This window comes from Nesoenas mayeri (assembly GCF_963082525.1).
Source record: "Nesoenas mayeri genome assembly, chromosome: 2".
Classification (NCBI taxonomy): domain Eukaryota; kingdom Metazoa; phylum Chordata; class Aves; order Columbiformes; family Columbidae; genus Nesoenas; species Nesoenas mayeri.
The window spans coordinates 163,955,468-164,016,415 of NC_137543.1; the positions used below are offsets into that span (position 1 = coordinate 163,955,468).

A 60,948-nucleotide genomic window follows, 5' to 3' on the forward strand; every position below is an offset into this window, starting at 1 on the left:
TGGCGACCCCCAGCCCCATATCCCCAGGGGACCCCCAGCCCCTGGCTGTCCCCCCAGCCCCTCCCCCCCAAACTGATACCCCTGGCGACCCGCAGCCCCATATCCCCAGGGGACCCCCAGCCCCTGGCTGCCCCCCCAGCCCCTCCCCCCCAAACTGATACCCCTGGCGACCCCCAACCCACATCCCCAGGGGACCCCCAGCCCCTGGCTGCCCCCCCTATCAGGGGACCCCCAGCTTCCCCTCCCCAAACTGACACCCCCGGGGACCCCCCAGCCCCTGGTGCTCCCCCAACCCCCAGCCCGGCACCCCTGGGACGCCCCAGCCTCGCTGCCCCAACGGGACCCCCCGCAACCGCCACCCCGGGGTCCCCCCGTCCCCAGGCCCTCCCGGGCTGCCGTGCCGAGCCCTCCGCGGCCCGTCAGCGGCGGCGGGGCCGGGCGGGCCCGGGCGGCGGGTCCCAGCGCTCACCGGAGCGGGGCCCCGGCGGGACATGGCGCCGCCACCGCCACCGGCCCCGCGCGCCCTGCGGCAGCGCCGCCCGCCGGGCCGCCAGGGGGCGCCGCTGCGGGGGCGGGGCTGGGCGGGCCGGGGCGGGGCCTGGCGGGCCGGGGCGCCCCCTGGCGGCCGGGAGGAGGCGCCGGGCGACCCCGCGGCCACGCACGGACGGGGCGGCCCGGGACACCGACCCTCCCGCACCCCATACACCGTCCCAGTGCCTCAGTGCCAGCGACCACCGGTGCCACCGACCGCCCCGGTGCCACCGAACCCCAGACATCACTGACTGTCCTCACCTCCCCGGTGCCACCGAACCCTGGTGCCACTGGCACCCTGGTACCCCAGTGCCAACCACCGCACACCCCATTGACTGTCCTGAGCCCCCGCTGCCACTGACCTGCAGACCCCACTGACGGCCCCATAGCAGTCAGTGCCACCAGCCCCTGGTCCCCAGTGCCACCGACCCTACAGCCCATGGACTGTCCTGAACCCGCCGGTGCCCGTACAGAGCCCAGTACAGACCAGTAGCACCCAGTATGGTCTGTAAGGGACGTCAGGAGCCGCTGTCACCAGTCGTTGCAGCCAGGACCCTCCATCCCGCTGCCGGCGCCCAGCCCGGTGCCCGGGGTGCTGCCCCAGCGGGGGGACGCGGCTGCTGCCCCGTCGGGGGTTCAACCAGCAGCAGAGCTGGGCTCATGTCCCAGAGACACACGGACAGGACACACAGACAGATACACAGATGGGACATATGGACGGGACACACAGGACACATGGGTGGGACACACAGGACACACAGCGCTCCCCTGGCTCTGCACATCCCCACTGTGCCCCCAGTTACACCCCAATCAGCTGCAAAATCCCAGTTGCCGCTGGCGTCCAGCAGCCCAACAACCACTGCAGCTACACCCATTTGCTTCTGGTTATAGTCCTAATTAACGCTAATTTGTCAGCGTTTTGACTCCCGGTCTGCCCAGCCCAGGCAGGAGCCCCGCGGCAGCCTGCGCTGTGTGTGGGGCTGTGCTGCTCTCCGTTGCTGGTTTTGGGGTCAGGTGAGGGGGCCGAGCAGGAGGGGGTTGTGCCAGTGCCGCCCTGTCCCCGCACCACGGGGCTCCCTGGGCACTGCGTGTGCGGGGCCGTGGCTGTGGCCACGTGTGCCGGTGCCGGCACGAGCTCAGGGTCCCGGCTGCACCAATGAGGGGATCCCCGGGGGGCCTGGGACAGGGACCCCGCCCTGGGGGACACCAGAGCTGGGTCGGTGTGGGAGCAGCATCCCCAGTGCCCGGGCCACCCCGTCAGGGTCACCCACCGTGTCCCCCCCACAAACGCACCCACTCCGTCCAGTGTGCTGGCTTTATTCGGTGGCTGCTCAAAGCGGGGGGAGCTGCTCCGAGGAGCACGTTGGGGTGAGCAGTGGGGCTGAGCAGGCACAGGGTCCCTCGTGCCCTTGGAGGGGGGACACAGCCCCCCTGGCTGCTCCAATGGGGCGCGGGGGCCCTACAGCATGGCCTGGGGGTGGCCGGGCCCCCGTCTCTGCGCGGCCGTGGGGCCGTGTCTGGCCGCTGGCGCCGCTCCTCGCCGCGGGACGCTCGGTGCCTCCTGCGGGACACAGCGGGGGCTGCGGGGGGTGCCACCATGGCGGGGGGTCCCCATCCCTGGCTCTGGCTGCTGCCAGCAGACAAGGATCCCGCGGGGGCTCCCCCGGTACCTGCCGTGCCGGACGGCCGCCGCCGTGTCTCGCGGGCTGGGCCGGCTCCTCGTCCTCCCTCGTGGGTCTGTCCTGCGGGAGCCAGCACAGCGTCACACCAGCCCCGGTGACGGGGGCGCTGGGGCCTGGCCATGTGGGGAACACAGCCGGGGCTGCCTGCGGGCACCCCCGTGCCTTCCCCCCGCCATCGGCTCCGTACGCACCCGCCTGCCCGACGGGGTGTCCTCGTCCTCGCTGGTGCGCCAGGGCATCGCCTGCGCCTCCTGGGGGGAGAGACGTGGCTGGAGGAGCAGCGGGGCATCGGGCACCACTGGGTGACACCGAGGAGCTGGTGGCACCACATTTCCTGCTCTCCCCGCTCGCCACTTCCCCCAGCCCCGCGGTGGCCGCCCCGGTGCCGCAGTGTGACCGTGCCCCATGGTGTGCCCGTGCCCCGCGGTGTGCCCATGCCCCGCGGTGTGCCCATGTCCCATGGTGTGGCCGTGCCCCGCGGTGTGGCCGTGCCCCGCGGTGTGCCCATGCCCCGCGGTGTGCCCATGCCCCGTGGTGTGCCCATGCCCCGCGGTGTGGCCATGTCCCATGGTGTGGCCGTGCCCTGCGGTGTGGCCGTGCCCCACGGTGTGCCCATGTCCCGCGGTGTGGCTGTGCCCCACGGTGCCGCTCACCTCGCTCAAGACGGAGAAGCAGCCCGAGCAGGGTCGGTGAGGCCGGCGCCGGCCGCCAACACCAGTTCCCTGTGGAGAGAAGGGTCATTACCAGCACCGCCGCTGCCCAGGGTCCCTTTGTCACCCACTTAAGTGCCCCCAGGTCTGGGCTGGGCGGTGGGACCGTGGGCAGGGCGGTGCGGGCGTGGAGCACCCCGGGGAGCAGGAGCCAAGGGGGATCGGCCACCCAGCCCCCTGTGCTGCGCCCCGGGATGGGGTCCCGATCGCTGCCGTGCGCAGTGGCACCCAGACCCTCCCCGGCTTCCCCAGTCCCTCCCCACTCAGGCCTCCAATTCCCAGCTGCGTTTTGGGCTGAACAATCCGCTCCCACGCTCCATCTGTGTCCCCAGCCCGTCCCTGGGTGCAGTGAATCCCCGTCCCCCAGCACCTGGCCCACCCGCACCCACCTCCTCCCCGCTCAGCCCTCGCCGCCCCGGTGAAAAGTTTGGTGAAAGGTTTGCCGGTTGTGCAAGCGCCGCGGCGGCCGGGGGCCCTGGCAGCGCCCCGGGACGCCCGCACACTGCGGCTTCCCCACGGCATCGGCCAGACCTGGGGGCACCGGCTGCATCCCCAGCCCCACCGGCCTCCAGCACGAGGGAAAAGCCGCTTTCCTGGGATTCGGTTGGTCCCCATAAGGGTGGCTTGGCACAGGGCGCTGGTGACAGAGTGCCCGGTGTCCCTTGGGGACAAGGTTTGCTCCCCAGGACCCCAGAGCCGTGCGGTGCCGTGCCAGGGAGGACCCCCCTCCCCGCGGTGCTCTGCCGCGATGTCCCCGCTCCTGTCCCTGTTGTTCCCCAGCTTTACACCTTCTACCCCCTCCACGCACAACCAACCTCTCTCCCCTGTACAACCTTCTTCGGGTCGCCGCGGTCGGCTCCAGCCACGGCCACGAGGGCCACGGCGGCAGCGAAGCCACACAGCAGCCGCAGCCTCATGGCGCTGCGTGGGGCTACGGCCACCGGCGCGGGCTGTCCCGGTGCCACTGGCTCTGGCTGTCCCGGTGCCACCAGCTCAGGCTGTCCCAGTGCCACCAACTCGGGCTGTCCCGGTGCCACCAGCTCGGGCTGTCCCGGTGCCACTGGCTCTGGCTGTCCCGGTGCCACCAGCTCGGGCTGTCCCGGTGCCACCAGCTCGGGCTGTCCTGGTGCCACCAACTCGGGCTGTCCCGGTGCCACCAGCTCGGCTGTCCTGGTGCCACCGCGCCCACCCACCTGGACCTTGGCCCCTGATGTCAGTGACCGAGGCTGCTCGGGGGCGGCCGGGCCGGCGTCCGCCTGGTCAGTTGGTGTGAGGTGTCATCATCACTGGAAGAATGAATCCTGCCTGCAACTGCTAACCTAGAGAGGTGTAAATCCTTTCAGTTTTAGGTCTGTCTGCTCACATAACGGAGACAAGCGCGACCCGCGAAACGCCGAATCACGAGCTGCGGGCACTCCTGACCGTGTGGCTTTAGGCAGCTTGAAGCTGCGCAGTCAGTGGAGTCGCTTTGACACACACCTCGAGGCTGTTGGATAACGTGTCCTGGAGCTGAGCGTTGCTCATTATACGCTGAAAGGATTATGTAATGCAATATGCAAATGTGTAATCAGTTGCCTCTGTAGGGCTGCCCTCAGTGCTATAAGATTTTATATATAAAGGCTGTTACTTCTCTTGGCTTTATTGCAGCATCCGGGCCTGCACAGCTCTGTAATTAACAACATCTCGTCTCTGTGTGCTCATTTGCACGCACAGCTCTGTAATTAACAACATCTCGTCTCTGTGTGCTCAATTGCATGCACAGCTCTGTAATTAACAACATCTCGTCTCTGTGTGCTCAATTGCATGCACAGCTCTGTAATTAACAACATCTCGTCTCTGTGTGCTCATTTGCACGCACACCGGGCACAGAACCCTGGTCTGGGGACAACAGCGTCACTGCAGGACGCCAGGGACAGCAAGGACCGCGGTGGGGAGGAGGGACGGGCAGCGCCACCACTTCTGCACACGGGACAGGGCAGAGCCCTCCTGTTACCCCAAAGGTTGGGTTGGGGTGTTATAGTTGAATTAGTTTTCCTATAGTTGAATTAGTTTTTGCAAGATGTATTCTGTTTTGCAAACTGTACCTAAGATTCTTAGTTTTGTAAACTGTATCTAAGATGCTGTATCCAAGATTTTTACCTTATTTTGAAGTTTTCGGACTGTGTCCAGGGAGATGTGCATTCAAGCATGGTCTTATATAACCGTACCCTATTCTTCGAATTGACATAGATTTATGACATATTCTCTTAAAACAAGTAACTTAGAAATAACTGATAAACATGCGAATGTTACTTAGCATCGCTTAGATAGACAGTTTGTGTTAGAATAGGTGTGAAATATGCTAATGGTTGTTAAGAATTGTAAAGAATATGTATGTAACTAAACTGTATAAATGTAGTGGAGTTCGAATCAGCGGTCGAAGCTTTGGGTGCGAACCCCTGGTTTCCCAGCGCTGGAATAAAAGCACCGCATAGAACTACGTCCGTGGTTGTGTGTCCTGTTTGCTAACAGGGGGAAACATCTCCCCAGAAGCGGTGTCTTGGGGCTCCTCCTCTTCCCCTGCCCACCTCCTCAGCCCACCCGCAATCCCGGTGACAAACAACGGGGGCCTGGAGCAGCTCGGGGTGCTGGGAAGCCACGAGCCCCCCAAAACCTGCTCTGCACTTGCCAGGGCTGGGGGGCAAATGCTCCGGGTAGAACAAAGAGATCCGCCAACACGGGGAATTAAAGAGCTGTGGACAAGAGAAATTAATTAAGGAGGAGCCACACCTGGGAGACACGGGATCTCAGGAAGGTTGTATCTACTGAAAAAGGAAGGGAATCCAGAGAGGTGGTTACACAGAATCCAGAGTAACGGGGGCTGCAAAGAGACCGGCTGCAGAACACGAGCGCCGGCCCCGGCGAGCCGCACTGCGCCGGCCGGCCGGACCGGGGATGCCGAATTAAAGAGGTTCCACCGCACCTGAGGGGCCTCGATGGACCAAGGGGGAGAACGAGGGGAAAACAGAGGGAAGGGGGAATAGAGGAGATAAAAGGGGTTGGTGAAGTGGTTGGAGGTCGGGTGATCCGAGGCTGGGGACAGGCTGTGAGCAGGGGCTGTTGTGACAGGACAAGGGTGATAGTTTAAACTGAAGGAGGGAGATTCAGGCCGGACATGAGGAAGGAATTGTTGCCCTCAGGGTGGTGAGAGCCTGGCCCAGGTACCCAGAGAGGGGTGGATGAACCATCCCTGAGACACCCCAGGCCAGGCTGGACGGGGCTCTGAGCACCCTGAGCTGTGACGATGTCCCTGTCATGGCAGGGGGGGCACTGGGGGCTGGGAAGGTCCCTCCAACACAAACCATCTGCTCCTGTGGCTCTAATGTGGACAGTCCAGGCCGCACATGGCACGTTCCTGCCCGTGTGCACCTGCCCGCTCTGCGCACACAGAGCAGCGGGATTCTCACGGGGGTTCTGCCGTTTCCTCCTATTCCAGCATTAACAGCTTTTCCTGCACCGTTACACATTTATTTCTTCCACTTCGCCGGCAGAGCACACGTGCACAACTGTTGAATCAGAACCATTTCGGCCGGCATTACAGCACAGACTCAATTTTTCTGCCTCAGAATAGCCGGGCTGGGTTTCTGAAGGCTCAGGCTCGAGGAGAGCTCAGCTCCAGTGCAGAGGAGCAGGATTAATCCCAGGCTGCTCCCTGTCCTGAGAACCTCGTGTCCGTCTGTCCAGCCCTCCAGGGCTGGTGACTCCAGCACTGCCCTGGGCAGCCTGTTCCAATGCCCCACAGCCCTTTGGGGAAGAAATTGTTCCCAGATCCAACCTCAACCTCCCCTGGGCGACTTGCGGCCGTGTCCCGTGTCCCGTGTCCCCGCCCCCCGCTCCCGTTCCGCCCCCCGGGTCCCGCGGCCGCTCCGTCGCACCCGCGCTCAGACCCCGCGCGCTCATTTCCGGGTTCGGGCAGCGGCCCCGCCCCCCCCGCTCCGCGTCCTCGTTTCCACGGCAACCGCGGCGGGCGGGGCGATCGCCCCTTGTAAACATCCGCTCGCGCACTTCCGGTGAGAAGCCCCGCCCCCCCGCGCCTGGAGTCCATGTGGTTCCCGTGACCCGGAAGCCACGCGGCTGTCCCAGCACCCCTCGCGCCGCCCCACCCCACGTGACCGCCGGCCGGCCGCGCCATTGGCCGCTCTCACCGGCGGCGCCATCTTGCGGCGGCGTCGGGGCACGTTGGGCTGCCCGGCCCGGGTCGGCCCGCGCCATTGGCTGCGGCGCCGCACGTGACCTGCGGACTGCGCTGCCATTGGCCGGTCGCGCAGCCTGCCCGGGGTCGTGATTTAACGTCCCGCTGCAGCCGCCCCGGCCCGTCTGTGTGACTCCCCCCCCCCCTCCCCCACCCGCACGGAACCCAGCGGGGGGGGACCCTGCAGATCCCCCCGCAACGGCCAGAGAGGGGGACAGGGCAGGTCACACGGGGTCACAGGGCAGATCACGCAGGGTCACAGAGCAGATCACGCGGGGTCACAGCAGATCACACGGGGTCACACAGCACATCACACGGGGTCACAGAGCAGATCACGCAGGGTCACACAGCAGATCACACAGGGTCACACAGCAGATCACACAGGGTCACACAGCAGATCACACGGGGTCACACAGCAGATCACACAGGGTCACACAGCAGATCACACAGGGTCACACAGCAGATCACACAGGTGGGTCCAGGCGGTTTGAATGTCCCAGAGCAGGAGACTCCACAGCCGCTCTGGGCAGCCTGGGCCAGGTTCTGGCACCCCCCAGCAAACAAGTTTCTGCTCATGTTCAGATGGAGCCTCCTGTGTTCCAGTCTGTGCCCGTTGCCCCTCACCCTGGCGTTGGGCACCACTGAACAGAGTCTGGTCCATCCTCTGACACCCACCCTGAGATATTGATCCATTGATCACATCCCTCTCAGCTTCTCCAGCTCAACAGCCCCAGCTCTCTCAGTGTCTCCTCATCACAAAGATGCTCCAGACCCCTCAGTGTCTCCGTGTCCCTCCCTGGACTCTCTCCAGTAATTCCTCGTCCTTCTTGAACTCATAATGTAAAAGGACAAAGTGGGTTTATAGAACCATTTCAGTCGCAAGAGACCCTGAAGATCATGGAGCCCAGCTGCTCCCCGGCCCTGGCACTGCCCCGTGTCCCCGAGAACCTCCTCTCCGCGCCTGTTGAGCCCTTCCAGGGACGGCGACTCCGGCACTGCCCTGGGCAGCCTGGCTTAAGCATCTCCCAGCGCTTCTCACCACGCAGACACCGACCCGCACGTCACCACGAGGCAGATCCTCAACACCAGCATCTCCCACAGCCTGAACTTCTTGCACACAAACCCCAGCTTGGCAGGCGGGTCATCTGCACCGACAGCTCTGCAGCCACTGTGTCCTCAGCGCTGTGCCGCACAAAACCACCACCAGACTGGGGGATACTGGTCAAAACTGGCTGGGCAGAGACAGTCTCGTCGGGCAGCACCTCCGGGCGCTCTTGCTCCTATGTGAGGAGTGATCCCCAGGTGGCACAGCGGGATTTGTCACCTCACCCCACCTTTGCTCTTCCACTTTCCCCTTTTGGGTTCCCCCCATGACCAGCCCCCAAACAGAAGTCCCAGCCTTCGTTACTTTGTCCCATCCATATAATAATTTTGGTTGGATGAGACCTGGGCCTGGTGAGCAGCTGCTCCTTCGCTCGTGAGCGCAGCCCACGCACAGACAGACGGACCGGAAAGTGGGACACACAGACAACAATTAAAAATCCTTCAATGAGACCGGAAAGACACAGTGACCAGGCGCAGCCCAGCTAGAAAGCACACAGAGCAGCCACCACCGGCACGCAGCCGCCCGTCCTGCCGCCCCGCTCCGTCCTCCCACAGTTCTCCCTTCTACCCACACTAATCCTTTCCTTTTCCTCGGCCCGAAGCCTCCCAGTCTCAGTCTCCCCAGGATGTGCCGCAGAGCGAGTTCTACACCCGCTAATCCGCCTCCATGTGCCTCTCGCAGCATTTTCTTCTCTTAAACCGCTCCAGCGGGTTTTGCTGTGGTGAAGAAGGTCTCCACCGTTTGAACGACGACGGAATGGAAACCCTTACGCCGAGGGTGGCCGCCACGCTCCCGGTTCTGGCACGCCGAGTCCTGCGCGTGGCTGACTGTCTGCACCGCTATTTTATATGTGTCACTCAGCGACATGTCATCAGGATGAACAGGTTCGTGCCCTTCAGCGTTTTGCGCAGCGCCAGGGCTGTGGATGGGCTGCGTGCCCTGCACCTTGAGGTGCTCACACGCCTCAGGGGGCGGCGCTTCCCTCGGCTCCTCCGCGGCGGCGCTTGAGGTTGGGGGAGCAGCCACAGGTTCAGAAGACTCCACAGATGTGCAAATTACTTCTGCTGTCCTCCCCTGGGACGTGCGCTCACCGCAGGGCCAGCGGGACACAGTCTCCTGCTCTGTGGCACTAAACTCCCCAGATGTTCCCATCGAGAGGGCGTTAGCTGCTGGAGCAGGAGGGACTCGGGGCCCAGAGACGGCGCTGGAGGAGCCTGGAGGAACCTCCACCCTGGTGCCGAGCCAAGGTTTGTAAAACCATATAAACTCCTTTGCTTTCCTGATGATTTGCCCAACTTGGGATTTTTGCCTGTGGAACGTGGCCCGAGCGGTTCCGAGACAATGAGCAATGTTGTTAACTCTGCCCCGGTAACGAAGCTTTGCTGCCCGGCAGTATCCGTGGTCCGCAAGCGCCAGCGCACCGGCCTCGCGGTTCCAGCAGTAGTCGTGTTCTCTCAGGGGACACGGGTTCAGGGTGCAGGGCAAGGGCCTCATCTCACCCACCCCACAGTAACCGTGGTCTTTCCAAATTGTCTCCCTCTGATCCCCAACAGACACTTCCCGAACTTCCCGGGTAAGCGCCACCTCTCCTGAGCTCTGCTGAGTTCTGTGGGCACTCCCTGGAAGAGTCTCCCCAGGGTCACCACGCAGACACTCTGGAGGATCCGTGTTGTTCTTCTGTTGCTCCAGCACCAGATCAAGGGGGAATCCTCCGCGTTGGGCTATGTTTGCTGTGACCTCTCGTTCATCCTCTGCTCCTCCTTCCTTTCCAGGACAGCCTGTCCGTGCCCGGTCTCCGTGTCCCTCTGGCGCCGTTCCGCTGGCAGTCGCTTCCGACGGCGACTCGCTTTTGCCATTGAGACACGTGAACTTCCTCAGCAGCCTCCTGGAGCGGAGACGCCACTGCGTGCACCGTCCTGCCGAGAAAGCGTGGGAAGGGCTCGTCTTCACCCGGCTGGGGCACTGCGGGGGACAGGGAGGGACCGCGCTGACAGAACCGGGGACACGCTGATGGCCAGTGGGGAAAAACCAGTCTCCCCACTTCAGCGCCCACGTGGGCTCCACATCGCCCAGCTCTGCCTGGACGGGCAGGAGAATAATGTCCTGCCCGGTGCTGCTGCCTGCACAGGGGTAGGACAAGCCCTGCAGCGGTGACCGAACGCGGTGCAGGCAGCTGGGAAAGAGATGGGGCCAAATGTCACCGGGGGCTCTGCTCCACAGCTCCGTGGGGAGGAACCGGGGAGCAAGACTTACCTGGGCTGGGGCTCCGCGCCCTCCTCTCCGGCACACAGCGCCCACCAGTCCCAGGCCACCAGCCCGAGCACGGCTCCTCCGGCCAGCTCATGTCCCCTGCGCGTCCTGCGGGGACACGGGATGGATGTCACTGTCCAGGCGGGAGAAGCTCCGCAGCCACGGGGCGGGAGGAGGACGCTCCGCGGGATGAGCAGCAGCGACGTCTCTGCGGAGCTGCAGCCTTGGTGCAACAGGCGGGTTCTGCTCCCGGTGCTGGTGCCGGTACTGTTGCCCGCGCGGGGACGGCTGCAAGGCCAGAGGGAAACGGGGGCGACGCCTCAAATCCAGCAGCGAGAAGGGTAGGGATTTGGGTGAGGGGAACCCCAAGATGCGCTGGTCACAGCTGCAGGGAGAGGAGCGTGGGGCACCTTTGGGACGCGCCAGCACCCCTGCGGAGGTTAGCGGTCCCGCGGGTTCCTGCTCACCTGGAGAGGGGCTGCGGGGTCCGTCCCAGCCCAGCGGGCTCTGCGGCGCGCAGCCCCAGGGCTCCTCCCCGCGCTCCAGCCGGTACACGATGTCAGGTTTGGGTCCTGGGTAACCTGGGGGGCGGAGCAGAGGGCGTTGTTCTGACACACACCGGAGACATAAACTGTTCACATGAGAAAATAAAGCTCTTCTGTGTGACACCCTGAGCAGCAACAACACCGAAACATGGAAAACAGCAAAAGAGCCGTCGGAGCAGCTGCCAGGGTTGATTTATTCAAGGACGAGGGCAGAGCCGTGATGGAAGCGCAGGAACCGATTCCAGCCCCGCTGACGGGCTTTCCAAGCGAGGGACAACCTGTGCTTGTCCCAGGAGCAGCTCCCGGCTGTGGGACCCCCCGGTGCCCGGCTCACAGATCTGCACCCTGCGCGGGGGCGGCGGGCACGTCTGCAGGGATCTCCCAGCTTCGGGAGCTCCGGGGTCTGGTCCCCTGCACCTCGCCCGGCCGCGCTGCTCCGGCCCCACTGGGAGGGGACAGAGCTGTTGGGCCAGGACCCCTAAATGTCCCCGCCTGAGCTCTGGGCGGGCAGCCCACTCGCAGCGACACTTTCAGAGGCTCCGAGAGACCCGAATCCTGCGTCTGGGTATCCCAAAGAGGCAGCAGGTGCTGGGAGCGGTTATCGCAGTGTTATAGTTGTAACTAAGTTTTGTAAACTGTATCCAAGATTGTCACCTTATCTTGAAATTTCACAGGTTGTATACAAGTCTTATATCTTAGTTTGAGAATACAGAACTGAAAGTTAGTTCTGTTAGTTCTCAGTGAGTCCTTATCTTATCTCGAACGGACAGGATGTGCTGAGGATGCACATCTAAGAAATCCGAGTATTTTACATGATTTCATAATGAATAGAGGAATAGTGCGCGTGTGCAGTGACAAAAGGTGAAAAGTACACGAGTGAAGAAGACTCCTTACTTCATCCTGCAGACCCCTGAATGAGCACCAGAGGACCCTGCGCATGCTCAGAGCAGCTGCAAGGTGTTGCAACCGATATTGTGAAATAGTTGTGTAATCTGATGAATATGCAGCACATACGTTGTGATTTTAATGAATGTGTATGTAATCAAATTGTTTAAATGTAGTGGAGTTGGAATCAGTGGTGGAAGCTTTGGGTGTGAATCCCCGTTTTCCCAGCGCTGAAATAAAAGCACCGCACAGAACTACGTCCGTGGTTGTGTGTCCTGATTGCCAACACCAGCAGCTCACGCCCGCGGCCGAGCCCCCCACGCGGCTCTGGCGGAGCCACACCCCACGGAGTCCCCGCGCGGCGGCCGCGTCCCCCGCGTTACGGCGCGGCTTTACCCAGCGACGCCAGCAGCCGGTAGTTGTCCAGCATGACGCTGCGGTACAGCTGGCGCTGCTCCGGCGCCATGGCGTCCCACTCGGCGCGGCTCAGGTGCACGGCGACGTCCTCGAAGGTCACGGGTTCCTGCCACACAGACGCGGTGTCGGCGCGGGGCCGCGGGGCCGGTTTCTGTCGGTTGGTGACCCCGGCGCCGCTGCAGCCGGAGAGCGGCCGAGGCGGGAGCGCGAGAGCGAGCGCGGCGGCCGGCGGGGCCACCGGGGCTTGGGGAGCGACCCCCGAGCGGCACGGTGCCCGAGCGCGGGTCTGCGCCCCGGGAGCCCCCGCTGCTCCCCACACCGTAAATCTGGCAAATCGATAAACTCTTACACCACGGTTTGGGTCTAAGGGCACGTTTCTGTACGCGGCGCCGGGCTGGACCGGGGGCTCCGCCCGCGGTTGTGCCGCGGGGCGCACGGCGCTGATGCGGCAGAACCGCCCCACAGCTCCTGAGCGACGGCGCTGCCGCGGGGGGAGGGGCGCCGGAGCTGGGGTCAGGAGGATGGGGGAGGGGCAGCGGGGCCGCACGGAGCGGGCGGGGACGGAAACAGGAGGGAGGGGGAGGGGCCGGGGGGGGGGGACCGGGGGTCATGGGGGAAGGGACGGGGACAGCGGGAAAGGGGGGAGGGGGGATGGGGGGTCATGGGGGAGGGGGGAATGGGGGGCTTGGGGGGCTGAGAAAGGGAAAGTCATAGGGGGATGGGCAGCCAGGGAGGAACAGGGGGAGGTCACGGGGGTCATGGGGGAGGTCACGGGGTCATGGGGGAGGTCACGGGGGTCATGGGGGAGGTCATGGGGGGATGGGGAGGTCACAGGAGGTCATGGGGGGTCATGAGGGGAGGGGGAGGGGGGGCCACGGGGGGAGGGGCGGGGCCATGGGGATGAGATGGGGCGGGGGTGTGAGCAGCAGCCGGGCGGGGCTCCCCGGGGAGCGGCAGGACCCGCCCGTCGAGGCCGGCGGGGCCGCTCCCCGCTCCTACCTGCGCCCAGCCCGCCATGGCCCCGGCGCGGCCCCGCAGGCTCCGCACCGGAAGTAGGCCGCGCGGCGGGACCGCCCCGGAACGCCCCCGCGCGCCGGGCGCGGGAAAAAATCTCCCGCCGTCGCGCCCCCACGCGCTTCCGGCCGGAGCCCCGGAAGTGAGGCCGGCGCGCGCTTTCGGAAGGGGCGGGGCGATGAGCGCGCGGGGCTGAAGGCGCCGCCATTTTGAGCGCCAGCACCTCCCATCGTCACGTGATCGGGAGCGGCGCCGCCATTGGCCCGTGCGGCGGCGGGGGTGGAGCCAGCGCGGAGGCCCCGCCCACCCGCCCGTTCCAGCGCGTGGCCGGTTCGTTCCCGCAGCGCGCGCGCTCGGGGCAGCGGAGCCGCCGTGTTCCCGGGAGCGGCGGGAGCGGACACGGGGGGGGGCAGGGGGGTCTGGGAACAGCTCCTGCCCCAAAGGGCTGTGGGGCATTGAACAGGCTGCCCAGGGCAGTGCTGGAGTCACCATCCCAGAGGGCTGGACAGACGGACATGAGGTTCTCAGGACACGGGCAGCGCTGGGGGGGTTGTGGTTGGACTCACAGACCCCGCAGTGTCAGCGCTGAAGGGCCCTGGGCAGCCCATCCAGCGCAGCTGTGACCCGTGAGAAACGCAGCTGTGACCGGTGCTGAGCTGTTCTGTGACCGGTGCTGAGCTGTTCTGTGACTGGTGCTGAGCTGTCCTGTGACCGGTGCTGAGCTGTTCAGTGACTGGTGCTGAGCTGTTCTGTGACCGGTGCTGAGCTGTTCTGTGACCCGCACTGAGCTGTTCTGTGACCGGTGCTGAGCTGTTCTGTGACCGGTGCTGAGCTGTTCTGTGATCCGTGCTGAGCTGTTCTGTGACCGGTGCTGAGCTGTTCTGTGACCGGTGCTGAGCTGTTCTGTGGCTGGTGCTGAGCTGTTCAGTGACCAGTGCTGAGCTGTTCAGTGACCGGTGCTGAGCTGTTCTGTGACCGGTGCTGAGCTGTTCTTTGACTCGCACTGAGCTGTTCTGTGACCGGTGCTGAGCTGTTCTGTGACCCGTGCTGAGCTGTTCTGTGACCCGTGCTGAGCTGTTCTGTGACCCGCACTGAGCTGTTCTGTGACCGGTGCTGAGCTGTTCAGTGACCCGTGCTGAGCTGTTCAGTGACCGGTGCTGAGCTGTTCAGTGACTGGTGCTGAGCTGTTCAGTGACCCGTGCTGAGCTGTTCAGTGACCGGTGCTGAGCTGTTCAGTGACCGGTGCTGAGCTGTTCTGTGACCGGTGCTGAGCTGTTCTGTGACCGGTGCTGAGCTGTTCAGTGCTCACACGTGTAACCAGATGCAGCTCGGGCTCTGAACCTGGAAAAGGAAAAGTGGTTCCGTTCTATGTAAAAAGTTCTGAAACTTGTTCAGGAAGTTACACTGACAGAGGGAGATAACATTTTAAGAGTTAAGGAACTATATAATAAGGGTCTACTAACAAGCTAACATTTTAAACCACATTATTAATGTCTAGTTTAGAGCTGTATGTAACTAATTGTGCTAAAAAAAACCAAAGCAGGACTTCACTAAATGCCAAGATCAGAAGTTTTACAGCACCAGCTGCAACCTTGAGGAGACGAGACAGCCAAGATTCACAGCAAAAGGGGCACCAGTCTGGTTTTAGTTGGTTTGGCAGCTCAGGGTCCAGCCAGTTCCTCCTGATGAGCCAAAGGTACAAAGTCCACTGAGACGAAGCTGAAGGAGCTTCATCCAAAGACCCCAAAGACTTCTCCACAAATTCACCCAGTGGCACTGCGCAGGTGCAACAGGGGAGGGTCTATGGAAATGGGTATCTGAGACTCATTTTAATAACAAGCGGGAAAGGTCATGAATATATATAGGACGTTCCTGGGGTCATTATGAATATGTAACACCTTACTGTATTTAAGCACACTTCTTATTGTTTAAAGGTGTGTGTGTTGGGCGGAGCGAATCCCCCGCGCACCCAGCGCTGTTTTGCTTATGCTCTAATGAACACGTGTTTAAGGAATACAAGGAAATGTATTAAATGTTTATTCATAGAAAAAGCGTAAGTTATTTATTTCACCTCCATGGAGCAGGAACACCCAGATGAGGTTACACAGGAAGGTGTCCAGGCGGGTTGGAATGTCTGCACAGAAGGAGACTCCACAACCCCCTGGGCAGCCTGGGCCAGGCTCTGACACCCTCACCCCAACAAGTTGCTTCTCATATTCAAGTGGAACCTCCTGTGTTCCAGTTTGCACCCATTGCCCCTTGTCCTGTCCCTGGTTGTCACCAGCAGAGCCTGGCTCCATCCTCCTGACACTGCCCCTTTCCATATTGATCCCCAGCAATGAGTCCCCCCTCAGTGTCCTCTTGTCCAGCTCCAGAGCCCCAGCTCCCTCAGCCTTTCCTCACACGGGAGATGCTCCACTCCCTGCAGCATCTTGGTGGCTGCGCTGGACTCTCTGCAGCAGTTCCCTGTCCTGCTGGAACTGAGGGGCCACAGCTGGACACAAGATTCCAGGTGTGGTCTCCCCAGGGCAGAGCAGAGGGGCAGGAGAACCTCTCTGACCTACTGACCACCCCCTTCTAACCCACCCCAGGTCCCATTGGCTTCCTGGCCACAAGGGCCCAGTGCTGGCTCGTGGTCACCCTGCTGTCCCCAGGGCTCCATGGCCTCAAATGTCTTCTCCAACCAGAACGACTCGACTCTCTCTGTACACACCAATGTAGGAGCCATTGAAAGCAAATGTTGTTTTACAAGATTTGGCGCCCCGTCGGGGGGAAGGACTGACAGACATCAGACTGCAAACTCCTCACGTAAAACAACGGCTCGGTGAACTTGCCGCAGAATTGAAACTGATTATTTACAGAAGTTAATCTGGGGGAAGGGTCACCAGAGAGCCAGGAATCCGTATTCTAAATAGATCAATAAGGGGAAGGGGGTTGTTAGAATTAGATGAACGAGACAGGTAAACTGAGGCAGGTCGGGTGGGCTGTAAACCTGCAGAACCAGCCACTGGGGACAGGGGGTGAATTTGCGGCCGGGATTTTGGGGGGATATAGGCGGGGGTTTTGTGCTCTATTCCATGTGCTGAGCTTTAGGTAGGACACCCGGCCTTGCAAAGATCACTAATAAACTCTGCTTTGCTGGGAGATCCTGCCTGGGCCGATTGTATCAGCAAGGTGGTTGTTTCCCACAGAGGAGCGTTGTGTTTCCAGCTGTGGATCTGAGCCTGACCCAGCGGGTGGGACTGAGGGACACCCCGACCCAGCGGGTGGGACTGAGGGACACCCCGACCCAGCGAGTGGGACTGGGGGACACCCCGACCCAGCGGGTGGGACTGGGGGACACCCCGACCCAGCAGGTGGGACTGGGGGACACCCTGACCCAGCGGGTGGGACTGAGGGACATCCCGACCCAGCGGGTGGGACTGGGGGACATCCCGACCCAGCGGGTGGGACTGGGGGACACTCCGCTCACAGACCTTGAGTGCACAACAAAGCCCCTTTGTACCAATCCAGCAATGCAAACCGATCCCTGCGGTCACGGGTTGTGCTGGGGGAGGTCAGAGAGCCGGGAAACCAAACCTTCAATGGAAATGAATAAATCAGGGGAGGGCCGTTAGAACCGCAGTGCTGAGACAGGTAAACTGAGGCAGGGCATGGGGAAGCATTGCGTAATGTGCCAACCCTGCACCCTGCCAATGGGGAGCAGGGGAGGGAACTTGCGGCTGGGATTGGGGGAATATCGACAGCCGCTTTTTGCCCTGTTCAGTGTGTGCTTACCGTTAGGTTGAACACCTGCTTTGGCAAAACCATTAAGAAACTCTGCTCTGCTGAGCGGTCCTGCCTGGGCCTGTTCTACTGGCAAGACAGTTGTTTCCTACACGGAGCCCCTGGCTCAAGCAGTGGCGACACGCAGACACACGGACACACCAGCTGTACGCCCCTGCCCAGATGTTCCGTCGGAGCCGTGTCCCCTGCCCGTGGCGCCACCGCGGCGCCTGTGACACCAGCACCCGTCCCCCGGTGCCCGGGCTGGATTTGCGGGAGCAGCAGGACCCACGTGGCAGCCGTGAGGGCAAAGCTTGGGCTGGCAGGTGCCTCTTCAGACCTGTGAGCTCGTGCGTGGAGGAGATGGAGCTGGCGTGTTGGCCATGGGCACGGAGAATCGCAGAATCACACAATCATTCTGGTTGGAAAAGCCCCACAGGATCATGGAGTCCAACCATAACCCACCCTGTCCCTGCCCCATGTCCTGAGAACCTCATGTCCGTCTGTCCAGCCCTCCAGGGCTGGTGACTCCAGCACTGCCCTGGGCAGCCTGTTCCAATGCCCCACAGCCCTTTGGGGAAGAAATTGTTCCCACATCCAACCTCAACCTCCCCTGGGCAACTTGAGGCCGTTTCTTTGTGTCCCTGTCTCCCCTCAGCTCCTGTTCTCCAGCTGAACCCCCCAGGTCCCTCAGTCTCCATCACACTTGTGCTCCAGCCCCTCCCCAGCTCCGTTCCCTTCTCTCCACCATCTCTGACATGACGCCGTTCGGTGGCTTCTCCCAAGCGCTGCCACAGCAGCTGAGCACACGGCAGCAAACTGGGGTGCCCGAGGCTCCATGTGGGACGGTGTCAGGTGGGACACGGCAGCTTTGGGGTATTTTAGTTCATAATCTCCCTTGGGAACACGTGGTGATTACAGAGACTCCCTGGGCGCGGAGCGTGTGTCCTCGGCGGCTTTTCCCCGCTCTGCTGCTCCGGACCTGGAAGAACCCCAGGGAGCGGCAGCAGATGTGCCGGGGGGGCAGTGGGACATGGGGAAAAGGTTCTTCGCCAGAGGTGCTGGACACTGAACAGGCTCCCAGGGAGGGGTCACGGCCCCAACTGACAGTGTTCAAGAAGAGACCGGACACCGTCCTCAGACACACGGGGTGGCCTGTGGGTGTCCTGTGCAGGGACAGCAGTTGGACTCCATGGTCCGTCCAGCTCAGGGCACTCTGTGGTTCTGTCCTTGTCCCGCGGGCAGCGTGGGGACAGGAGCACGCCGGGCGGCCGTGGCCACGCTGCACAGACACACCAGACGAACGCAGCTCTTGGTGCGTCCTGCGCCACGTCCCGGGGTGTCCGCGTGGGCTGACGCTGGGAGACCCTCCCCGGGGCTGCGGGGGGCTGGGGCGGCTGGGGACACCGGTGACATGCCCTGGGTGCCCTTGAAGCTCTCGCACAGCCTGTCACCCTGCGGCCCTTCCCGTCTGCGGACAGGCCGGGCAGCGCAGTGCAGGTGACGCTCCACCCGCGCTCCTCTCGCTGCCCGGGCACGGCTGGGGCCCCTTCTCCCGAACCCTGCGGCCGGCACAAAGCCCCCCGTCCCCGTCCCCTGCTCTCACCGCGGCAGCGCCGCGCTGCCCCGCGGCAGCAGAGCCCGGCCCGGGGCTCCGGCTCCTTCCCGGGCGAGCAGGGGGAGAGCCGGGCGGTGCTGGAGACGCGGCCCCGCGGAGGCTCCGGGCAGCACCGGGACGTGCCCGTGCGCAGCGGCAGCGGTGGCAGCAGCGAAGCCCTCCCGCTGCAGCGCGGTCACCGCGGACCCTGCGCGGCACCCGCTGCTCCTGAGGCCGCGGGGCCGCTGCCGGCGCTGCGGGAGACGGGCCCTGCGAGGGCAGCGCGGAACATGCGGCGGCCATGGGGCGGGGTGCACACAGCCTCCCCGCACCCGCCTCCCCCCATATTGTGGCACCCCCAGACCCAGCCCCGCGGCCGCGCGTCTGACGTTGTGATCACCGCAAAAGTCACGGGGTGGGCAGGACCCGTGTGCCGCGGGGTCCTGGCTCGCTCCCGGTACCTCGATATGTCACCGGCACAGCCCGGCACCGGTCTCGGCAGCTCCTGGGCGCAGCCGAAGCCACCACAGCCACAGAGCCGAACCCCCAGGGACGGGCTGGTCCGGGGTGATGCACAGGGAGGGACGTTCCCCCGAGGGACAGACGCCCTGTACCGTGCCCTGGTGCCCGCAGGGGCGGGAGGACACGGGGACACGCTGCTCCCGGGTCCCGTCTTTGCTTTGGGAACAGTTTGGGTCAGTACGAAGCAGGATAAACGGACCGAGCCGCCCGTGCTGGCGCTCCCATGGGGCTGCCCCGTGACAGCTGCTCTGGCCCCAGCTCCCTGGCCCCAGCCTGAGTTCCCCACAGAAGGGGGTCCTGCGTGTCCCTGTGTGTCCGTGTCCCCGGGGACAAGCCGTGCTGCCACACGGGACGCGTTTCCCGTCACGGAGGAGACGTGTTCCGTGGGCTCTGCTGGGGTCCTGGGTGCCGCTCTCCTCTCCGGGGTCCCGCACGTCCAGGCCCCCCAGCCCCGGGGGCTCCAGCTGCCCCGGCCGTGAGCAGGAGCACCGACCCGCACGGGGACGGGGACGAGGCGAATTCAGCCGCTGCGCTGGAAACAAAGCGGGTGGGAAGGAGAAGAGACGTCGCCACGCGTGGGGCCCGCGCGGCCGTGCGGGGTGACGTCCCGGCAGCGGGGCACGTGTGACACCCCGTGCTGTGACACCGGGGAGCCCCTGGACCCTCCCCGTGGGATCAGGTGTTTGTCACTTGTGCCCGTCCCCTGTTCCCATCCCCGCAGGCGTGACCCACCTGTCCTGCCTGTCACCGGGTCCCCTTGTCTCTGTGGCTCCCTGGGACCTGCCACGGGGACACGGCCACGTCCGCGTGCCCGGAGGTGCCAGGACACGCTGGCACCTTCCCTGGAGCCCAGCACCTAACAGGGGTCAGCGCCCGCGGACACCCAGTGCCAGCAGGGGGAACATTGGAACAGTGCGTGTCAGGGACAGCAGGACATGAGGTGTCAGGTCCATTGGGGCCCAAGACACAGGGACATTGGGACCTAAGACTTTGGGACATCAGGACATGAGGTGTCAGGTCCATTGGGACCCAAGACACAGGGACATTGGGACCTAAGACTTTGGGACATCAGGACGCTGGGTGTCGGGTCCATTGGGACCTGAGACACAGGGCTGTCGGTACCCAGGACATGGGGACATTGGGATGCTGGTTGTCAGGGCCATGGGGACCTAGGACGAGGGGACATTGGGTGTCAGGGAACTTCGGACTCAGGACACAGGGACATGGGGACACAGGAATGGAATAAAACTTGGGGCTTTTGCTAATTAAGCGTTCCCATGTTCGCATTTGCTCTCCAGGAGACAGCGGCTGGGTCAGAGCCCTGGCGGGAGAACCCGCACCACGCAGCCTGGGGACGGGTGACCATGGGGACACGGGGACCTGGAGGAGCCCGGCCGGATGGAGACACGGGACTTTCTGAGCTCAGTTCATTTAATGGTGCACATCAAAGTACCTGCATCTCCACACAGCAGCGGCACAGGGAGCGGGGGGACGGGGCGGCGCAGGGGCCCCGCTGGGGACACACACAGGGCTTCGCTGCTCACCCGAGGACAGCAGAGGCACGGGGACACTGGCGGCAGCGCGGTGCCGGCATCCAACACCGGGACAGCGTGGGGATACTCGTGGCAGTGCAGTGCCGGCATCCGACACCGGGACAGCGCCGGCAGTGACACGTTTGGGGGAAAACATCCCTGGGGCCGCAAAATGTGTTTGTGCTGCTCCAGCGTGGTGTTACCCACAAGTAGCGTCCCGCCCGGGGACGGGACGCCATGAAGCGCCACATGTGCCCCCTGCGGGGACACTCCCTGACACTTGTCCTGGAGCCCATGGCTGGCCCAGTGTCACACAAGCGGTGACACGGGGGGTGTCTGCACGAGGGACCCCGGCCCAGCTCCCTCAGCTGGCAGCAGTCGGGACGTTGTGGTCACCGGGAGCCAGTGCCGTGTGCCGGTACCGGTACCCACCTGCGGCCGCGCTGGCGGCGCAGCAGCGAGCGCTGATTGTCCCGTCCCGGCCCGGGTCCGGCTCTGCGCTGCGGGTCGGTGTGGGCACAACTCCCCCCCGCCGGGCGCTCGCGGTCGTCCCGCCGCCCCAGCCCCGCGCCTGCCCTGCCGGGGGCTCCAGGGCTCCTCGGCACCGCACCGGGACATCCGTGCTGCCGGGGAACCTGCCTCACCGCAGCCCCTCGTGTGCCGGAGCCGCCGCCGCTGGGGAAGCAGGCTCCACCCGCCAGCTTGGTGTTTATTTAATCTTTATTTTGCGAGGTCTCCGTGCTGTGGGGCTCTCTGTGCCACGGGGCTCTCCGTGCCGCGGGGCTCTCCGTGCAGCAGCCGCTGCTGCCTCCTGGTCCTGGCGCCCCTGTCCCGGCAGCGCGGGGCTGCGGCTCCTTCCCGGCGCGGCATCCGGTTCTGCTCTGGCGTTCGCAGCCGTCATTCCCTGGGCGAACAAGCACAGCAGAGGTTACCCCACCGGCGCCTGGCACAGTGGGTGGCAGCGGGTTCACCGTGCCGGATGTGCCGGGCAGGGCGGGGGAAGCGCGGGGATGCCCTGGGGAAACCTCCCTCCTCCTCCTCCCCGGCCTCTCGCCCTGGCCCGGGGTGTTAAAGCTGTGGCACACGGCTGCACCGCAGCGGTGCCGGGAAGGGGTGGCCAGGCTGGCGGGAACCACGCGGCTGCGCGAGGCTCCGGATGCCGCGGGACGGGAGCCCCGAGGCGCTGGCGCTGCTGGGACGGCCTTGTGACTGTCAGGAGGAAAACCCCAGCAGCAGGACACGGGGCAGGACACGGGCCAGGAGGACGGCCGGGGGCTCCCAGGCCACGCCGGGGCTGCCGGCACCGCATCATGCCGGCCATGTGTGGGTGGGCTGGGCCGTGCACCCCGAGCTCTCAGCCCACGCCCCAAAACCTGAGGAAACAACTAGTGACCCCAGCTGCCCCAAAACAGAATTCCCCATTGTGAGTGAGGCAGCGGGTGCTCCCGCAGCGCCCCGGGGGCACCGGCTGGGGGGCTGCAGGGCGACACCCGAAGGCAGCGGCACCGCCGGGACCCGCGGTTCGGGGGAGGCCGGCGGGGCGGGGGGTGCCGGCGCGCGGGGGCTCACATGAGGGCGGCCTCGGCCCCGTGGCTGCGCCGGTGCGCGGTGAGGGCGGCCTTCTGGGCAAAGCTCTGGCCGCACTGGGCGCAGGTGAAGGGGGTGTCGCCGGCGTGGGTGCGCCGGTGGATCTTCAGGGAGCCCTTGTGGCCGAAGCTCTTGCCGCAGTCGGGGCAGGCGAAGGGCCGCTCGCCGCCGTGGCTGCGCTGGTGCGCGGCCAGGCTGCTCCGGCAGCTGAAGCCCTTCCCGCAGCGGGCGCAGGCGAAGGGGCCGCCGGCCGCCTCACGCGGCTCCGGCGAGCGGCTGCTGCCCGGCTGGACGTCGCCGTCGGCGCCGGGCCGGCCCTCGGCGTGGGTGCGCTGGTGGTTGAGGAGGAAGCGCTGCTCGCGGAAGCGCTTCCCGCAGCGCTGGCAGGAGAACGGCTTCTCGCCGCTGTGGATGCGCTGGTGGGTGAGCAGGTTCTGCTTGAGGCTGAAGCTCTTCTGGCAGACGCCGCACTGGTAGGGCCGCTCCCCGGTGTGGATGCGCTGGTGGATGATGAGGTTGTGCTTGAGGCTGAAGGCTTTGCCGCACTCGGCGCAGATGAAGGCGCGTTCCCCGGCGTGGTGCTTCTGGTGCCGCGCGAGGCTGGGCTGCTGGCCGAAGCATTCCCCGCACAGGATGCACTTGAACTCCTTCTCCGCCTCGTCCTCCGCCTGGCTGTGGATCACCAGCGCCTTCTCGTCGCCCAGGCCCTCCTCGCCGCCCGGGAAGGCGAAGGGGTTCTCGCCCGTGGGCGAGGCCAGGTCCGTCATGGGTGCCCCGCTGCCGGGCTCAGGGCACCCGCATCCCTGGGGAGCGCAGACGGGGACGGCTGCAGCTCCCGGCACCTCCAGAACCGGTCAGACCGGGACGTGCTGGGGCTGCCAGCGCCCCTGCCCCCCCGCTGCTCCCACCGTCGCGTCCGTCCCCCCACCGCAGCACCCGGGTTGGGCGCCGTGGCCGCTCGGCACGGGGAGCCCAGGAGGCCGGTGCCTCAACCGCCCCGGCAACAGCGGCACGTGCCGGGCCGGGACCTCGTGGCACTGGGCGGGCGGCTGCGGGGCCGTGACGCCCCGGCAGGGCGCGGGCAGGTGTCCCGCGGGCCCGGGGCTGCAATTCGAGTGGGGGGGCCGGGCCCAGGCTGGGGGGGTGGGGACCCCCCGCTGCTGCCGCGGGAGGGAGCCGGGCTGCGCTGCAGTGCGCCGGGCCGAGCCCAACCCAGCCGGGCCCAGCCGAGCCGGGCCGAGCCCAACCGAGCCGGGCCCAGCCGAGTCGGGCCGAGCTCAGCCGAGCCGGGCCCAGCCGAGTCAAGCCGGGCCGAGCTCAGCCGAGCCGGGCCCAGCCGAGTCGGGCCCAGCCGAGTCAAGCCGGGCCGAGCTCAGCCGGGCCGAGCCCAACCGAGCCGGGCCCAGCCGAGTCGGGCCGAGCTCAGCCGAGCCGGGCCCAGCCGAGTCAAGCCGGGCCGAGCTCAGCCGAGTCGGGCTCAGCCGAGTCGGGCCCAGCCGAGTCGGGCCGAGCCCAGCCGAGCCGAGCCCGGCTGAGTCGGGTCGAGCCAAGCCCGGCCCAGCACAGCCGGGCCCAGCGAAGCCGGGCCGAGCCCAGCCGGGCCGAGCCGGGCCCGCCCAGGCCGAGCCGCCGTTACCTGCAGCGGGCGCCGCGGCCCCGACTCGGTCTCGGGCTCCCCCGGCGCATCCCGACCCGGTGGGTCCCGCGCGTGTCCGCGGCGCTTCCTGCAGCGCGGGGCCGGGCCGGGCCGGAGCCGCCGCGGGGCCGCGCAGGGCGGGCCGGGGCGCGGGGGCTGCCCGACCCCCGCTCTGCTCCCCCCTCCCCGGGCTCCCGCTGCCCCCGCCCGCCCCGCGGCCCCCGGCGCTGACCTGCCCGAGCCGCCGCCGCGCCGCGTCCCGCCGGCCCCGCCCGGCCCCGCCCGCCCGGCTGACGCACCGGGGCCCGCCCGCGCCCGTCACCCCGGCCCTGCGGCGGCTCCGCCCGGCGGCGGCCGGAGGGTGGCGGGGACGGACCCGGCAGCACCGACCGCCCGGCGGCATCAGCGCCCCGGGAGCACCGACCCCGCCAGGACCATCGCACCCCCGCAGCACCGAACCCCGGCAGCATCGCCCCGAACCGGGTCGCGCACCCCGCTCCGCAGCAGCATCACCCTCTGGGCACGATGATCCCCAGCCCGGGGACAAGCTGCCCCTCCCCGCCCCCGCAGGACACTCGCCCCCGACCCACGGACACCCCACATCCCCCCTCGGGCCCAGGATCTGGCCCAAATTGCCCCAAAACCAGAGGAACCTGCCCAGCCGCCCGAGCCGGGGTGTGGGAGCAGGAATGGCTGGTTTGTGTTTGCCCCAGGACAAGATCCATCGGAGACCCCCCCGGTCCTGCCCCCCGAGCCCTCCGTGTCCTCATCTCCCCGGGGTGCGCGGCCATGTCAGCGGCTCGCGGTGCCCACAGTGCACCGAGCACGTGGCTCTGAGCCCACGGGTGACGCCGGTGGGTGGCAATGCTGCCAAGTGCCCACGCCGTGGGTTGGGCTGTGTGCACAGCGAGGAGCCCCCGCGCTGGCCGGGCCCCCGGGAGCACGGTGGCTCCAGGACCGGGACACCCCGGAGGTGACAAGTCACCCCAGCTCGGGTGGGAGCAGCAGCACCTTCCAAGCTGGGATGTGTCCATGTGCACCAGCATGGCACGCAGCCCGTGCCAGCAGCAGCTGCCCCCCGGCACGACATGGGGTCCCAGTAGGTCCCCCCGGCACGACATGGGGTCCCAGTGGGTCCCCCTGGCATGACATGGGGTCCCAGTAGGTCCCCCCGGCACGACATGGGGTCCCAGCGGGTCCCCCCGGCATGACATGGGGTCCCAGCGGGTCCCCCCACGGTGCTGGGAGCTGCAGCCGGACAGGATCAGAGCAAGAGCCCCCGGCTGCCCGGCGTGCACCAGGGTGTTTTGGTGACAGCACGGCAGATGTGACTGACCTTGGCACAAAGCTGGCTGTGCCACCGGTCCCCGAGCCGTCCCTGTGACCACAATGGGTGCTGCGGCACGAACTCGGGTGCATGTCGCCCAGGACCCGCCTGCAGCGCCAGGGGCTCTGCAGCCCGGCGCGGGCTGTTGTGGGAAGGGAGCAGCCAAGCCCGTGGTCGGGCACCGCGAACTGGGGACCGCGCTGGTCCTGAGCTCCCACCGCAGCATTTCTGCTTGTGTGGTCCTCCAGCATCTCCAGCCACAGCGGCGGCGCAGCCGGCACTGACAGGAGCTCGTGTGTGCCGTGGGGTGTCCTGGAGGGGTCCGCAGCCACAGAGCTGGCTGGAGGGCGCCGGGCCCGGCACAGCAGGGTGGCACAGCCGGGACAGCGCTGGGCACGGCCAGCCCCGCGCGGTGCGGAGCTCTGCAGGCTGCGGCGTGCCGGCGCTCAGCCGGGATGCCCGTCGGCAGCGATCGCTATCGCACCATTGCCCGGACCTGCCGCACCGGGGCCGGGAGATGCCAAAACACCGGCCCGTCCACACCTGCCTTCCCAGCGGCTCTGCCGGAGCCAGCAGCTGGCGGGGCTGCCCAGGGCAAGTGGGGACATGTCCCCTTCCCAAGGGAACCGTGACCTTGAGTGCTGGAGCCGGCTGGGGGTGACACACCGCAGGGACAGCCGGGACATGGCTGGGAAGCCACGGAGCTGGTGTTGCTCCTGTTGTGGTGGAGCCAGGGGATGCCACAGGACAGGCCAGGGGACACCTGTCCCTGAGCGGTGACAGGGGTGGCAGGAGGCCGCCTCGGCTCCATGTCCCCACTGGAGCGAAACGAGCGGCACAGCCGGGTGCGGCTCGTGGTAAAAGCGTCACCGGGAGCAGAGCCGGGCAGCACCACTGGCTGGGGGGGTTCGCCAGCCCGGGAGGGTCTGCCCCTCCCACACCTTCCCCCAAAAACCTTCCTTGAAATGTTTGGGCCCAGGGGGGCTGGGGGTTTCTGTAACGGGCTGTGCCATGGGGTGGTGACTGTGGGACAGGATTCTCAGCTGCAGGCTGGGACCCATCCCCATCCCCATCCCCATCCCCATCCCCATCCCCATCCCCATCCCCATCCCACCACGGTGTGGGGTCCGAGGGGCAGCAGCTCTGCTCCCCGTGGCCAGGACGGGCTATGATGGGGCCCGGTGCCGCGGGGGCCCAGCAGCCGCGTCCCCGCCGGCCCAGCCTCCTGGCTGCAGACCCAGAAGATCCCGCACGGACACGGGGCAGCCGTGACCAGGGCAACGTGCCAGAGCAGGGACACGTCCCCGGGCCAGAGGTTTTCCTGCTGAGCCCAGAGCCGCAAGAACCGAGCCCAGGAAGGACCCGAGCACAGGGCTGGGGGAGAGTGGGAGCAGCCGGAATGGGAACGGCCCTCTCGGCCCTAAAAAACACCACAAGTCACAGGTTTTGCTGCCAATTCTGTGCCTTTGCCCTGTTGCTATCAGAGGTTTTTGCTAATGGTGCGAAAGGCAGGAGCATTTCGGCAACAACTACACATTAAACTGCAAGGAAACAAGAGGGGAAAAGCAGACATGGGGACAAACAACGGGCAGGGCAGCGGGGCTGGCTGCACCGGGGACAGCGTCAGGGAACCACAGAACTGCTTTGGTTGGAAAAGCCCCTCAGGATCATGGAGTCCAACCATAACCCACCCCAGCACTGCCCTATGTCCTGAGAACCTCATGTCCGTCTGTCCAGCCCTCCAGGGCTGGTGACTCCAGCACTGCCCTGGGCAGCCTGTTCCAATGCCCCACAGCCCTTTGGGGAAGAAATTGTTCCCACATCCAACCTCAACCTCCCCTGGCGCAACTTGAGGCCGTTTCTTTGTGTCCCTGTCTCCCCTCAGCTCCTGTTCACCAGCTGAACCCCCAGGTCCCTCAGTCTCTATCACACTTGTGCTCCAGCCCCTCACCAGCTACGGTCCCTTCTCTGCACTGGCTCCAGCACCTCAAGGCCTTTCCTGGCGCGAGGGGCCCTGCAGCACCGTCCCTGCGTGGGTGGAAGGGAGACCTGCTGCCCCAAGGCGGCCCCGCTGCCCCAAGGCGGCCCCGCTGCCCGGCGGGCTCATCCCAGCACACGGCCGCAGTGCTTGCCCGCACAGAGGAGCCAGCAGCCTGCCATGAGAAAGCTTTTATTTTAAATAACCTCAAAAAAATATAATTGCAAGGACCTGAAATGCTGCTGGAGCAGAGCGGCGGGGAGACGGGCAGCGAGCGAGGGGACAAGGGCAGGCGCCCCCCCAGTCTGGTGCACTCTGGGTGTGGGACCCTCCCGCCCGGCCACTTCGGCAGCTCGGGGCACCCGCGCCGGCTGAAGCTCCAGTTGTGACCATTCGGAGTCCCCTCAGTTGCCGCCCCGTCCCCCGGTAGGTGACAAAGCCTTTCCTTACACTACACCCCTCAGGATACCCCCCCAAAACGCAGACGAGCAGCTGGGCGCTGGTGTCGAGGACGCAGCCCGGAGCCGGGCTCTGGTAACGCCGTTCCCCGCGTTTCCAAGGAAGGTCTCTGCCCACGAGCCGCGCGGCTCCACGCCGAGCGCAGGCTCTGCCAGCAAGTGGAGATGGCAAAGCGAGGCCCAGCAAGGACCCCGCACCTCCCGCAGCCCCCAGCAGACACTCCCACCACGAGCTACCGCAACAGCTCCGGCACATTCCAGCCGCTCTTGCTCCCCCCGCACGTCTGGGTTACCTATTCAGAAGTTAATTGAGTACCAGAAAGAGCTGCTAGTCAGAAAGATTATCCATAGAGCAAGTAGAGAAGCACAAGCTACACCCCGTTCCCCACCCCCCCATCACCCTGCGTGGCCCCCCCGGGCTCGGAGGCGCCTCCCAGGTCCCTTTTGGAAGCAGAGGCGAGCCGAGATGCTTCCAGGCGGTTTTCCCGGCCGTTGCCCATTCTCCCGGTGCTCACCCAGCTTTCCTGCTCCAGCTCGGGAAGCTCCAGGCCGGATTCCGCCGCGCTGGCTGTGGAGCAGGCGCAGTCGCCGCCGAGGCGAGCAGGGCCGGTTCCCCCCAGCGCTCCCGCCCGGCCGAGCCGCTCCTGCTGTGCCCAGGCGCTGGGCAGCTGCTGGAGCCTCCGCTCCTCGCGGAACGACATCCAGTCCGGGAGAGAAGGATGGAGGGCTCTGGGAGAGGCTCCGGACCCACGCAGGCCCCTCTCTGCCCCACGGCTGGCTCGGGGTCTGAGCGCCACCAGCCGAACCCGGAGGCAGGAGCAGACGTGCCTCTGCCCGGCCGGCTGCACGACAGACGCGGTTTTGAAGCACACGGATCCCGGATCTCGAGCTCTCCCCGCTCCCCACAGTCCGCGCATCCACAGCAGAACGAACGCTGCGGATCCGGGTCCTGTCACTGCTCCCCCCCCATACATTTGGTATGCTGACGAGACAGAACCCTCACGCAGGGCATCTGAGTCCATCTCCTGCTTCACCCCATCCGACACCCGTCTGAAGGGTCCTCTGAGCCTCCTGCTCCCAAAGCCACCGCGTTCCTCACGAGTTCCCGCTGGTACCACATCCTGGCGGGCATCACGAGTCCCAGTTTGCATCCTTCCCTCCACACTGTCCTCATTCGGTCAGCAACCAGGCCCCAGCGCGAGCCACGGCCTCTTTAGGTTTGGTGCCTTTAGCATAAGAGCGATGAGGTGCGGTCCCTCGCCCGCAGACGGGTTTTGGGCAGCCCGCACGGGCGTTACAAGCAGCTGGGGCACGGCGAGGGCTTCTCTTCGCCGTGCGCTCTCTCAGGCACTCTCGGGACTCGTTTCTCCTCAAAGCTTCTGCCGCAGCCGCCGTACTTGCCCCAGAGCTCGGCTCGGCAGTCGGGCTGCGGCTTGAGGAGCAGCTGCCGCTGGCTCACGCAGTCGGCGCAGCAGCACTGCGGCGGCAGCGCCGGCGGCTTCGGGCTCAAGGCTTCCCCCGCCTCGGGGCACTTGCAGGGGCACTGGCCCGCGGGGCCCTCCTGCGGGGGGTGGGCGCTGGCCACGAGGTGCTGGTCCTCCTGCATCAGCTGCAGGAGGATGTCTGCCGCGCCCGAGGGGCTCTCGGGTCTGTTGGGCGGCTGCTCTCCCGGCCGAAGCTCCTCCCGAGGCAGCGATCCGTGAGCGGCCCCGCGGGAGCAGGGGGGCAGCAGCAAGCTGGGGGGCTCGGATCCCTTGGCCAGGGAAGTGCCGCTCCCGTCCGGCTCCTCGTGGTGCGCCGGGCAGGTCCCCTCGCAGCAGGAGGGCGGGATGCCGCCGGTGTGCGTGCGGCGGTGCCGGAGGAGGTGAGCCTTCTGGTTGAAGCCCTTCCCGCACTCGGCGCAGCGGAACGGGCGCTCCCCGGTGTGGGTTCTCTGGTGCACGGCCAGGTTCACCTTCTGCCGGAAGCGCTTCCCGCACTCGCCGCAGGCGTGCGGCCGCTCGCCGGCGTGGTCCTGCCGGTGCAGCTGCAGCTCCCCGTCCTCCTTGAAGGTCTCCCCGCAGAGCGAGCAGGGGAAGGGGCTGTCGGGGTGGGGCTGCAGCGCGGGGGCCTGGCCCGGCTCGCCCGGGGGCCTCTCGGCGGCGTGCACGCGCTGGTGCACCCGCAGGGACAGCTTGCTCTTGAAGCGCTTAGGGCACTCCAGGCAGGAGAAGGGCTGCCGGCTGGTGTGCGTCTTCTGGTGGGCGATGAGGTTGGGCTTCTGGGCGAAGCGCTTGCCGCACTGGGTGCAGGCGAAGGGGCGCTCCCCGGTGTGCGTGCGGTAGTGGGTCACCAGGTTCCCCTTCTGGTTGAAGCGGCGGCCGCAGACGCCGCAGGTGAAGGGGCGCTCGCCGGTGTGGATGCGCTGGTGGGTCACCAGGTTGGTCTTCAGGCTGAACCTCTTCCCGCAGACGTCGCAGCGGAAGGGCCCTCTGCCCCGGTGGTTTTGCCGGTGTTTTACCAAACGGTCGTAAAGGACGAAGCTTCTCCCGCACTCGGGACACACCCAGGCTCCCCCCTCCATCTCCATATCCATCTCCATCTTCTCCTGGGGAGATTTGGGGGACAGCTCATCGCCGGAGCTTTTCTCGTGCTCAGGGCACGGGTACGTCTTCTGCCCGACGTGGGTCTTCTGGTGGGCCACGAGGGAGAGCCAGAGGCCGAAGCTGTTGCCGCACTGGTTACAGATGAAGGGCTTGTCCACCCCGGGGACCTGGGAGGCCGGGGTGGCGGCGTCCCCGAGGACAGGCTGCACCCCCAGGTGCCCCAGGAGGTGCGGGCCGTGGCTGAAGGCTGCCGCGCACCCCGCGGGAGCCTCGGCGGCGGGGCCGTGCTGCGGCCGCAGCAGAGTCACCTTCTGGCAAAACCCCTCTCCGCACTGGGCGCAGGGGAAGGTCTGCTCGCCCAGGGGGGGCTGCTGGGGCGGCAGGAGCGGCTCCTTCGGGGGGAAGCTCTTCTCCGTGCACGAGTACAGCTCCTGGCCCTCGGGGATCTTGGGGACGGGCAGTGGCGGCATGGGGCTGAAGGTGCCCTCTTGCTCGGGCCCCCCGGGCGGGAGCAGGGTGGGCGCAGCCCCGTAGGGCAGGCCGGTGGCCGGGCTGCGGCCCGGGCAGCGCCGCTGGCGCGGGGCGTGAGTCTTCTGGTGGGCTTTGAGGGAGACTTTGTCCTTGAAGCACTTCTGGCACTGCCCGCAGGGGTAGGGCCGCAGGTCGGTGTGGGTGCTCTGGTGCGTCACCAGGTTGGTTTTCTGGGTGAAGCGCTTGCCGCACTGGGTGCAGGCGAAGGGGCGCTCCCCGGTGTGCACGCGGTAGTGGGTCACCAGGTTGGTCTTCTGGTTGAAGCTCCGGCCGCAGAGGAAGCAGGTGAAGGGGCGCTCGCCGGTGTGGATCCGCCGGTGGGTGATGAGGTTGGGCTTCTGGCGGAAGCTCTTCCCGCACTCGGGGCAGACGAACGGGGTGTCCTCCTGGTAGCTCCTCGGCTGGGAGCGCAGCTTGGGCTTGCCGGAAGCGCCGTCCTCCTGCTCGCCTCCCGCCAGCGCCTTCTGCCCGGCGGCGTGGATGCGCTGGTGGGCCAGCAGGTTGGCTTTCTGGCTGAAGGACTTGCCGCACTGCACGCAGGGGAAGGGGCGCTCCCCCGTGTGCACGCGGCGGTGGGTCAGGAGGTTGGGCCGCTGGCTGAAGCTCTTCCCGCAGTCCCCGCACCTGTAGGGCTTCTCCCCGGTGTGGATCCTCTCGTGCGTGATGAGGCTTTGCTTCTGGCGGAAGCCCTTCCCGCACTGGGCGCAGCGGAAGGGGCCGGAGCCCAGCTGCGGCACCCAGCAGGCCACTCGGCCGGACAGCGGGCTGAGGCCGGCGGCGCCGTCCCTCTCGGCGCCCGCCCGCTCGGGAGCGCGCTGCGCCCCGTGAAACCAGCGGCCGGAGCTGCCGGCGGCCGCGGGATACAGCTCCAGCGAGCCGGCAGCTGCCACGGGCTTCTCATCGGGCTGCTCCACTTTATTCACCCGACCGGGCTCAACTAGATTGCAAAAACATTCAAGACATTAGTTTCAGGGGCTTTCATAGCATCACAGAATGTCTCCCCCTTAAGGATTGTCGAGCCAAAGTCCCTGCTCCTCGCAGTTAAATCACTGCGGTGTATAACGCTCTAAAGCACCAGCGGGATCAGAGCCCGTCCCAGAGCCCGCGCCACCCGACTCACCGAGAGCAGCGCTGGCAGCAACAGCGACAGCAAAAACAGGCCGTTAGCTGCCTGAAAATGGCCGCCAGCTGGCCCAAAATGGCCACAACTTGCCAGAACAGCCACAAACTGGTCCAAAATGGCCACAAACTGGCCTGAAACAGCCACAGGCTGGCTGAAAATGGCTGCAAACTGGCTGAAAATGGTCATGAACTGGTCTGAAACAGCCACAAAATGGCTGAAAATGGCTGCAAACCGGCTTGAAATAGCCGCAAACCGGCGTAAAATGGCCACAAACTGGCCTGAAACGGCCACAAACTGGTCCAAAATGGCCACAAACTGGCCTGAAACAGCCACAAATCTGCTTAAAATGGCCACGAATGGGCCTGAAACAGCCACAAGCTGGCTGAAAATGGCTGCAAACTGGCTGAAAATGGTCATGAACTGGTCTGAAACAGCCACAAACTGGCTGAAAATGGCTGCAAACTGGCTTGAAACAGCCGCAAACTGGCTTGAAACAGCCGCAAACCAGCGTAAAATGGCCACAAACTGGCCCGAAACGGCTGCAAACTTGTCCAAAATGGCCAGAAACTGGCCTGAAACAGCCACAAACCGGCTTAAAATGGCCACGAACTGGCCTGAAACAGCCACAAACTGGCCCCAAATGGCTGCAAACTGGTCTGAAACAGCCACGAACTGGCTGAAAATGGCCTCTGCCCACAAGGAGAACATCCCCCAGTGCTCCCGCAGCCCCGGCCAGGCCAGGCGCTCACCTACCCGCACAGGGGCTGACCAGGACCTTGCTGTCCTCCTGCATCTGCTGCCCTTCGGCGTACGGCTCGTCCGACTGTTTGATTCCGAACAGCCCCCCGGGCTTGAAGAACCTGTAGCCTGGTTGGAGGGACAAGAGCCGGTCACCACGAACCGTGCGGCACGGCGAAACGCGCGGCCGGCAGAGACATCGCTACACTGGAGATGCCCGCGTTAATTCACAAATAAGCTAAAATTAACGAAGCCTGGGGGCATCGCTTTCATCTATTTTAAGCTTTTGCTGCCTGAAGTGTAATTAGAGATAAAAGGAAATACCAGCGCCAGGCTCGCTCCTCCCGGTGCAGCGAAAGGTGGGCGGGAGGGAGCGCCGCTCCTCGAAAACGATGCTTTCAACAGTCTTTCGCACACTCACCTGCGTACCCTCAGATCCCGCGGAACGCTTTCATGATCGGATTTCAAAGGCTACCGCAAAAATGCGATTAATTCCGACCCCAGCCGCCCAAGCAGAAGAGAAGTCTCCATCTTAGCAGAGCGGCTGAAGGACCTTGCCCGGGCTGGGGATTCCCCCCACATTTGTATACGTTTACATATGATCTCTGCGACACCCGCTTCGTGTCACCACCCCGGTCAACAGGGACTGTTGCCGGCAGTCACTTGGACTTGGTGTTAGCACAGCACCGGCTGTACTCCGGAGAACACTCAAGCACGTCCCCAGAGCCCCCTCCCACGCCGGCAATGCCTCCCCAACGCGCTGTCACCCGCTGTCACCTGTGCAGGGGTCGGACGGGATCTCCGCACCCACAGCATCCAGCTCGGGTCCGGTTCGCGGCACCTCACTCAGCCTGGGGTAAGGGAGCAGGTTCAGGGCGTGGGGAGGCTGGTCCAGGAGAGAGGAGAAGAGTTTCAGCAAAACACCAGCACTTTTTTGGGGGTTTGTTTGGTTTTTTGGCCAGCAGGACTAGGGAAGTGATTGTCCCCTGTGCTGGGCACTGGTGAAGACGCGTCTCAAATCCCGGGGGCAGTTTTGGGCCCCTCATGCCAAGAAAGGCCTTGAGGTGCTGGAGCGAGTGGAGAGAAGGGAACGGAGCTGGTGAGGGGCTGGAGCACAAGTGTGATGGAGACTGAGGGACCTGGGGGTTCAGCTGGAGAACAGGAGCTGAGGGGAGACAGGGACACAAAGAAACGGCCTCAAGTTGCGCCAGGGGAGGTTGAGGTTGGATGTGGGAACAATTTCTTCCCCAAAGGGCTGTGGGGCATTGGAACAGGCTGCCCAGGGCAGTGCTGGAGTCACCATCCCTGGAGGGCTGGACAGACGGACATGAGGTTCTCAGGACATGGGGCAGGGACAGGGTGAGGTTAACGGTTGGACTCCATGATCTCAAGGGTCTTTTCCAACCTCAGTGTTTCTGGACCCAAAGGACGGGCAATGGGCTTTTGGACCAGCACCCAACACCCACGGGCCCCACCAGTGAGAGCAGCCGCACTGCAAGGGCTGCGCTCCACACCCCTTTAAACACCCTGGTCCCCCAAAAGCCCTCACACCCACACTTGTTTTGGCACAGAAACGCTGCTTCTCCTTCGTGCCTCAGTTTCCTCATCAGCAAGAGCATCACTTGGCAGAAACCCTGCAGGGGAGCTTGCTAAGGGCTGAAGCCACACATTCACCACCCCCGCTCACGACATCACTTGGATCCCAAGCGGATCCCTCGCCTTGGTGTGATCGCCCAGCCCGGATCGGGACCGAAGGAGGGAACCTCTGGAAGGAGCCAAAGCAGCTATTCCTGGAAAGCTCAGCTCCCGATCTGCCCGTCTTCCCTCCCTAGGATTCCTCTCCTCTTCCCTCAAGCCTCCTCCGCCACTTGGCAGGAGCGCAGGGAGAGCAGATGGAGAAGACAGGAGCCCAGCCCGCGCTCTGACGGCTGCCGTAACTTTAAGAAGCGCCAATTTAAAAGAAAAGTGTCTCTCGCGGGGCTCGAGTGTACCTCAGGCATTGGTATTTCTAAATGACGACAAGAAAAGCACCAGAGGAGCTCCCAGCCCCTGGGAAAACCCCGACAGCCCCCCCCAAAATGTCGCAGCATGAGAAGGGAGCAGCGGTCCCTCCCGAGCGCCGCGGCAGCCGCAGAGGGACGTGGGCAGAGCCGGCCCCGCTCCGGCCTCTCCCCGGGAGCGAGGGGAAGCGGCCGCCCCCTCCCCACGTACCTGGGGCGCTCCCCCCGCAGACATCGCTCCCCTCGGGGCCGCCCGGCCAGGGGAGAGGACATCAGCTCCCGGGAGAGCGCGGGGCGGCAGCTGCGCTTCCCCTCCGCCTTCCGCCAGGCTTGCGGGCGCCGGTCTCCCCCGACTTCCTCCAAATGGCTGCTGCGGGTCCCTGCGAGACACGGCGAGAGCGGAGCCGCTCAGCGCGGAAACGGCGCCGCACGGCGAGAGGCAGAGCTGGAGGAGCGCGGCCGCTCGGGAGAGGCCCCGCTGGCGCCCGCGGCCCCGCCTCCTCCGCCGAGTTATTTTAGGGGAGAGGAAGGCGCTGACCCCGGGGCCTGGCCCGGATTCATTCTGTTTACAGCGCCGCTTCCCCGCAGGCAGCGCTACTGGGATTTGTAGTTCACGCCGAGCGCTGCCGGCGGCCGCGGGCCGGGAACCGCAGCTCCCGCAGCTCCCGCAGCCCCAGCGCGGCCCCGCCGGCTCCCACGCCACGGGGAGAGGGGGTCGCCCAGGCTGGCTCTGCCCAACTGCCCTCCCCAAAACCGCTCTGAGATGGACCGGGAAAACGCCGTCCGCCCCGTTTCGCAGCAGGGGGTTGGCTCTACCGCCGCCGCTGCTCCTGGGGGGCTGGCAGATGTTGGTAACGCACCCGCCTGGGCCGTTCCCTCCTCTCCAAGGAGGGGGCGAACACACCAACGATGCTTTGGAGAAGAGCCCCCCCCCAGTCCACATGCAAATCCCGCTTCACCCCTTAAAAGCCCTGGCAGCAATCTGGGTGCTTTGACGAATGCCTGGGCTTAATTAGAACTAGTTTTGGAAGCCGGGTGGTGAGAGGAGCCCCGGCTGCGGGGCCGTGCCGCGGGGGAGCCGGCTGGGATCCCGACCCGCCCCGGCAGCACCATGTTCAGGGGCTTAGGAGCCACCGGTGCAGACACCCCCGGAGGGACACGTCCCGGGGCTGTCACAGCAGCAGGGACACAGCGCTGGGCAGCGCAAGGCATCGTTACCCCCCGATCTCCACGTCCCACCAAGCACTGAGGATCCTGTGGCCGGCCCAGCCCCGGCGAGCGGCCCCGCCAGCGCTTTGTGTACATGATTAACCAAACCGCGCTGCTCCCCGGGGCTGGTTACGGACCCGGCACGGCCGAGCAGCAGCATCAACACTGTGCCGGGGGTCTCTCGGGGAGTCCCGGGTCACGGTGGCAGCGGGCAGGGCTCGAGCCCACCCGGTGCAGCCCCAGCACACACCCAGCTCCTCGGCACTAGGGAACCCCACAAAGGGCACCCGGAGGGAAGAGCCAGCTCTGGGGCAGCACATGGAAGAACCCCGACCCAAAACCCATGAAAATCTCCCCAGCCCCGTGTCTCTTCATGGCCTGGGGGCCCAGGCTGGTGGGCAGCTGGGCAGAGGGGCTGTGGCAATCACAGGAGGCCGAGGATGGGGGCGGCACCCTGGGGAAAATCCAGAGAGGGGCTCAGAGCGCTGGGGTCACCCTGCCTGGCGGGGCCAGGACACCCGTGGCGGCGGCGGTGACAAAAAGCCAAGCACGGCGGTGGCCGCAGAGGCCGGATCCTGTGCTTGGCTCAGCAGATTCTGGGCACAGCATCAATTTTGTGGAGGGCGAGTTTGCCAGCGCAGCGCTTCCCGGCAGCCGGGGCGGCTGGATAAACACGGCTCTGCTCCAGCTCCAGCCGTGTGCCCGGCACCATCCTGGCTCCAGCGTCCCAGGAGGTCACGGAGCTCTCCCCAGCTGTCCCCCGGGGTGCGGACACGGGCACGGCGGCGCCGGCACAGCTCGGGGTGCAGGGGGTCACCGCCTGTGGCGGGAGCTCGGTGCCGCGGGGCCGCGCCGCCGGTGCTTCCCAAACCACGGCGGGGCCGTCCCCAAGACACGGTTTTACCGAGGAAAAGCCCCCCGGGCCTGCACGTCCCCCCTGCGGGCTGGCAGCCCCGGGATTTCACGGGGAAACCCCCCGAGCCGCCTGCCCTGTGCCAGGTTCGGTGCCCCCGGGGAGCCCGTGGCACCGGGAGCGGCTCCTGTACCCCTTAATCCGAGCGGGGCTGCTCGGGGGCGGGGGACCCGGTTCACCAGGACTGGGGTCAAGGTCCTGCCGCTCCACGCAGGGCTCGGCTCCTCGGTGCCGGGGGGAGTCCGAGCGGGGCTGAGGGGAGAACCCCGGTGCCCCCCAAGCAGAGGGCCTGGCGCCCGGGCTGTGTCTGCAGCTAAAACCCCCAAATCAGCCCCGGGGGGGCAGGACGGGGGCACCGGCATCCCCGGCCCCGGCGCAGCTCCCGGGGAGCCCAGGCCCTCCCGCCACCCCTCGACCCCGCTCCCCGCCACCCGCGCCCCCCGGGCCCGGCCCCTCACCCCGTCCCACCACCGCCGGCCAGGCCGCGCGTTGCCATGGTGACCGCCCCCCCCCCCCGCCAGGCCCCGGAGCCGCCGCCTCCCCGGGGAAACTCACCGGCCGCCGCTGTCCCGGCGATGACGCGATGACGTCGCCGTGGCGGTGACGTCGGGGCGCGGCGGCGGCGGCGGCGGGAGGGAGGTTGGCCACGCCTCCGCCTCCTCGTCAGAGCACTTCCGGGTTGGCGGGGCGTGTCCCGCGGCGGCACCCGTACGGAGGGCTGGCTGCAGCGCCCCCTGCCGGCGCCGCCGGGCGCTGCCACCAGTCCCCTCCTTGTCCCTAAAACAGGGCTTCTCACACAAAAATGAGCCCAGCTCTGCAAATACAGCAAAGAGTTGCGCCAGGATGGATGCTGGATCGACCCAGAAATACCAAAATCTGATCGCTGTGCACACGCTCCAGACAGTCACCAAATCACCGACTCAATGAATCAAGGAGTCAATGAGTCAATGAATCAATGAATCAATGAATCAATGAGTCAATGAATCAATGAGTCAATGAGTCAATGAGTCAATGAGTCAATGAGTCAATGAATCAATGAGTCAATGAGTCAATGAGTCAATGAGTCACTGAATCAATGAATCAATGAGTCAATGAATCAATGAGTCAATGAATCAATTAATCAATGAGTCAATGAATCAATGAGTCAATGAATCAATGAATCAATGAATCAATGAGTCAATGAATCAATGAGTCAATGAATCAATGAATCAATGAATCAATTAATCAATGAATCAATGAATCAATGAGTCAATGAATCAATGGGTCAATGAATCAATGGGTCAATGAATCAATGAATCAATGAGTCAATGAATCAATGGGTCAATGAATCAATGAGTCAATGAATCAATGGGTCAATGAATCAATGAGTCAATGAATCAATGAATCAATGCGTCAATGAATCAATGAGTCAATGAATCAATGAGTCAATGAGTCAATGAGTCACAGAATATTTGTGTTGGAGGGCCCTTCCCAGCCCCCAGTGCCCCCCCTGCCATGACAGGGACATCGTCACCAGCTTAGGGTGCTCAGACCCCGTCCAGCCTGGCCTGGGGTGTCTCAGGGATGGTTCATCCACCACCTCTCTGGGTACCTGGGCCAGGCTCTCATCACCCTCAGGGCAACAATTCCTTCCTCATGTCCGGCCTGAATCTCCCTCCTTCAGTTTAAACCATCACCCTTGTCCTGTCACAACAGCCCCTGCTCAAAAGTCTGTCCCCATCTTTCTCATGGGCCCCTTTTAAGCACAGAAAGGCCGCACTCAGGTCTGGTTAAATATTTGCATACAAGGTATATGAGCTGTTCTTCGCACGCACGCTCAGCGAGCAGGTTCCCTGCAGGCGGGCAGCCTTCGCTGAGGACGTGTGCGTTTGTATCAAAATGGCATTGGAACGGGCAAAGTTTAGTTTAGGTTGAGCACATTCACAAAATTTGGCAATAACCACTAGTACTCAACTGAGAAGGCTGAGGGGAGACCCTCTCACTCTCTACAACTAGCAGAAAGGAGGGTGTAGCATGCGGGTGTTGGTCTGTTCTCCCCAGGAACAAGCGCCAGGAGCAGAGGAAACGGCCTCAAGTTGCCCAGGAGAGGTTGAGGTTGGATGTGGGAACAATTTCTTCCCCAAAGGGCTGTGGGGCATTGAACAGGCTGCCCAGGGCAGTGCTGGAGTCACCAGCCCTGGAGGGCTGGACAGACGGACATGAGGTTCTCAGGACATGGGGCAGTGCTGGGGTGGGTTATGGTTGGACTCCATGATCTTGAGGGGCTTTTCCAGCCACAAACTAATGTACACTGTGATTAAGTTACAAGGGACGTACTCACCACTAACCTTCCTGACCACCTGCAGAACGAGGGGATAGTTTTCACACTTTAGATCCTTCTGCCTGACAAGAAGGAGACAGAAGATTCAGTGACACATTGTTTAGAAGCGGAGTGCTTAGTTTATATTTAAGTAATAATTAATAGATGTATCGTAACTAAGAAACTAAACAATTGTAACTAACATCATCAGTTATTTCTTGGTATAGATGTATTTTATGTCCAAATTTTCACGAGTTGTAACGCATATGCAATAATGATGTGAATGCAATGCGAGAGCACCCGGTCGTGGGAGCACTTATGGAGGATGGTCCCCGGTGTCCCCACTGCTGGTAAAACAAAGAATGCAGCTTAACGGTACAACCGCCCCTGCTGTGAAGTTTATTCCGCCATTCCGCAGCACCCCCACGGTGCCACCGCCCTCCGGACACACTGTGTGGGGCCACGAGGAGCCTCCCGGGCTCCCCGCCAGCCATGGCGACGTGCGGCTGCTCACCGAGGGCCGCTGGCACCGAGCCCCGGCGGTTTGTTTGCCCGAGTGGGGGATTCGCTGCCCTCCTGCCTCCCAGCACCCCTGCCCGGGGGCACGAGGCTGGGCCGAGCCCGGTGACCCCCCAGGGGGATGCCGGAGTCCCCTCCGGTGTCCCTGTGCCAACCAGCCGCCGGTGCCGCCGTGTCCCACCGCTCCTCCCCGCGGCCTTGCCGGAGGGGCCGTGCCGGGGGACGGCGGTGCCGGAGGGGCCGTGCCGGGGGATGGCGGTGCCGGGGGGGCCGTGCCGGGGGACGGCGGTGCCGGGGGGGCCGCGCAAGCAGCCTGCGGGGCCGGCCCGGGGGCGGAAAGAGGGCAGTTCCCAGGAAACCAGTTAATGAAAGACCAAAAGCGCCATTGGATCGATCGGATCGATCGGCGAGGCTCTGCGGGGTCAGGCAGCCCCGGCAGCCCCCCGCGGCAGGGATGAGGTTCCCGCTAGCCCTCTGCCTGGCCTTGGTGGCCCTGGCCGCCGCCAGCCCGTCCCCGCTGCAGCGGCGGGTGCTGCGGGAGGTGCTGGACTACGTGAACGGCCGCAGCAGCACGCAGCTGCTGTTCAAGGAGCAGGCGGTGGAAGGGGCTGTGGAGCGGGTGAGTGCGGGGGCCGCGGAGCCCTGGGACCAGGGGAGGGGACATGGCGGCCGAGCCCCCGGCCCAGCGTTGGCGGGGACGGGCAGGACGCGCCGGGGGGCAGGAAACCATCATGTTGCCAGTAGAACAGGCCCAGGCAGGATCTCTCAGCCAAGCGGATTTTATTCCAGTTTTGCAAGACGACCTAAAGGTCAGCACACGAAATAGGGCACAAAGCCCCTGCTTGTATCCCCCCAAATCCTGGCTGCAAGTTCCCTCCCCTGTCCCCAGTGGCTGGTTCTGCAGGTTTACAGCCCACCCGACCTGCCTCAGTTTACCTGTCTCGTTCATCTAATTCTAACAACCCCCTTCCCCTTATTGATCTATTTAGAATATGGATTCCTGGCTCTTTGCTTACCCTTTCCCCTAGATTAACTTTTAAAATACAATAATCGGTTTACATTCTGGGATTAATTTGAAGAGACTTTGTTTTATATTAAGGATCCATAGTGGGCTGTCTCTCGGTCCTTCCCCGCACTGGGGTCAGGCGCCAGGTCCCCAGTTTGCAAACACAACGTTCCTCCTTCGGTGGCTCCTCAGGGGGGGGTTGGGGTGGCACGGAGGCGTTTGGTGCCGCGGTGTCGTGGAGGGAGGGGGCAGCGGGTGCTGAGGTGTCATGGAGGAGGGGGTGGTGGGTGCCGCGGTGTCACGGAGGAGGGGGCAGCGGGTGCTGAGGTGTCACGGAGGAGGGGGCAGGTGCCAGGGTGTCACGGAGGGGGGGACAGCTGGTTGTGGGGACGGACCCGCTGGCACGGCCGGTGCGGACAGGCCGGTCACCGGGGTGTGCGGACAGGGACGGGCAGAGCTCAGCTACTCATTAACCGTGCTGCGACCGGCCGCGGGGCGAGCGGTGCGGGCGTCCGGCCGTCCCGGTGCAGCCGGGAGCACCCACGGCAGCAGCGTGGACGTGTCTGTTCCTCGGGAAGGGCCGGGGGCTCTGGGGAACCTCCAGTCTGGGCCACTCACCTGTGTCGGGACCCACCTTGTAGGGTCTCCAAGAGGCTGTTCCCTGGGGCTGGATTTATGGTCAGGGCCACGAGGGGCTGGGGTCCCTCTGTCCCGCTGCCCATCGCGCTGTGCCCTGGTGTCCCCCACAAAGTGCGCCCAGAACGAGCTCTCGGCAGCACCCGGTGCCCCAGCCCCACATCGGCTGCCCCGTCCCCTCCCGTCCCCCCATGTCCAACATTCTGTCCCCCCAGGAAGACCCGTCGGGGACGTTTGTCCAGCTGCGGGTCAGCCTGGTGCAGACGTCCTGCAGGAAGAGGACACAGCAGCGGCAGAACTGCCGGACCCTGGAGAACCGCGTGAGTCAGGCTGCATGTCTCCCTCCCGGGGACACATCCTGCGGGGACACGGCAGCTCTGCCTCCCCGGGTCCTCCTGCCTGTCCCGTCCCTCTGCTGCGCTGCCGCATGTGCCGGGAGGGCTGGAGGTGACGGTGCTCCTGGCAGTGGTGACATGGCCATGCCAAGTGCTGCCCTCCTGCCGTGCCATGGCCAGTGGCAGCGATGTCCCCAGGCCTGGCAGGGTAGGGCGCTGGTTGGGACCCTGGGAGTCCCTGGGGGGCCAGGCAGTGACGGGCTGTGCTCTGTCCCCAGAGGAAGCCGACCTGCTTGGCTTGCTACAAGTTTGACAACAGCAGCGTCCCCAAGGTGCTGGACAAGTACCAGAACTGCGGCCCCAGCCACCAGCTGGCGGTGAAGGTGAGCTGTCCCACCCCCGCGGCGCAGGCTCCTCTGCTGCCGGCACCCGCGGTGCCGCGGTGGGTGCCAGCCCGTGCGCTCTGCCCGCAGGAGTTCAAACACCGAGACGAGGCGGAGTGCCGGGCGGTGGAGGAGGCCGGCAAGGCGTCGGACGCGCTCTACCTCCCCGGCATGTACGCCTTCTCCAAGGGGCTGCCGGCCTAGGGACGTCCCCACGTCCCCTCACGGTGGGTGCCGAGGACGGCGGGGCTGGGGGGACAGGCCCGGCTCTCCCGCTGGCAGAGCTCTGGCACCTCCTGCGCTGGCGGAGCGTGGATGCTCCTGCATTAAGAGTGGGGTCAGGCTGGGTCCCCCCCGGGACTCCCCCAGGCGCTGGGGACTGTCCTTGGCCAGGAGAAATCCCCCGGGACACGTCCAGCCAGGTCTGTGGGCCCTGGGGATGGGGTGACAGGGACAAGGTCATGGGGAGACGCGTGTGCGCAGCAGCGTGCCGGGGGCTCCTCCGGCAGCCAGCCCCTCCTCGTGTCCCTCTGCAGGCCAGCACCTCCACCAGCGCGAGGAGATGGACGCTGCCCTGGGGACCAGCCCCCCCAACTCTGCTTGCCGCCCCCCAGCGCCGTGTCACCACGGGACGGTCCTGGACGCGCTCGCTCCCCACCTGCCCCCCGCTCTCCAGTAAACATGGCTCTGGCTCCTGCTGTCGCCGCTGTTATTCCCACCCGGGATCGCTGCGGGTGGGGGTCCTGGGGTGGGCTCAGCCCCATGTCCCTCTGGCCACGGGGGCTCCATGCCAGCTCCCGCTCTGGCACCAGGTGTGTCACCCCCCGCCCCTTGTCCCCAGCCCAGGAGGAGGGACGGGGACACGGTGGGTCCAGGCAGAGCAGTGGGTAGAGGTGAGTCCCCCAGAGCTGCTCAGGACCCAGGACAACGCAGCAGAGGGATCTCAGCGGACAGCACGCCTTTACTGCACAGCCCTGCAATGGCCCCTGGTCCCCGTGATGGCCCCTGGTCCCCATGTGCAGCTTCCCCAGCCCCACAGTCTCCTCCGGGCTGGAGAGCTCAGGGATGGCTCCAAAATCCCAAAGGACGTCTGTGCTCCTGCCGTGGCTCTGCGGGGAACCCTCGAGGCCGGGTTCCCCCCGGCGAGGCTGGGCCAGGATGGCAGCGGCGTTGGGAGGTCTCCTCTCATGGAACCGGGGGGTCTGACGGCTCAGAAGACGTAGGAGTTGGGGTCGGGGCGGCTGTTCAGCGCCCGCTCCGCCTGGGCGATGGTGTCGTCGGCGCGGCGGCTCAGCTCCCGGCACTCCTGCAGCACCTCCCCAAACTGCTTGTAGGCCTCCTCCATGATGGAGCTGCGCCGGGGCGGCCGCGGCTCCCAAAAACCCGCCTCCACCCAGGGCTGCGCCACGCGGGGCGGTTCGGCGCCAGCACCGGCGCCGCCGCCGCGTCCCAGCGAGCTGTCGAGATCCCGGCAGAGCTGGTAGAGCTCGCTGCCGCGGCCGGACACCCGCTCGCCGTCGATGGCTTTGAGGCCGGGGAACATGTCTGCCAGGGCGGCGCGGTACGCCGGCGCGGCGCACAGCGGGTTGGCGAGCCGGGCCAAGGGGTCGCGGAGGCGCAGGCTCTCCAGGCGCCGCAGCCCCGCCAGGCAGCGCAGCTGCTGCAGGCTGCTCAGCAGGTTCCCGGCCACGTTGAGGCTCTGCAGGTTGTGACAGGAGCCCAGCGGCTCCAGGCTGCTGACGCGGTTACGGGACAGGTTGAGCACGGCGAGGGACTTGAGGGCGGCCAGCGGCCCCAGCTGGGTGATGGCGTTGCCGGAGAGGTCCAGCCACTCCAGGCTGGTGCAGTCGCCCAGGCAGCCCAGGTGGGCGATGCCGCGGCCGCGCAGCCTCAGCAGCAGGATGGACTCCAGGGCGAACTCCCCGGTGCTGGCCTTCAGCAGCTGGGGGGTGATGCGCAGCCCCCCCAAGTCCTCCTCCTCCTCCTCCTCGCCCGCCTCCCCGCGCCCCTCCATCCTGCTCCCCTCCGGCACCCGGGGGAGGGATGGGGGGTCAGCCCCGTGTTCCCCTGGCTGGGGAGGACGCGGGGGGTCTCCCCGGCACGGCTGGGTCACAGCTCACCCGTGGGGTGCGTGGGGACACACGCGGGGTGGCAGCTCGCGGGACCCCCCGCCCCGCCGCCCCCGCCCGCACTCACCGCACGGCCGCTCCCGGCGGCCCCCGCGGCTCCGCCCCCCCCGTTGCCACGGAGACGAGCGGCCGCCGTGGCCCCGCCCAACCGGGAGCGGCAGCGGCAGCCGCGGGGGCTGAGCGGGCACGGACACGCGTGGGGCCACTGCGGGCACACACGTCTGGGATAACAGCCCCACACACACTGACCCCCCGCCCCGACCCCCAGGAGGCCCCGCGCGTGTGACAGCCCAAGGACACGGGGTCACCCCCACCCCGCGCCAGCGCCCCCGGAGGGAGGGACAGACGGATGGGTGGAAGGAAAGCCGGACGGATGGGTGGGACAGACGCCCGGCTGGACGGGCGGATGCCCTGATCATAGAACATCCCGAGCTGGAGGGACCCACAGGACCATGGAGTCCAACTGCTGTCCCTGCATAGGACACCCCACAGGTCACCCCGTGTGTCTGAGGACGGTGTCCGGTCTCTTCTTGAACACTGTCAGCTGGGGCCGTGACCCCTCCCTGGGAGCCTGTTCAGTGTCCAGCACCTCTGGGGAAGAACCTTTTCCTCATGTCCCACTGCCCCCCCGGCACATCTGCTGCCGCTCCCTGGGCTCTGTCCCTGTCACAGAGCAGAGCTCACCCTGCCCCTCCTGCTCCTGCTGAACCTGCAGCCCATGAGCTCTGCGCTCAGGCTGCTCTGCTCCAGCTGAGCAAACCCAGGGACTGCAGCCGCTGCTCACATGGCTTCCCCTCCAAACCTTCACCAGCTCTGTAACCTCCTCTGGACACCCACCAGCAGCCTGGCTGGACAGATGCTCTGATGGACAGACAGCTGGACAGCCCAGCACTGGGCTGTGCTGGGGGGCCGATGCCAGGCAGGCTGGGGGCACAGGGCAGAGCTGACGTGGTGCTGGGGCGGTTCCAGTGGCCAGCAGGCACCCACAAGCAGCACAGCTCTGCCTCTGCGGGTAATGTCCCCAGGTCACGGCCGTGCCCACAGCACCACTGTGACCAGTGTCCCCGGCGATGTCCCCAAAGGCAGCGGTGGTGATGCTGAGCCCCAGCAGTGCCCAAGGCAGCAGGACACCAGTTCAGCCCTGGCTTGGTGCAGAGCCCCAGGAGATCAGGCCAGCTCTCCATTGTCCCCAGGGGGCGAACATGTCCCCATTGAATCTGCCTTTTTCCCCACTCACGGGCCAAGTGGCACCAGGCCATGGCTGTGGGTGCCCAGGCGCCCTGGCAGCCCCATGCTGCCCCCCCTGCAGCTCCTGCTCGGCTCCGAGACCCTCAGGAAAAACTGACAAAAGTCAGTTTATTGGCAGTTTCAGTTCGTTCCTACCGCAGCAGCGCCCGGGGCACGGGTGCCCCTGTGCCCCACAGCCCCCTGCACCCAGGCAGCACCGCACAGGGAGCCCCTCTGCCAGAGACCACAGGGCTCCCCCGCACCTCTGACTGACCCCGTGCCAGCCCCAGCGCAGAGCGTGGGGCTGGTTTATAAAGGCATTTCGGAGCTGAGGATTTTCCATCGGCCACAGCACCCATGGCAGCTGCTCTACGTGCCCTGTGCCGCGGCTCCGGTGGGCAGCAGCACGACACTGGGGGCAACCAGCAGCAGGAGGACACCGCTGGCACATGGGGCTGCGGGCAGGGTTGGGATCCACAGGCAGGAGCCGGCAGCGAGTCCTGAGGAAGGGTCCCCAGCCCGGGGGAGGGTGCTGAGGACACGAGCATCAGTGGGAACAACCGTGGCACCCGGCCCATCCCGGCCCTGAGGCTGTGGCATGGCGGGGCTGAGGGCAGCGGGGACAGGCCACTTCTGTTGGGACACAGCTGTGGTGGTGCTGGCGGTGCTGGCGGCAGGGTGGGTGTGCTCGTGGCGCAGCAGCTGGGTTTTGTGGCTGAAGCTCTCGTCGCAGTGGGTGCAAACACAGAGCCAGGGGCCGCTGTGCACCCCCTGGTGCCGTGCCAGGCCACTCTCGGAGCCGAAGCGCTTGCGGCACCGGAGGCAGGTGTGGAGACAGTCACCTGCGCGCACCTGCGGGTGCTGGGTCAGGTGCTCCTTCTTCCGGAAGCCCTTCCCGCCCTGGGCGCAGGCGAAGGGATGTGGGGTCCCACAGCCCGGGCAGGGCTGGAACTCGCCCTTGGCTGCCGGCAGCCGCGGGCTGAGCTGTGCGGGGACGCGGCATTCGCAGGCGCTGGCGAGGCTCTGGCCCGGCGGCGGCCAGGACGCGGCGATGACAGGCAGCGCACCGCAGTCCCGCTCCTCTGGGCACGGCTGTTCTGGTGTGCCGGTGCCCGTGCAGGCCGGTGTGCCGGTGGCACGAGGGAAGCTGCCGGCCGGGGGCTGCCCTGCCAGCGTGTCTTCGGCGCTGGAGCCAGCCGGCAACTCCTCGTACTCCTCCTCCACCTTCACCGCCCTCACCAGCCAGTCCTCTGTGGGGCACACACAGCAGGGTGGTGGAGCCGCGGCGCACCGGTGCACCCCACACCAAGGATGGTGGTTCCAGCACGGCCACCAGCCACAGGGACGGAACGACCATCACCGCACAGCCGCAGTGTGCCCGGCAGCGGGTCAGGCGTGGCCAGAGCTCTGTGTGTGGGACAGGGCTGTGCCGTGCTGGCCAGTGGGTTTGCCATGTGCCAGCAATGCCGGTGTGTGCACTCACCTGAGCAGCTGTGCTCCAGGCCCCCCGGCTCCCCCGCAGTTCCTGGCTCCTCTCCATCGCCCTCGGGGATCAGCTCCACCTTGGGGACCACCAGCTGCCCTGGGAAGACAAAAGGGGGCAAAGCCAGGGTTGCTCTCCAGCTCTGGGACAGCTTGGCACCCTTTGGGGATCCTGGAAGACCCCTGGGAGCAGGGGACAAGCACAGGGACATGCAGGAGACGTGCAGGGGGTCATGCACCCACCTGAGCTGGTGCAGCCCAGTGCCTCCGTCTCCTCCACCCATTCTGCCAGTGGGATCGGCTCTGGCTTGGCCACAGGGGAACCTGGGCAGGGTGGGATGGGACCAGGCTGAGCCCCCCAGTTGTAGCCCCCCAAGAGCCCCTGTGGGTCCCTCTCTCCCTTCTCACGGAACCCCAAAACGTGTCATCTGTAGGGGCTGGGCAGCTCCGCTGCCTCCCACCTTGCCCATTCCCAGGGCTGGGGACTGAGGGTGGCACCCGCTGGTGGCTATTCTGGTTCTGCTCCCAGCCGCACGTCAGTCACACTCACCACACTCGCAGGGCTCCTCCCCGCTGTGGACCCGCTGGTGGGTGATGAGGGCCATCCTGTCCCCGAAGGCCTGGGGGCAGCGGGCGCAGGCCAAGGGTCGCTCCCTGGTGTGGATGTGCTGGTGCCTCAGCAGGTGCTGCTTGCGGCCGAAGCCCTTCCCGCAGTGGGCGCAGGTGAAGCTGCGCTCCCCGGTGTGGGTGCGCAGGTGGCTCAGCAGATTCTGCCTGTGGACGAAGCGCTTCCCGCAGTGGGTGCAGGCGAAGGGCCGCTCCTCGGTGTGGGTGCGCTGGTGTCTGACCAGGTGGTTCTTCTGCTTGAAGAGGTGGCCGCAGTTGTCGCAAACAAAGGGCTTCTCCCCGGTGTGCACACGCTGGTGGCTCAGCAGGTGCTCCTTACGGGTGAAGCTCTTGCTGCAGTCGGTGCAGCTGAAGGGCCGCTCGCCCGTGTGGCTCCGCTTGTGCACGGCCAGCGATGTCTGGCGTGTGAAGCTCTTGTCGCACTCAGGGCAGGTGTAAGGGGTTGTCTCCAGTGGCCGGGGGACTGGGAGGGGATGGAAATGTGGGTGCCCTGATGGGCCACTGCTGCTGCTGCCCGGCCAGCTGTGGACCAAGCCACTCAACTGTGTCCTGTCCAAGCTGGGAATCCAAGAGGACATGGTGGCGGGAGCTGGTATCGCCTCAGAGATACCCTCGGCTTCGCTCTGCCTCTCAGAGCTGACAGCTGCTGGGGAGGAGAGGCCGGGTCAGTGCTGGGGCCGGGACAGGCACGTGGGACCCCTCCCCATGGGCAATGGCACAGGCACCCGCCAGCCCCCACCCTTCCTGGCTGCAGGACACAGCTGACGGGGCAGCAGCTCCCTGCACCGTGGCACGGCACACAGACCTCACCGGGCAGCACCGGGCACCGAGCATCTGGGGCCGAGGGGACGGTGCTGCTGGAACCCCCCACCCCCACCGCAGCCCCCAAATACCCACCTGGCCCAGGGCTCCGCTGCCCCCGCCGCACCCCGGGGGGGTCTGGCACGCACGGCGCCTCTTCTCGCTCCAGCTTGCGGATGATCTCGGGCTTGACGGCGGCCCAGCCTGTGCGGGGCACACACAGGAGCCCCCTCTCCCGCACTGCCACTCAAAGACTCTGGCCCATCCCCTCCCCTCCCCTCTCCCAGGACCGCTCTCCAGGACGCCGCCTGGCACGGCCAAACCTGCCATCGCAACCGCCACACCGGCGCTCGGGCAGCAACCGCAACAGCTGCATTCGCCCTTCCAAGGGCTCCGGCTCAGCTCAAGAGCTCAATTCCAGCTCCAGCCCAGCCCCACAGCGCCAGAGAGAGTCCTCACCCAGCGAGGCCACCAGCTCGTAGTTGTCCAGCATCACCTCCCGGTAGAGCCGCCGCTGCCAGCCCGCCAGCTCTGCCCACTCCTCGGGGGAGAAGTAGAGGGCCACGTCCTCGAACGTCACCGCCATCTGCAGCCACAAGCACAGCCGGCTCAGGCAGGACTGGGGGGCGCTGCCTGGCCCGGCACCGGCAGCGCCACGAGCACGGCGGGGCTCTCCCCGCTTGCCCCCCTCTCTCCTCGCCGCCCCAGCGCCAGCGCCGCAGCTTGGGGACAGCCCCGAGCTGGCGCCCACGCCAACGGGCTCCCCCCGGGGGCCTCGCTCTGCTCCCCGGGGCCCGGCGGGCTCCCGCTCCTCATCGGGCTCTGCCGCGGGTCAGCCCCGCCGCCAAAGGAGCAGAGAAACGGCAGCGCTGCCGAGGGGACAGGAGCGGGACGGGAGCGGGACGGGACGGGAGCGGGATGGGAGCGGGACAAGAACCGGACACCCCCGGCCGACACTCACCGCCCCCGAGCCCGCTCCGGCCGCACCGGAGCCTCAGCCCCGCCCCTGCGCGGCCTCTTCTACTCTGCGCGACGTCACCGCGCAGCGACGCCCCCTTTGGCCAGGGCGGCTCACGTGGCCTGGCCGGGGCTCCTCCCACCGCGCTCTGCCCATTGGCTGCAGCTTCTGTCCGTCCGTCTGTCCGTCCGCAGCGTTCCCAGCAGCGCAGGGCAGCTCTGGGCTGGGGCCGCGTCTCCTGCGCTCCCTGCAGCCTCGCTCGGGCCGAGGGGCCTTGGGGCTGGGCCAGCTGCAGCCTGTGTAACAGCTGTGCACATCTGCATGGACGGCCCGGGCATCCCCAGGGCTTCCCCAGCCCCCGCGCACACGGGGATGCTGGTGTCCGTTCTACAACCGGCTCTGAGATCTCCCCCGGCACCCCCGCACGCAAACCTGCCCACGGCGGCCGTGCCCAGCGAGAGCTGCTGACACGGCCAGTCTGTGGGGACGTGGGACACGAGACGTGAGCGTGTGCTGGGGAGCCACAGGGACGGGCTCTCTGAACAGCCCGGAGACACTGACTCCAAAGCGTGACAAGGCTGAGAGGCTCCGAGACAGAGACATCAGGAACGGGCATGGGGGTGTAGGAAGCGACCGTCTTGCCAGTAGAACAGGCTTTTCTCTCTCCCCCCAGAAGGCGAGGGCGCTGCTCAGCTGCCGCTGTTCCGCCAGGGAGAGGGCGGACAAGGGCCGCGCCTGCGGGGAGGAGCGGACAGCACAGGCGAGCCCTGAGTGGCCAGTGAGTGTCCCACGCCACGCACGGCAGACTCAGTCGAAAGCTGAGGAAGCGCGGGGCCGCGCTCTCTTTGTTGGCGGCCGGTGTCGCCGGAGGCCTCTGGCCGTTCTTCGCCCCGCGCTCCCGATCCGCGCGTCGGGGAATCCGGTCCGGGAGCTGCCGGCGGCTGCGCTGGAGCGTCAGCGCTGCGACCCCCGGGGCTGAGGCTCCGGTGCGGCCGGAGCGGGCTCGGGGGCGGTGAGTGTCGGCCGGGGGTGTCCCGTTCTTGTCCCGCTCTTGTCCCGCTCCTGTCCCGTTCCTGTAGCGTTCTTATCCCGTCCCTGTCCCGCTCCTGTCTCGCTCTTGTCCCGCTCTTGTCCCGCTCTTGTCCCGTTCCTGTCCCGCTCCCGTCCCGCTCCTGTGCCCTCGGCAGCGCTGCCGTTTCTCTGCTCCTTTGGCGGCGGGGCTGACCCGCGGCAGAGCCCGATGAGGAGCGGGAGCCCGCCGGGCCCCGGGGAGCAGAGCGAGGCCCCCGGGGGGAGCCCGTTGGCGTGGGCGCCAGCTCGGGGCTGTCCCCAAGCTGCGGCGCTGGCGCTGGGGCGGCGAGGAGAGAGGGGGGCAAGCGGGGAGAGCCCCGCCGTGCTCGTGGCGCTGCCGGTGCCAGGCCAGGCAGCGCCCCCCAGTCCTGCCTGAGCCGGCTGTGCTTGTGGCTGCAGATGGCGGTGACGTTCGAGGACGTGGCCCTCTACTTCTCCCCCGAGGAGTGGGCAGAGCTGGCGGGCTGGCAGCGGCGGCTCTACCGGGAGGTGATGCTGGACAACTACGAGCTGGTGGCCTCGCTGGGTGAGGACTCTCTCTGGCGCTGTGGGGCTGGGCTGGAGCTGGAATTGAGCTCTTGAGCTGAGCCGGAGCCCTTGGAAGGGCAAATGCAGCTGTTGCGGTTGCTGCCCGAGCGCCGGTGTGGCGGTTGCGATGGCAGGTTTGGCCGTGCCAGGCGGCGTCCTGGAGAGCGGTCCTGGGAGAGGGGAGGGGAGGGGATGGGCCAGAGTCTTTGAGTGGCAGTGCGGGAGAGGGGGCTCCTGTGTGTGCCCCGCACAGGCTGGGCCGCCGTCAAGCCCGAGATCATCTGCAAGCTGGAGCGAGAAGAGGCGCCGTGCGTGCCAGACCCCCCCGGGGTGCGGCGGGGGCAGCGGAGCCCTGGGCCAGGTGGGTATTTGGGGGCTGCGGTGGGGGTGGGGGGTTCCAGCAGCACCGTCCCCTCGGCCCCAGATGCTCGGTGCCCGGTGCTGCCCGGTGAGGTCTGTGTGCCGTGCCACGGTGCAGGGAGCTGCTGCCCCGTCAGCTGTGTCCTGCAGCCAGGAAGGGTGGGGGCTGGCGGGTGCCTGTGCCATTGCCCATGGGGAGGGGTCCCACGTGCCTGTCCCGGCCCCAGCACTGACCCGGCCTCTCCTCCCCAGCAGCTGATGATGTCCAGGCGCAGCAGGAGGCCGAGTCTGTCCATGAGCAGATTCCGGCCCCCGCTGCCCTGCTCCCGGGGGTGCCCACACCGGGCAGGAGGCGGCAGGGGGGTTCAACCCGCAGTCGGGCAGGTGGGAGGAGGGGGCGGCGCTCAGGGCCCCCCCGTCGTCACCCCATCCCAGCCCCTCGGCCACTGGAGAAGCCCCAGCCCACGTGCCCCAAGTGCAAGAAGAGCTTCAAGCACCGGGCAGCGCTGGCCGTGCACATGCGGAGCCACCGGGGCGAGCGGCCCTTCAGCTGCACCGACTGCGGCAAGAGCTTCGCTTCCAAGTGGGTGCTGCTGATCCACCAGCGCATCCACACTGGGGAGAAGCCCTTCGCCTGCAGCCACTGTGGCAAGAGCTTCAGCCGGAAGAACAAGTTGATCATCCACCAGCGCATCCACAGTGGTGAGAAGCCCTTTGCCTGTGGCCACTGTGGCAAGAGCTTCAGCCAGAAGAGCAACCTGGTCGGTCACCAGCGCATCCACACGGTGGAGAAGCCCTTTGCCTGCACTGAGTGTGGCAAGAGCTTCAGCCAGGAGAGCAACCTGGTCAGTCACCAGCGCATCCACACTGGGGAGAAGCCCTTTGCCTGCAGCCACTGTGCCAGGAGCTTCAGGGAGAAGAGCCACCTGGTCAGACACCAGCGCATCCACACCGGGGAGCGCCCCTTTGCTTGTGCCCACTGCCCCGAGGCCTTCAGGAGCAAGAGGAAACTCACTGTCCACCAGTGTGTCCACACCGGGGAGAAGCCCTTCACCTGCAGTGAGTGCGGCAAGAGCTTCAGCTGGAAGAGCAACCTCGTCTCCCACCAACGCATCCACACTGGGGAGAAACCCTTCACTTGCACTGAGTGTGGCAAGAGCTTCTGCCGGAAGGACAACTTCATCTCCCACCAGAGCGTCCACACCGTGGAGAAGCCCTTCACCTGCACTGAGTGTGGCAAGAGCTTCAGGCGGAAGGGCAACCTGTACAGGCACCAGCGCATCCACACAGGCCAGCGCCCCTATGTCTGTACTGAGTGCGGCAAGAGCTTCAGCTGGAAGAGCCTCCTGCACCGTCACCGGCGCATCCACACGGGGGAGAAGCCCTTTGCCTGCAGCCACTGTGGCAAGAGCTTCAGGGAGAAGAGTCCCCTGGACCGTCACCAGCGCATCCACACGGGGGAGAAGCCCTTTGCCTGCACTGAGTGTGGCAAGAGCTTCAGGGAGAAGAGCAAACTGTACAGGCACCAGCACATCCACACCAGGGAGAAGAAACCCTTCCCCTGCACTGAGTGCGGCAAGAGCTTCAGCTGTAAGAGCCGCCTGCGCAGGCACCAGCGCATCCAGGGCCATAAGAGACCTTCACCTGCCCCGGGTGACAATCAGGGGACAGGCTAACAAGGGGCACTGCTGTGGGTGTTGAGCACAGGACCCTGGTCAGGAGGAGGAAGCTGAGGAGGCTTCCTACAGCCAGCTGGAAGTGGCCTCATGATCACATGCCCTGGTTCTGTGGGAGTTGGTACTAATTGGTACTACTGAAACATTACTGAGCCATGTACCCACTGCATATTAATTGTTATAACCTTTGTCTTCTTTACCCTTTGGGTCTCTGGTCTGTGTGTGAATCGTTCTTAATCAAATCAATCTTAATTTTTCCTGTGTACAATTCTTCTGTGCAGTAATTAGAAGGTGAACCTGCCATGAAACTAAATATCTTTGTCGTACTGCTGTTAAACTCTATTAAATTCCTTTGATTTCCTTGACCTCTATGCAGTGATTGTTTTATCTGCACCAAACACATTGCTGCTTCTCTCTTTGGAATGATGGGCCTTCACTCACCTCCCCTCCTTCCCAGTTCTTGTGCCTCTCCAGTCTCCTCGCTGAAGGACCCTGGATTTGGTGTGAACATTGCTCAGCAGCACCCAGAACACTCACATGTTATCAGCACTCTGATACTAAATCCAAAATACAGCCCTGTACCAGCTGCTGGGAGGAGAATTAACTCTGTCCCAGCCACACCAGCAGTTCTGTTTCCCCATTCCCCCACCCCGCAGAGCCTTCAACCGCTTGTCTTGCTTGATTGCAGCGCGTTTCACAGCCACGGGCAACCTGTGCAATAGTGCCCGTGGGCACGTCCGCCCCTGGGTCACGAGCCCATCCTGTGTGGCATCCCTTCCTTGGTGGCCTGAGCACCATGGGCCCACTGGGCTACTAGTAATTCACCCTTGTGTTGCCAGTGCAGACACAGCTGAGCCACTTCAGTCTCAGCAGCCTGATGCACCTGCTGGTTGATGTTCTCCAGTGGCCACCTCTGGGGTGCAGGAGCAGCTGTGGGATGCACTTTTCCAGCCAGCAGCACTATCTTGCCGCGCTGCAGCAGCCCGGGGGGGTTTGTCCCTGCGCTGCCCGTGGCTCCGATCCGTCCCGTAACCCCAGTTGTCCCTTTCCGGCCCTGCTGGAGGTGCAGCCCCTCTGGTCCAGCTCTGTCACGGTCCGTTCGGTGATGGACTCGTGATGGTTCTTTGACCTTTATCTCAGAGTGCTAAGTTAAGGCAACCAAAATGCCATGGGGTTATAATTCAATCAAGCAGTGTTACTTTATTAATTTGCCCCTAAAGCGGCACGTGATAGACAGAGAGAGTAAGAAAAAGAAAGGGGAAAAGAAATGGGGAAAAGAGAAATGGAGTTGCGTTTATCACCAGTCCGGTTGCAAAGGCGTCCCTCTGGGCTCCGGTCCCGTGGAGTCCAGCCGGTCCTCCGTCGTGGTTTGGGATCCTCTGGCGCGAAGATCTTCCACCGTGTCCATTCTGGAGTCACCTTCTATGCTTCTTCACCCCCCCTTGCTCCCGTTGTTTTCACAGCCCAGGCTCGTACTGCGCGGGCTCCAAAGATCCACGCTTTCTTTTGCCAGCGCTTACGTGCCCAGCACTCGGGGTCTTTCTCTGGTCCAGTGGGTGAGCTCAGGCCCCTTGTTGAGCTTCTGGCCATGCTCCTTTTCGCTGGCCATTGTTTGGGGGAGCAGGTGGGGACACGTGTGACTGAGGCTGCAGGTGAGAACACATCTGGACGGCAGCTCTTGTCCCTGGGTCGAAGAGACCCTCATGACAACAGCTTTCAGGAGGGGGGGCTGCTTTGGCTGGAGAAGCAGGCAAAGTCCACACAACAGCCATTGTTGGCAGGAGCCCCCCCGAATCAGAGAAACAGCGCAACACAATGCTGCTCCTCGGGCCTCTCTCCGAGTCATTGTCCATCTGTTCTTTCCGTTCAGCTTCAGCTCTCTAAGTTCTTGATGGCGATGGTCAGGCAAATACTGCTCCATCTTCAGGCTGACTCTCACAAGCTCTCGGTATTCGCTGCTCACTTTCTGTAAACGGGAATCACAAGTCCCCTCAGGAGGACCAAGAGGAAGATCAGCGCTCCTGCTGTGCCGGGTACTGCCCGCTGGAGACGGAGCAGCGGGTCCGGCCGAGCCCCAGCGCGCGCTGCCGCTCACGCTCCTGCGCCTCCAGCGCCGAGCGAGTTTTCATGCCGCTTCCCCCTGTCCTCTCCATGGTCACACAAGTAAAACCACAGGGTCACCCATGCTGCGAACCCACCGTGTTCTCTCTCGAGTAGAGGAACAGCCACGGTCAGTAGCTGAGATACTGGTACGTACGGGTGGGGAGCTGGACCCACCCTCTCTGAGGTGCTGGAGGTTCCGGGGCAGTTTCTCCACAGCTGAGATGAAGGAGGAAGAAAGTTTTTCTTCATATTCCAAGAGCGGGCCAGCAAATTCATCCAGTGCTGGTCCCTCACCGTCCTTCCCGGTCAGTACTGCAGCGAGCTGGCGTGCGACGACGTGCGTTCCTTACAAACTACAATATGGGAGACGTGCACCGCACTTCATCTGGGTCTCTGATAGTTCAGGTCGCCACAAATCACCTCCAGCACGGCTGATTTGCTCAGGTTCCGGACACCTCTCTGCACAGGGTCCCTGTGCCTGGTGACACAGAACATCTTCCTTCAGGGACAGCCCCCATCCCACCGACAGGAGCCGCCTGCAGCGCCTGAGGCCTTGTGCCCCTCTGCCCATCGCTTTGGCGATGCCCCTGGCCTGGAAAGGGATCCCAGCCGCTCGGCGTCCCCGCCCTCCCACTGCAGCTCCTGGCCCTGCTCTCCCAGCACCGGAGCAGCCGGGTGACAATGTGCTCGCCCGGACGCGGCTGGCACCGCTTCGCGTGTCCCGCAGCTCCCTCAGGGATGGGATCCAGTGGTTACTGCCTCCTCTTCCTCTTCTTGTGATGCTCCTGCTTTTATATCCCCCCTTACCAAGCGAGGTGACGTTCACTTGCAAGTATTTTCCTATTTTGCAGGACTCAGGTGAAGCCCCAAAGCACGGGAGGTGCCCACTGGTGTTGGAGCGATAAAGGACTCAGCAAACAACTCGATTCAATGTCAATCACGCTAAAGCCATTTATTACAGAAACAAGCCTCCTTATATATGCAACTATATTCTAATCACACGTCCACGCTCCAAGCATGGATTCGCTAAATGAGTATCATGGGCTGTCCATGCACTGGAGTCTCACTGATGATACGTCCCATGATTCACGCCACGCCGGGACCCCGCTGATTGAGGAACGCCCCTCTTTCTCACAGCAGAGTCTGTTCTCAGCTTCTCGAAGCTGCCTTGAGATTCCTTTGAGCCTGACTAATTCAGCAACAGATCTTTATCTATCAAAACCCCTCCACACACCCGCCCAGTGCTTGCCCAGAGCCTCCGGCACACTCTGCCCCCATAACTGTCCAGCTCGAGGCAGAGCTGCGGCCGATATCTTTAAATAGTCATTTGACCCTAAACAGGACCAGAGGCACATCCAGGAGACACAGCGCCACGGCTGGAATGTGCCAAGGATGGCTCCCAAGCTCTGGAGATGACAACGATGCTGAGTACAACTACCGGATTACTCTCAGGATGAGTAATATTATCAAATCATATTCTGTCATCTTCCCACTTTGAATCCAAAACACAGCGCTATAGCAGCTACTAGGAAAAAAAGTAAATGAACTCTATCCCAGTGAAAGCAGGACACCCCCCCAGCCACCCCGGCCCCTCGGGGCAGTCTCGGGGCGCTGGGCTGCCCCGGCAGGCCGGCGGTGCCGTGGGGGCGCTGCTGGCCCAGCACAATCTCCTCATCCCAAAAACGCTTCTCGAGGCTGCTGCACTGGAAGCGCTTCTCCTCAACCTGCCCCCCCTGCCGGGGACAGCCCCCCCGGCTCCCGACAGCCGCCCTCCGGCATCGCCCGCGGCTCCTGCCGAGTCTGCGGCTGGATCTTCAGCTGCTGCTTCTGGCCGCAGGTCTTGCCGCGCTCCCCACACTTGCCGGGCTCCTCACCGGCGTGGACCCGCTGGTGGCTGGTGAGGCTCTTCTTGTGCCCGAAGGCCTTGGGGCAGCGGCTGCAGCTGAAGGGTTTCTCCCCGGTGTGGATGCGCTGGTGGCTGATCAGGTTGTTTTTCTGCCGGAAGCGCTGGCCACAGCGGTCACAGGCAAAGGGCTTCTCCCCGGTGTGCAGGCGCTGGTGGCTCCGCAGGCTCTGCTTCTGGCTGAAGCTCCTGCCGCAGGCAGTGCAGGCGAAGGGGCGCTCCCCGGTGTGGATGCGCTGGTGCTTGAGCACGTGGTCCCTCTCTCTGAAGCGCTGGCCACAGTGGCCACAGGCAAAGGGCTTCTCACCCGTGTGCACGCGCCGGTGGCTCTGCAGTTGATTCTTGTGACTGAAGCACTTGCCACAGTCGGCACAGGCGAAGGGCTTCTCACCCGTGTGCACGCGCTGGTGTCTGACCAGGTTGAACTTCTGTCGGAAGCGCCGGCCGCAGTGGTCACAGGCAAAGGGCTTCTCCCCGGTGTGCACACGCCGGTGGCTCAGCAGGTTGTGCTTGTGGCTGAAGCTCTTGCCGCAGTCGGTGCAGGTGAAGGGCCGTTCGCCCACGTGGATGCGCTGGTGCTTCACCAAGTGGTTCTTCTCCCTGAAGCGCTGGCCACAGCGGTCGCAAGTGAAGGGCTTCTCACCCGTGTGCACGCGCTGGTGGCTCTGCAGTTGATTCTTGTGGCTGAAGCTCTTGGCGCAGTCGGGGCAGCTGAACGGCTTCTCACCCGTGTGGATGCGCTGGTGGCTGACCAGGTTGTGCTTCTCCCCAAAGCGGTGTCCACAGTAGCCACAGCTGAAGGGCTTCTCCCCCGTGTGCCGGCGCCGGTGGCTCATCAGGTGATGCTTGTGGCCAAAGCACTTGCCACAGTCGGCACAGGCAAAGGGACGCTCCCCTGTGTGGATGCGCTGGTGGCCCAGCAGTTGATCTTTGCGGTTGAAGCTCTTGCCGCAGTGGGTGCAGCTGAAGGGCCGCTCGCCCCGGTGGCTCCGCATGTGCACGGCCAGCGCTGCCCGGTGCTGGAAGCTCTTCTTGCACTCAGGGCACGTGGTGGAATTCTGCTCCAGTGGCCGGGGTTCCAGGAGGGGCTGCCCTGATGGGCCGCCCTGCATCCCACCCGGTGTGGGCACCCCCGGGAGCAGGGCAGCGGGGGCCGGAATCTGCTCATGGACAGACTCGGCCTCCTGCTGCGCCTGGACATCATCAGCTGCTGGGGAGGAGAGGCCGGGTCAGTGCTGGGGCCGGGACAGGCACGTGGAACCCCTCCCCGTGGGCAATGGCACAGGCACCCGCCAGCCCCCACCCTTCCTGGCTGCAGGACACAGCTGACGGGGCAGCAGCTCCCTGCACCGTGGCACGGCACACAGACCTCACCGGGCAGCACCGGGCACCGAGCATCTGGGGCCGAGGGGACGGTGCTGCTGGAACCCCCCACCGCAGCCCCCAAATACCCACCTGGCCCAGGGCTCCGCTGCCCCCGCCGCACCCCGGGGGGGTCTGGCACGCACGGCGCCTCTTCTCGCTCCAGCTTGCAGATGATCTCGGGCTTGACGGCGGCCCAGCCTGTGCGGGGCACACACAGGAGCCCCCTCTCCCGCACTGCCACTCAAAGACTCTGGCCCATCCCCTCCCCTCCCCTCTCCCAGGACCGCTCTCCAGGACGCCGCCTGGCACGGCCAAACCTGCCATCGCAACCGCCACACCGGCGCTCGGGCAGCAACCGCAACAGCTGCATTTGCCCTTCCAAGGGCTCCGGCTCAGCTCAAGAGCTCAATTCCAGCTCCAGCCCAGCCCCACAGCGCCAGAGAGAGTCCTCACCCAGCGAGGCCACCAGCTCGTAGTTGTCCAGCATCACCTCCCGGTAGAGCCGCCGCTGCCAGCCCGCCAGCTCTGCCCACTCCTCGGGGGAGAAGTAGAGGGCCACGTCCTCGAACGTCACCGCCATCTGCAGCCACAAGCACAGCCGGCTCAGGCAGGACTGGGGGGCGCTGCCTGGCCCGGCACCGGCAGCGCCACGAGCACGGCGGGGCTCTCCCCGCTTGCCCCCCTCTCTCCTCGCCGCCCCAGCGCCAGCGCCGCAGCTTGGGGACAGCCCCGAGCTGGCGCCCACGCCAACGGGCTCCCCCCGGGGGCCTCGCTCTGCTCCCCGGGGCCCGGCGGGCTCCCGCTCCTCATCGGGCTCTGCCGCGGGTCAGCCCCGCCGCCAAAGGAGCAGAGAAACGGCAGCGCTGCCGAGGGGACAGGAGCGGGACGGGAGCGGGACGGGAGCGGGACGGGACGGGAGCGGGATGGGAGCGGGACAAGAACCGGACACCCCCGGCCGACACTCACCGCCCCCGAGCCCGCTCCGGCCGCACCGGAGCCTCAGCCCCGCCCCTGCGCGGCCTCTTCTACTCTGCGCGACGTCACCGCGCAGCGACGCCCCCTTTGGCCAGGGCGGCTCACGTGGCCTGGCCGGGGCTCCTCCCACCGCGCTCTGCCCATTGGCTGCAGCTTCTGTCCGTCCGTCTGTCCGTCCGCAGCGTTCCCAGGAGCGCAGGGCAGCTCTGGGCTGGGGCCGCGTCTCCTGCGCTCCCTGCAGCCTCGCTCGGGCCGAGGGGCCTTGGGGCTGGGCCAGCTGCAGCCTGTGTAACAGCTGTGCACATCTGCATGGACGGCCCGGGCATCCCCAGGGCTTCCCCAGCCCCCGCGCACACGGGGATGCTGGTGTCCGTTCTACAACCGGCTCTGAGATCTCCTCCGGCACCCCCGCACGCAAACCTGCCCACGGCGGCCGTGCCCAGCGAGAGCTGCTGACACGGCCAGTCTGTGGGGACGTGGGACACGAGACGTGAGCGTGTGCTGGGGAGCCACAGGGACGGGCTCTCTGAACAACCCGGAGACACTGACTCCAAAGCGTGACAAGGCTGAGAGGCTCCGAGACAGAGACATCAGGAACGGGCATGGGGGTGTAGGAAGCGACTGTCTTGCCAGTAGAACAGGCCCAGGCAGGACCGCTCAGCAGAGCAGAGTTTCTTAATGGTTTTGCCAAAGCGGGTGTTCAACCTAACGGTAAGCACACACTGAACAGGGCAAAAAGCGGCTGTTGATATTCCCCCAATCCCAGCCGCAAGTTCCCTCCCCTGCTCCCCATTGGCTGGGTGCAGGGTTGGCACATTACGCAATGCTTCCCCATGCCCTGCCTCAGTTTACCTGTCTCAGCACTCCGGCTCTAACGACCCTCAACTGTTGAGTCAGGGTGCCTGTGGCATTCAGAGTTAATCCATCCCTCCTCCCGTCTGGTGGGACAGGACACCTGTGAGTAGCAAAACCATCTCCACACGGGCAGTTACTCAGCAGAGCTCACAGCAGCTCCCCCAGGCCGTCACATTCATGAACAAAGCGGCTGGCTCGCAGCCGAATCGCACACAGAGGGAAAGGTCTGCACGGGACCCCCCGCACCCACCGCTGATGGGGCTTCAGCTGCTGTTCCGCTGCCCTGCGGGTCTCCTAACAGGAGTTCTTGGCCCGGCTGCAGCTCAGGCCGTTCCCTCCTGTGGACTCTGCAGCAAAGCGCTGCTGCTTTGCCTGGGGGGTGCCGAGCGCAGGCGCCCCAGGAGCGGAACAGCCCGCGGTGCGGTGCGAGCGCTGCCCAGCGGGACCGAGCGCCGCCCTGGGGCACCGACGCTGTTTGCAGCCCAAAGCCAAAGCGCAGCCCCAGCCCAGCTGGGCTGGAGCCTTGAGCTGCATCCCAGCCAGGAGCGGGACATCAGCCTGTCCTGGGCCGGGCTGGGCCAGAGGGAATGGCTGACAAGCCGGTCGGGGGCACTCCTGCCCGCCAAAGACAAAGCACCCGTGGCATTGCTTTTGCTCAGGGACCCGCGGGCACTTGGCGGCTGACGCAGACGATGGGGAAGGCGCTGTGTGCCCGCGCTGGTTTCGGCTGGACGGAACCCATTCTCCTTTCCGTGAACGCTCCTTTCAGTTACGTTTCTTCCTCAGAACTGCCCGCTCTGAACTTGGCCCCGTTTCGTCAGGCAGCGTCTGCTCCCGGA

At 65.2% G+C, this 60,948-nt stretch overlaps 7 protein-coding genes across 8 annotated transcripts in view; 2 read left to right on the top strand and 5 right to left on the bottom strand.

Annotated features, from left to right (window-relative positions):
- Nucleotides 1–493, bottom strand: part of LOC308053398 (uncharacterized protein) — a gene marked incomplete at both ends in the record, with an annotated part of 7,155 nt that extends 6,662 nt beyond the window's left edge. Inside the window, one exon of the mRNA XM_080364247.1 lies at nucleotides 470–493. Coding sequence (XP_080220373.1) covers nucleotides 470–493 — 24 coding nt within the window. The remainder of the gene's footprint in view (nucleotides 1–469) is intronic.
- A 21,006-nt stretch (nucleotides 494–21,499) lies between these two features.
- On the bottom strand, nucleotides 21,500–23,261 carry LOC308037203 (uncharacterized protein). The gene is made up of 2 exons (XM_080338771.1): nucleotides 22,356–23,261; nucleotides 21,500–21,690 (listed from the first exon to the last, which is right to left on the bottom strand). Exons 1-2 carry the CDS (start codon nucleotides 23,138–23,140, stop codon nucleotides 21,684–21,686), a joined length of 792 nt encoding a protein of 263 aa, XP_080194897.1. The 5' UTR covers nucleotides 23,141–23,261; the 3' UTR covers nucleotides 21,500–21,683.
- Nucleotides 23,262–28,192: 4,931 nt separating this feature from the next.
- LOC308053399 (uncharacterized protein) lies at nucleotides 28,193–37,367 on the bottom strand (the record flags this gene model as incomplete). The annotated part of the gene is made up of 5 exons (XM_080364248.1): nucleotides 28,193–31,825; nucleotides 32,765–32,878; nucleotides 33,527–33,635; nucleotides 34,961–35,507; nucleotides 37,330–37,367. 5 exons carry the CDS (start codon nucleotides 37,365–37,367, stop codon nucleotides 29,067–29,069), a joined length of 3,567 nt encoding a protein of 1,188 aa, XP_080220374.1. The 3' UTR covers nucleotides 28,193–29,066.
- Nucleotides 37,368–40,067: 2,700 nt separating this feature from the next.
- Nucleotides 40,068–42,718, top strand: RARRES2 (retinoic acid receptor responder 2). The gene is made up of 5 exons (XM_080338772.1): nucleotides 40,068–40,308; nucleotides 41,547–41,651; nucleotides 41,945–42,049; nucleotides 42,140–42,276; nucleotides 42,586–42,718. Exons 1-4 carry the CDS (start codon nucleotides 40,144–40,146, stop codon nucleotides 42,251–42,253), a joined length of 489 nt encoding a protein of 162 aa, XP_080194898.1. The 5' UTR covers nucleotides 40,068–40,143; the 3' UTR covers nucleotides 42,254–42,276; nucleotides 42,586–42,718.
- A 334-nt stretch (nucleotides 42,719–43,052) lies between these two features.
- On the bottom strand, nucleotides 43,053–44,063 carry LRRC61 (leucine rich repeat containing 61; the record flags this gene model as incomplete). Its single annotated transcript, XM_080338770.1, has 1 exon — nucleotides 43,053–44,063. The coding sequence occupies one exon, from the start codon at nucleotides 44,061–44,063 to the stop codon at nucleotides 43,260–43,262; it is 804 nt and encodes a 267-aa protein (XP_080194896.1). The 3' UTR covers nucleotides 43,053–43,259.
- A 453-nt stretch (nucleotides 44,064–44,516) lies between these two features.
- On the bottom strand, nucleotides 44,517–59,259 carry LOC308053400 (uncharacterized protein). The gene is made up of 15 exons (XM_080364249.1): nucleotides 58,733–59,259; nucleotides 58,370–58,477; nucleotides 56,736–58,124; nucleotides 52,501–52,643; nucleotides 52,371–52,454; nucleotides 52,119–52,286; nucleotides 51,699–51,887; nucleotides 51,441–51,552; nucleotides 50,389–51,042; nucleotides 48,775–49,137; nucleotides 48,412–48,519; nucleotides 47,438–48,160; nucleotides 47,131–47,211; nucleotides 46,889–46,987; nucleotides 44,517–46,655 (listed from the first exon to the last, which is right to left on the bottom strand). Exons 1-15 carry the CDS (start codon nucleotides 58,857–58,859, stop codon nucleotides 45,775–45,777), a joined length of 5,229 nt encoding a protein of 1,742 aa, XP_080220375.1. The 5' UTR covers nucleotides 58,860–59,259; the 3' UTR covers nucleotides 44,517–45,774.
- Nucleotides 50,142–53,204, top strand: LOC308037201 (uncharacterized protein). Of its 2 annotated transcripts, none has more exons than XM_080338768.1 (4): nucleotides 50,142–50,285; nucleotides 50,744–50,870; nucleotides 51,126–51,233; nucleotides 51,485–53,204. In XM_080338768.1, the coding sequence occupies exons 2-4, from the start codon at nucleotides 50,744–50,746 to the stop codon at nucleotides 52,906–52,908; spliced, it is 1,659 nt and encodes a 552-aa protein (XP_080194894.1). In that variant the 5' UTR covers nucleotides 50,142–50,285; the 3' UTR covers nucleotides 52,909–53,204. The 2 variants fall into 2 exon arrangements, with proteins under 2 accessions (XP_080194894.1, XP_080194895.1); XM_080338769.1 differs by having other exon boundaries at nucleotides 51,488–53,204.
- Nucleotides 59,260–60,948: the final 1,689 nt, after the last annotated feature.

Bases quoted from the DNA above. Each gene is read 5' to 3' on its own strand.
- LOC308037203 (XM_080338771.1), bottom strand. From the start codon at position 23,140: ATGACGGACCTGGCCTCGCCCACGGGCGAGAACCCCTTCGCCTTCCCG.
- RARRES2 (XM_080338772.1), top strand. From the start codon at position 40,144: ATGAGGTTCCCGCTAGCCCTCTGCCTGGCCTTGGTGGCCCTGGCCGCC. The intron at 41,652-41,944 runs GTGAGTCAGGCT...CTCTGTCCCCAG, and splicing joins GCCGGACCCTGGAGAACCGC to AGGAAGCCGACCTGCTTGGC. The intron at 42,050-42,139 runs GTGAGCTGTCCC...CTCTGCCCGCAG, and splicing joins GCCACCAGCTGGCGGTGAAG to GAGTTCAAACACCGAGACGA.
- LOC308037201 (XM_080338768.1), top strand. From the start codon at position 50,744: ATGGCGGTGACGTTCGAGGACGTGGCCCTCTACTTCTCCCCCGAGGAG. The intron at 50,871-51,125 runs GTGAGGACTCTC...TGCCCCGCACAG, and splicing joins CGAGCTGGTGGCCTCGCTGG to GCTGGGCCGCCGTCAAGCCC. The intron at 51,234-51,484 runs GTGGGTATTTGG...TCTCCTCCCCAG, and splicing joins GCAGCGGAGCCCTGGGCCAG to CAGCTGATGATGTCCAGGCG.
- LOC308053400 (XM_080364249.1), bottom strand. From the start codon at position 58,859: ATGGCGGTGACGTTCGAGGACGTGGCCCTCTACTTCTCCCCCGAGGAG. The intron at 58,125-58,369 runs GTGGGTATTTGG...TCTCCTCCCCAG, and splicing joins GCAGCGGAGCCCTGGGCCAG to CAGCTGATGATGTCCAGGCG. The intron at 48,161-48,411 runs GTGGGTATTTGG...TCTCCTCCCCAG, and splicing joins GCAGCGGAGCCCTGGGCCAG to CAGCTGTCAGCTCTGAGAGG.